The sequence below is a fragment of the Triturus cristatus genome, chromosome 5_1 (genome assembly GCF_964204655.1).
Source record: "Triturus cristatus chromosome 5_1, aTriCri1.1, whole genome shotgun sequence".
Taxonomy (NCBI): domain Eukaryota; kingdom Metazoa; phylum Chordata; class Amphibia; order Caudata; family Salamandridae; genus Triturus; species Triturus cristatus.
Genome location: NC_140587.1, coordinates 240,557,674 through 240,629,762, shown reverse-complemented (window position 1 = coordinate 240,629,762; position 72,089 = coordinate 240,557,674).

The following is a 72,089-nucleotide window of genomic DNA, read 5'->3' as shown; positions in this document are numbered from 1 at the left end:
CCCCGCTGGACCTTCTATATATACCAGTAATTGGTAGCCCTTTACCCCCCATCTTAGGAGGCAACTCATCTGGCGGCATTAACAACTCTGCAAGCATTCCCACCCAGGCTCTCATTTCATCTTCTAGTTTTTCGCCTTTACGCCTCTATTTCAGGTGGCACCCATCCGCATTCATCCATTCAGCCATATCCTTTAACCAATCTGCAATCTTCGGCTGTTGGGGGGATAACCATTTTATAACTATCCTATGTTTAGCCAGTGTTAGGCCCAGGACAAGAAATGTCCTGCTCAATGTCTTCTTCTTACTGTGGCGAACATGCTGCGGCAGGCAACCGGCAATCTCCTAGTAGAGCCCCCACCCTGTGGCCATGTTAAGTCTAGATAATACTAACTGCCAATATGTATCTAGTTCTGGGCACCTCCACAGAATGTGTAAGAAGTCATTCTCTTACCCCCCACAGTGGGAAGCAATCTGCTGAATGCTCCGGGTACATGGCATGTAATCTAGTGGAAGCGAGATGTACCTGGTGAACTACGTTACATTGCTATAATTTGAACCGTGTGTTAGTCGAAGTAGTTTTTACCCCCTCATGAATGGCTTAGGGTAAAGAGTCGTTGTTTAACATTTATTTTCAGATGACTTAAGAGTTGGTATGAAAGGTGACATAACAGTAATACTGTCAATATAATGGTTGCATGTGGAGGCATAGCTGCCTTTCACTCATCATGTGTGATATTTTGAAAAGGGTAGTGTTGGAAAGCTATCTGTTTATTAAAGATAATAAATCCCTCCTTCTTTTTTTATAAAATGAATAAAAGAAGAATACATTGGAATTTCACTTTGAATGTGTCTAACATAATGCTATTGTCTGTTATCTCTCTCAATTAGATTAACCTATTAAGTCAATTCAAATCTCAGGTGGGATTCACCTGGGTGTTTTTTGGTAATGTTGGTGCATTACCACATAGGGCAGATTGAGCCTACTTTTCAGATTTAGGGATCCTAGAGCCCTGATGAATGCCCCAGACCAGATAGGCTAGTTATTGTGTGTAGAAACTTTTTAGATTTAGGGATCCTAGGTCCCTGATGAATGCCCCAGACCAGATAGGCTAGTTATTGTGTGTAGAAACACGTTGGCTAGTATGAGACAGTTTGAGCCACTGTTTTCTGTTTACAAGCCCGATATAGTGTTTTTAGATATACCTAGAGTCCTCACTCATAAAGGTGATAACCGAGAAACTCTAAGGTATTTTTACATTTTCTGGATCCTGCTTTGTCCAGTAGCTTTATTCGAGAACTCCCTCCTATCGCCAAGTGTTAGAGGAGGTTGAGTCCGCCCTTGTGAATCTTTCTTACCAGGGTGGGGAGAGGATGCAGAAAATAAAGCATGACATGTGTGAGGCATTCTCTTCCATAAAGGATGGCTTTCCCACTTAGTCTAACAGAAATCCTGTTACATCAATTTGTGTGTAAGTGCTGAGCACGATCCTAAAATGTAGGAAGCTGTTTTACCTGTGACTCTTTGTTTTGTCTTGTGTATGTTGAGCCCCCGTACCTTTTTGTGATGTGCTGTATGGCTACAATCCCCATGATAATCAGTAAATTAACTCACAGTCATACTTAAATGCTTAGTTTCCTCACTGAATATTATAAACTCCTTCCTAAGCACATGCTGTGTTTTGTATATATGAAAAACTCTATTGAAATTCAGCATAAATATTGTATATTTATGCTGAATTCCAATAGTGTTTTTCCAATGTACGCACGAACACTGTTTCCATAAATTCGAAACCAACAACACTCAATTGTCTCTCCAGCCTTAAATAATCCAGTAAAAAATGCTACTTATCTGCCCCAAGAGCAGCATTTAAAAGAGGAAAAACATTCCTGAGGGGACCTATTTATGTGTTGGAGAAGATTTTAATTCTAGATTGTTGGGTGTGTTTTGATGTTGTGTACTCTTTAAACTGCTGCAGGAATTGTATTAGAAGGATTAATGCTAGCCTCCAGTCTTGTAATGAAATCACTTGATGTTGTCTCTGGTGTTTTGATACTGACACTTCGAGGCATTTATAGGTGAGACAGGAAGTTTTTAAGGTGGATCTCATTTCCACTGGAAGCGTCTGGCGGGAGCTGCTGTGCTGGTAGATATGCTAGTCATTTTCCAGGGTTTTCTATACTAACCAGGCTTTCTGCATGAAGATGGTCACTAAGGGAAACTAAACTCCCTCTTCAAGTCATATTCTGAGCATCCTGATATACAATTTATAGCATCTCAGCAAGGTGTAAATTAATATTGCCCAAGCTCATTTATGCATCAGTGACGTATGTGCATAATAAATTAATTATTTAATTGCATTTTAATTATATTATTTAATAAACATGTGATATTGTCAGCCAGGCAACACTGCATGTTTTATAGAGAGCACTGTCCATTTCCGGAGAGCTGGACCCTGTCGCTGTGGGTCACAGTGCTAAAGCTAAAGTCAAATGCTTTAATGAAGTGACTTCTGTCCACTCAAGCAGCGGCTTAAGTAGGCACTGAGCCTCCCAGCTTCTAAATGTAATTACTTTATTAGGCTAGTAATGTAAAACATCAACAAAAGTCCCTGCACCAGGGACTCTGAGGTAAAGAGGACATGTTGAAGTTTATCTGTTACATGCACACACATCATTGGGTACAGGGAAGTGTAGCGTGCATATCAATCTTCATGGAAAGCCACCCATTGATGATAGATCCAATGATAATAAGAGGCAGTAATCCTTATATCATTTGACCTCAACAGGGAACTCTGCATTCAAACGAAGGCATGTACTACTATCACAACCTATGTTAGGGAAAAAAAGAGTTTCATTCAGCTGATAGACAACACAACATGGCTTTGTTAGAGGTAGTGGTAAAGGAGACAGATCTGAGTTTAGTCTGCTTGAATTTTGTTTTTTAGTGACAACACTCAAAATGCTGTGTGATGAGTTGGAAATATCTTCTGTGTGGATCTAATGAATATTTTTTTTCTGGTGAGAAATCTTGCAAGTGTTCTGTCAGGGTCACACTAGATAAGAGGCCACATGACAGATGTGAATTTGCACCCATTGTCAGCATCACTTCCAAGAATGCATTAGAATAGTGTAGAAACACAGTGCAGAGCATTCTGAAAAAAAATCAAGTGTGAGTTGTTTTTGAACGGCGCGCCTTGGTAATATCACTCAGAAGTGTTCATTATATTGCATACGTTTGTGGTTGTTTGCTATTCACAAAGGTATTTTACTAGTAAATTCTTTACGACTGCAGAGTCTCCACACATATAAAAATAGGACTGTCATATGTGAGGTAGGCCCGCTATGTGCGTTACTTTGCAATCCCGAGGTTTAGAGGTTAGGGAATGACTCCAGCTGTGTCAAGTCACTGGGAGTTTAAACTGTACATGTATGACATGTTAATGGTCCTGACAAGCAAACAATGTTCATAGAGAGTGGGCATTAAGGGTTGTAAGCAAGTGATTGAGAGTGAGTCAGCGAGTGTTCGAGAGAGCAACATTTTCAATGAGATAAATACGTGCAAAATTCAGAAAGAATGTGCTTATGTCTACCATGAGCACATAGGGGCATATTATCAAGACAGGCGATAAAATTATCGCCGCTTTAGCGGCAGAAAACTGCCACTAAAACGGCGATAATGGGCTTGATAATATGCCGCAGAGAATTCCAATAGAAGCCCATGTTCTGGTGTCAACATGGGCTTCAATTGGAATTCCATAGAGCATATTATCAAGCCCATTATCGCCGCTTTAGCGGCAGTTTCCTGCCGCTAAAGCGGCGATAATTTTATCACCTGTCTTGATAATATGCCCCCACGAATACTACGATCTCTACATACCCTGCAACATCTCTCCATTTAATACATGCCTGTTGTAACAAGGGATGCCATAAAAGCAAAACTCAGTGCAAACACTGGAAAACATAGTTTTATGTATGTGTTTGTTGGGGATCAGCAATATATATACTGATAAATATTGACTTTAAAAGGTTAGGAAAACAATTAAATAGCAAAGCTGCAACCTCAAAACACATGGTGATGAACAGCACCTCTCAAGCAGTCCTCATAATCTGGTGCATACTGGCCCCACCCTCGCGGTCTATGCAATGAAGACCCAAATGAGCAGAAACAAGGCTTAAATACCCAGGGGTTTAATGTAACTGACCTGTCACACAATCGCTTTGAAGCAATCTACCCTTCTGGACAGTGACAAATCGTGTCAGACCTGCTCAAGTGGAACATTGTATACATTCTCTAGCGATGTCATGAAACATTTATCTTTACAAGGTTGTCCTTGACCTATTAGACACACAAAGCAATTTTCCAGGTGTTTAAAACACACGGAGTGTTCCACAATTGAAATGATTCATTGCATGGTGCGCAGTATTGCACTGCATCAGGACATACATAGTTTCATCAGTCTTCCATTCTGTCCAGCAATACCTACTGTCAGAGCAGAGGAAAAGCACATTGGATGCAAGTGAAGAACTACTTGGCAGCATTATTTATCTTCCCATATGACACCCATGCAGAATGAAAACATGGATGAATGAGATGCTGCGTTTTAGTTTGGGGTGAAGGGTCCTGCATAGATACTCAGCGTCGCTCCTCTGCCCGCTCAGAGCTCAGAGCCAGCAGGCGAAAAATAAAACGATATTCTATAATCATTTTATTCCTCACCGGCTGGCTGAGCCAGCTTGCATAGGGAGGGGCGGGGACGAGGCCATGGCAGGGGAAGGAGGACTGGTTTGTGCACTTGGAAGTGTGCATGTGTGCTTGGCCGGCCATCTTAGGCAGGCCAAACACACATTCGCACTCACGTTTTTCCAACCAAGCTGTATTGAACAACCGGGTTGGAGAAATAGCACAGACTCCCTGTCCTGAGCGAAGCATCAAACCAGCCCGATCAGGCCAATCCCTGCGCTGCTCTTATAGCACGAGAGCAGTGCAGGGATTGCACAGGGAGTATGTGATGCTGTCCCAGTGTCTGCTGGGACCATGACGTACACCGAGGCGCGACGCAGGAGGAAGCCGGCAGCTTCAGGTAAGTCTTCTTTAAAAAAAAAATTTATTACACCCCCCGCGCTACTCCTACGGCGCTCCTCCCTGCGCACCCGTCACCTGCCCACCACTTTTTGTTTGTGGCAGCTGCAACTGTGAATACTTCCAGCCGATCAGTGTGAATTGGACTAATCTTGACAAGAAGACATGGCATAACATGAGAGGACTTGAACACAGTGCCTGATTAATGTTGAATCACTGTAAGAAAATCCCTATTTTGCATGATCACCCCTATTTTTTGCTGACTGATGTGGTTTTTTTTTCTCCACTTTTCACACTGGGGCACTGTTGTCCAGTCTGCAGTGTCTGGGCAGGCGACCCCTAACACATGGTAAAATTGGCTTATTTACAAGCCCTCTGCGCCACCGGAGCATCACTTTTTGTCATGCTGTGGCAGCTCAGATTACAAAACCATATCTATGAGGCCACGCAAAACCACTATGCATGGCTTTGAATAGCCTCATACAGAGTAAGGCAATGCTGAGCAAATTGCTGCGTTGCCTTACTCTGCGATCTGGAGGCCTTAAATGGGCATTGCTGTGGGGTTCCCACACAACACCCATGGATTTTGATGCTGCCCCATATTTACAAGATCATGTAAACCTCAGGAAAAGCCAAATCCTTACGCCTCCCAAGGTGAGGCGTAACGAGGAGAAATTTAATTATTTCTCCTTGCTATTTCCTTTCCTATGTGTGCTGCATTCTGCACTGTTACACTAGCCAGCAGTGGGGAGGTGCACAAAGGCCCCTCTGAGCAACAGATGGATTATTTTATTGTTTATAAACTCAGGCTGCTCGGGTGTCATTACACTACAGTGAAAGTAAAACAAGCTGATGGGCTTATTTTACTTTAACTGCAAAAGTGTTCGGGGGCATCTCTCAGCCCCCAAGCACTGATTGGGAAGGGATAGGTATTGTTGGAAAAGGGAGAATCTCCCCTTTCCAATTACATCTCCCCCCAGTAGATCCTTGCTTGAGGATCGCCATAGGAGAATGATCCCCAAGCAGGGATCTAGCCACTAGACTCAAGGGATTTTGGGGAGTGACCCCTTGGGCAGCGGCATGTGCTCCCCCACCCCCATACCTGACCATTGGGGTAGTTACCACTGATACACTCCCCTGGAGGACAGAAAGCCCACTAGACTTAAATACAGGGGTAGGGGCTACCTAGTATGGGCATTGCTATGCCCACGTTTCAAGTAAGTTGAGCAACAGTCTTTTTGTCCCATTTATTTGTACACTTTGTAAGAATTGACTATTGCGTTTTTGTAATACCACGCTAGGTATAGTTTAGATTCCTTTCTTATTACAATAGCTCCTTCCCAAAGCGGGTATCGGTTTTACAAGTCAAACATATTAGCAACGCGATTGGCGTCCCTTCTAAAATATGTGTGCTTATGTCCGCTACGCACTTAGCGAGCCTTAAGTTATGTAGATGGCAATTTTGTGATTCATCTGCTTTGTTCTCAGCTGATGAAAACAATAACTTTTGACTGTGTACTTTAAACTCTATGCTTACGCTTCAGATGAGTTAATTAATAATTTTTAATACTGATAGAACATCTTTGGAACATCTCAAGTGAGGCTAATTGGCTATCTTTTTACCCAGGGAATGTCCCGGTTCGGATACTCGGGGTATATTTAATTGTTTCATTTTACTTTCAGATATCAATAGCGGGCTCCATCTGTACCCGTATATTATTATATGTCTGAAACTACTGATCCTGCATTTGCGATTCATTTTGGATTTTATTCTCCCTTTATTAAGGTGAGGTTTGACGTTTCCGATGTTTATTTAACCCTATTTTTGTCTTTTGGCCTGTTTCCAACTTGCACCTGAGACAAGTGTTCTGTCTACAATTTATATTCATTTTTAAGTAATTATTTAATCTTTTCAGGAACCATTTTGGGTTTTATACAAACCTGTTCTCTTGGACAATTAGGAGCCATTACTTGAAACAAGTTGAATATTGTTCATTACTGGTTTATGCTCCAGGTAAGGCATATTACATCGGGTTTATTAACAGGTTTTTTTAGGACCATTTACTATTCGTCTTGCCAAATTATTCAATCTTTAAAAATATTGATGTCTCTATATAATTTCAATTTCGAATTTTAATGTTATTATATTTAACATGTCGTTAGGTTTGTTAATAGCTTGAACCTTTCCTCCTTTTTTATTTAGGAGAGTTCTCCTTGCATTTTCGGCGTGTTTGTGCCTTCTTGTATGGACCGTTGTTTGTGATATGGTATTTTGTTGTAATTTTTTAGAATTACATGGACTGATTGAATTGAAGTATTCGTAGTAGTGTTTAAATACACTTCAAGGACTGAACTTGAAATATTGTGTTCTCTCAGGAACTGTTTGATATTCCTAGTAAGGTGAGATGCCTTTTTACACTATTTCGCAATCTCTGATCTTGTTCACTATTGAGGCTTTACTTCAGTAATTCTTATAATTTTGGATGACTCTGGCCCTTATTATGTTGGTCTGATATTAGAAATACCATAACTTCTGGCTTTATTTAAAATTTTGATTTCTTTGTTATAAGGTTATTTACCTCTAGTTCATGTTCTGTCCTTACCCGTTCGTCGAGGTGTACTTTAATTTTGGTACTTGGGTCTTTTTGTATTTAGACTTCACTATGGTGTCATTGGTACCCTTTTCTTTTTCTTTTTCATTTGGTGATGTCGTTTTCTCCCACCCTTTCTTGTTCTCTTATCTGTACCACTTTTTAGCTCTATTTTTTGATTAATAATATGGTAACATGATCTTTTTCTGCTAACGTGGCGTATACAGTTTGGTTTGTTATGTGTCGTTTTTTGTTATTGTCAACAAAAATTATTTTGGTCCTGGGTCGTTCCTTCATTGTCCTTTTATGATTTCTTTATTACTTTTTTCAATTCTGTTATTTCCAATGTGTTGTATTGTCTATAGGTCTGTTTATTGTATATTTTTTAATGTATATATATATATATATATATATTTATGCACAAAAAATGTTTTTATGATTGTTACAGCCCTGACGAAGTACCCGCGGCACTGGGGAACGAAACCCGTTGGCTGTGTGTCAGTTTTAACAAAACAACTGTGAATAAAAAGAAGAACTTATTTGGACCACAAGTGTGTTTCCTGTTCGACTCCTATTAGAGTGCACCTTCCATTGTTTTTGGACTTGGGGGGCATAGATGGGGGTAACTAACCCGATCTGTCCCTGGGGGAAGAAAGACCACTAGACTCCAGGGAAAGTTTTATTTTTTACATTTAGAGGTGAGGCTGCCCTGCATGGGCATTGTTATGCCCCTGTCTCAATTAAAGGGGGCAACAGTCTTTCTGCCCTCTCTTGCATGGGGCAGATTGGGGTAATTATCCTGATCTTCCCTACAGGGAGGGCAGAAAGTCCACTAGACACCAGGGAAACATTTTTTGTGAAGAAAATATAAGGATGGGGGGCTAAGTACCATGGGCATGGATATGCCCCTAACCCAACTAAATCAGACAACAGTCTTTCTACCCCTTCAGGGGGCACATTGGGGTACATGCCCCGATCTGCATTGCAGGGGGCAGAAAGCCCACCCGATGGGATGGATTTACAAAATATATATATAGCCCTGGGGCTGCACAGCATGGGCAAGGCCATGCCCCTCCCAAGTAAATGGGGCAACAGTCTTTATGCCCACCACAGGGCAGATGGGGTAATTACACACAATCTGCCTCCTTGGGGGGTCAGAAAGGCCACTGTATGGCAGTAAAATATATTTATAATAAAATAATGGGGTGGGTCTTTCCTATCCTAACATCAGGCCCCGCCCTCACCCCTAAGACCTCAACAGTCTTTATGCTCCCCTGTGGACTAAAGCATCCCATCCCAATGGCAAGTGAGAGGATATTTGATTCTTTTGGATTTTTTTTGGCATGTGTGCCAGGAGAGTGTGGCTAAGTCCCACTAATATCCCACTTGCAATGGTGAACTGAGTTTGTGCCTTCCAAATGTATTCCAGCGTCTAAGAAAGAAGACATTTTGAAAAATACCCTCAAAATCATAAGCTGGTATGGGTAGCCACAAATCCAGCAATGTCCAAATAACCAATGGTCCTAAACTCCAGGGGCCCGATTCACAGAACTAACTTAAGACAAAATCCTAAACTTACTACCATTTTGGTATTCACAGAAGGCACTTACTCATTTTGGTATTCACAGAAGGCACTTACTCATTTCGGTATTCACAGAAGTTAGGAGTCCTAACTTTAGGACTCCTAAATGCCTTCTGTGAATACCGAAAGTCTTAAAGTTAGGATTTTTCTCAGTTTAGGAGTCCTAAAGTTAGGAGTCCTAACTTTGCTACTCCTAACTGAGAGAAATCCTAACTTTAAGACTTTCAGTATTCACAGAAGGCATTTAGGAGTCCTAAAGTTAGGACTCCTAACTTCTGTGAATACCGAAATGAGTAAGTGCCTTCTGTGAATACCAAAATGAGTAAGTGTTTTCTGTGAATACCAAAATGGTAGTAAGTTTAGGATTTTGTCTTAAGTTAGTTCTGTGAATCAGGCCCCATATCTTGTACCTATTTAAGAAATACATAGGTTCCCTTGATATCCATGTTTTACTCTACAGATTTCACCATAGGAATTGGTCTATACTCAACACACAATGGAAAACCATTATACGATGCAGCTCAGTTGCTGGCTCTGGGTATCATGGGTTCTTGGAAAAACTACAAATATCATATATCCCAGCAACTAGAAGGGTCTACTGGATGTAATGGCATATTGCTTTTGTAAATTGGCCATTGTGATCTGTCACAGATGAAACAGTTGTCACAAATGTCATTTTCTTCCTATTTAATTTCAATATTTTTTAATTTCAACAATTATTTTCTTTGGTAAACCTTTTTCTCCCTGTCAGTGCTTTCCCCTTAATGAGGGGAGAAAACTTTCCCCAAAGCAGAAACAATGCTTTAGTCATTTGGCAGGAAGACCTGAGTGTGGGACTCATATCAGTTCAGCATAGGCACTTGGGAGAGTTCAGGAAGTTCACTAACTTGAGAAGGACTTGTGTGAGGCCCATACCTTTATACTTAATTGTGTGAAGCCCGGGAAAGAAATATATTTGATCTGAGGGACAACTATAGCCAGTCGGAGAGGGATCCCGTCCCAGAACCAGTTTGGTATGATTGAAGAGGAGAAGGCTGCTCATTTTCCTAGACACACCCCTGTCTATGTCTCCACTCTGCTCCAGGGGCAGAATAGTTCTGCCATGCTGGAATTACCTTAGAATACTGCACTGTGTGATTGTTTTCCATTAGGCATACAAGATGTGCTGCAAAAGTGGGACATTTTTTCTCATTGGTTAGGGAGAGTCCAGTTGTCACCTCCACCCACTAGCTAGTGAATCCTACAAAAGTGGCACCTCACCCAGGCTCTTCAGAATAATTTCTGGATCTGTGTAAGTGAAGAAAACTAGACTTACTGTCAGTGACTTGGGCAGAGATATTAGGTGTGGATCCCTTCCCACTGATACCCAGGGCTGGGAAGTGGACTCCAAGTGTCAGTTAGATTACCTCCATGTTAGCTACATGGTCACCAAAAGCTTCAAGAAGCTTTTTTGATGCAGAGGCCAGCTAATCAGTAGGAGATGGACCCTTTCTGGACCCTGCTGGCGGTGTATATTGGGGTGAGTCCTGGCCCTGAACTGCTGTTCCTGAGGTCCTGGAAGCATTAGAAATTACCAAAAAAAACTCTTCCAGAAAGTCTGAAAAGCGTTACATTATTGACCTTCCAAGACCTCGGGAGCTTTAGCAGGACCTCACCTGAAAGGTGTCTGATTATGGGACGACTTTGTCAAATATAGCCTCCCGGCTTGCCTTGCTGGAGGATTTTGTGCTTCACAAAAGCGACTAAGAGTCTTTTTATGAGTTTGGTGAATGATACTCCATCCATCACAGTGGCAGAGGACCTAACCACTGCTGTCTTGCTGGACTACCATCCTTCAGATTTTGAGATGACTGCCTGCCCAGAGGTCATCGCTACATTGAAAGGAACCGGTATTGCGTTTGTACACAGTTTGGTGGATACCCCCTATCAATTTTAACAGTTGTTCACCAAACCTTTTTCATTTTTTTGCTTTTCAGAAACAAGCTCCCAAAGTGGGAGCTTGTTTCTGAAAACCAAAAGAAAACGAATGACTACCACACCCGTAGAGCTTTCTCCCAGGGCGTTGGCCATTATTTTGCTTATTCCTGTCCTTCAGATGTTTCTAGCAGTGATGGACAAGAAGAAAGAGACATGACACTCCGAACCCTAAAGAGTGCCTGTGGTGTAATGTCCTTGATCTGACAGCCCCTATGTTTTGTACGTTCTCTATCCACAGATGACATAATGTACGCCAATTTCTAATTGAGGTGTGGGACTGAGGGTTTGGTAGGCAGCCTATGCATCAAACTCTTGGGCTCTTAGTCCAAAAGGTAGAAACCTTCACAGGGCAAATGTGTGAAAAGTATCCAAATAATAAGAGGACTTTGGTGTGACAGAAAGTTTTTCCTTCCCAAACCAATTGCTTCAGCAAGACCTTGTCCAATGGCTAGCTGAATTAGAGAGGGCTTCACCTTATACAGCCTTAAAAATTGTATGCTGAATGATTTTAACTTCCATTTCAAAGAGATTAAGTGAGAAGGTAAACTGGGCTGGTGTATCTGGCTTCTACTCCATTGCGGCTAGCCTGCAATTGAAGCTAGGTCTTGGTCAAAAGCGAACAGTGACTTCTGATTAGCACTTTTTATTGGTGCTTTTTGCCTTAAAACCTTAAAATCTATTCCTCCCTTCCCCCTTATCATATTTTAATCATTTTTTGTGGTTTTACTCATTAAAACTGTTTCAAGTTTTAGAAAATAGCTGTGGGACTTTTATTTTGTTGCTACTTTTTTATTGTTTTGAACCTGCTAAATACTGTAAACTATTCCTTAGGTCAAGCCTGTCTGTACTTTGCCATAGCTGCCAGGGGTTGAGCCCAGATTATGTATTGAATTTTTGTGCTAGACCGGGAACTGTCTGGACCTATTACTTGGGAAGGACTCACATCATCCTCAACGAATATACCATTTTCTTACAATTAGTTTTGTGGGTGACATATCAACACCAGCTCAAAATTCGTGTAACCTTTCACATCTAATAGACCTTATATTAGCCACAGTGATGGATTGTCAGGCTATTGAAATGTGACGAGATCACATCAAGTAAGGTCTGAAGGATATTTATTGACTTTTGGTGGAATACAATTTGAAATTATCGGCATTATTCAGAAAGCTTAATGGACATAATCAAATGTATCTTCAAAATCTGGTAACACATATGATCCCAACATGGAATTTAAGATCTTTCCCCACCCCTCTAATCCAGCATCAATAATTCAGACTTAAGGCTCGGTTTTTGCAATTTAACTCCATGTATCATTGTGGTCCTGAGCTACATTCATCTTTTATCTATTTTAGTCCATTTAATACATTTTAAAAGCCTTTGTAGGCCTGAGGAGAGAAATATATTCATTTTATAGGTCCCAATTAAAGTTATTATGGCTTCTTAACTGATTTTCTATGGAACATGTATGCACAGTAGCGGCTGCCAGACCTTTGGGGAACCCTCTTTCAAATATTATAGGGAGACAATCTACCATAAGGATGGGCATAGCAGACTCCATATAGAGGATTTTGTTAACCATTTTAGATTGTTGTTTGTTTGTTTTATGCTGACTGGTAGTACTTACTTCTATAATTAACGTGTACGCCCTTGTTCATGTTCTGTTTGTGATAATGAATTCGCTGATTTGCACACTACGCTTATACACTTGCAAATTATTCATAAACTGCACGCATGGCTTCACTAACTTTGTCAATCCTCCTATGTGTAAGCTTTATGTACACTGTGCTTGTCTGGCTATTGTCTTTTAGTCTTATTTTGTAACTTGTTATTGGTTGTAATATTTGTCATGTGCATTTATTAAGGTTATTTTAACCAAAATAAAGTTATTACTACTACTACTGATTGTTTGAATGTATTAGCTGTTCGATTAATTAAAATCATTACTGTAAAAAGAGCAAAACCAGTGTTAAAACAGTTCCGCCCTACCCCTTTCACCCTCCCCTCTCCTTCAATGTCCTTATCCTTATGACCGTCCTTTGACCCTTAGCGCATTTGTGCAAGTTCTCGGAGTTACTTGTAATTGCATGTTAGATAAAACAAATAAATACTGGGACTTTAAAATCTGGTTTGATGAGTTGACCTTTGAGTAAGGAGGGTGGACTCCCTTAGTGCCTGGCTGGGACCACCCTACATCCTTCAATGTGTTGTTACTACTACTAAAAAATAAATAGAGGGCCTGATTCACAGAACTAACTTAAAACAAAATCCTAAACTTACTACTTTTGGTATTCCCAGAAGTTAGGATTTTGTCTTAAGTTAGACTTAAGACAGACTTAAGACAAACTTAAGACAAACTTAAGACAGACTTAAGACAGACTTAAAACAGACTTAAGACAAACTTAAGACAGACTTAAGACAGACTTAAGACAGACTTAGGACAGACTTAAGTTAGGATTTTGTCTTAAGTTTGTCTTAAGTCTGTCTTAAGTCTGTCTTAAGTGTATCTTAAGTCTGTCCTTAATCTGTCTTAAGTTTGTCTTAAGTTTGTCTTAAGTCTGTCTTAAGTCTAACTTAAGACAAAATCCTAACTTCTGTGAATACCAAAAGTAGTAAGTTTAGGATTTTGTCTTAAGTTAGTTCTGTGAATCAGCCCCAGAGTGTTTGGATTTAATCAGCTTTAAACACATAACTGCTTATGATATTTTAGATCATTAGAGAGCAAGGGAATGGTTTTCATATGTTTCCAGCGCAGTGTGTACCTGGTCGCTGGAATCTAATGTTCCATTCACGTGTAACTCTGCCTGGTGCTCCAACTAATACCAGCAGGACTGCTCCAGTACCTGCATGTGAACAGTCTCTGACTTCCACCACTGATAGGAAGAATGATAATGGATGTATGTTAGAAATGGGATTTTTAGTAGGCTAGGGCGTGGGTCAAAGCCGGGCAAAAACCACCACTCTAGTTAGGATAAGGGAGTTAAACGTCTAAAATAACTCCTGCTCACCCCCTTGGTAACTTGGCACGAGCAGCCAGGCTTATCTTAGAGGCAGTGCGTAAAGCATTTGCACATGACCGACAGTAATACAGTGTATGCACTACAAAAGGACACCACACCAGTTTAGAAAAATATCCAATATTTTTATATAATTAAAACAAGACCAAAAACGATAAAAATCCACAATACTATACTTAAAAGTTCACAGGTCAAAAATACGTTGATTAAAAAGAGTTCCTTGCATAGATAGTTACGTCCAGACTTCCACGGCGTAGTAAACACACTAATCCAAAAGCAGTTCTGGCTGACAGCGGGGTCGCAGGCCAGCTACAGTGTCGGGAAAACCCGCAAACAGTACCTTTCAGAGATGCAGGGCGATTGGGCCCTTGAAGTAACTCGCATTGCAGGTCGAGCTCCTTTCTGATGGGATCAGGAGTGCTGGCGCCAACAGGCGTCGGGTGCTGTGGTGCGAAGGGTAGTGGTGCCCCCAGGTCACGGTGTGAGCAGCGACTTGGTGGCGGCGTCAGATGGCATGGTCGGTGAGACCAGGTTCGCGGTGCGAGATGGGTGCGAGATGGAGGCGGTGCAGGTCACGGTGCAAGCAGCGGTGTCGTCGTTGCTGAAGCGCTGTCGTCGGCTGATGAGCGGGAGTCGATGGCACCAGCATCGGTGGGCCAAGGCTGCAGTGTGGAATGTCGTGTAACTTACGAGCGTTGCCCCCGAACCATGGTGCAAGCAGCGGCGTCAATCTCGGCGGGAAGTGGCAGCATCAGTGAGGCCACGGCGTTGTCGTGTAGCGAGGTGGTGCAGTGAGCGGTGCCCACAGGTCGCGGTGCGAGCAGCGGCTCATTGAAGGCGTCAGCAGGCGTTGTCGGTGAGACCAGGTTCGTGGTGCGGCATTGCGGCGGTGCCCTCTGCAGTGCCAAAGCTTCGGCGTGAAGCAAGGCGGTGCGGAGTGTGGTGCCCACAGGTTGCGGTGCGAGCAGCGGCTCAGTGATGGCGTCAGCGGCATCGTCGGTGAGACCAGGGTCGCGGTGCAGCATTGCAGCGGTGCCCTCTGTGGTGCCTTCAGGACACGGGGTCAGCAGGGTCGTCATAGGCATCGTTGAAGTGGTGTTCTTCGGGTTGCAGTACGAAACACACAGTCGAAAGTGCTGCAGGTCAAGGAACCTGGAGTCTTTGATGTTCCTGAGACTCCGTGAACAGGGGGCAAGCTCTACTTCAAGCCCTTAGAGAGTCTGACCAATGCGGTTGCAGAAAGTCCAGTCCAGGCCTTTCACTGCCCAAGACAGAAGCAGCCACTGCAGGTCTGCCCAGCAAAGCACGCAGCGAAGCAGTCGTTCCTTCTTGCAGCTTCTCCGGCTCTTCTTCTTGGCAGTCTTCTTGATCCAGATGACTTCTACCGTTAAGGGGTCTGGGCCCCAGTATTTGTACACAAAAATCCTTTGATATTCCAGGCAGAGGGTGTCTGTGTCCGGCCAGAACCAGTTGGGTCTTCTCTGGCTTGAATTCCTGGCAGGAGGTGGAGACGGTTTTGTCAGAGGCAGACCAGGCCCTTTGAGGTGCAAGGAAATCTCCTTTCTCTTCCCCCCATCGCAACCCAGGTCTATTTAGCCCATTCCTGACCTTCCTCGACTATCGGGAGCCACCCTGCTTCCTAGCTATCTGTCGTCCAAAAACCAGACAGGCAATCCACATTCCAGCGGAGGCACACAGGATGACCGAGCAAAATAATACCCACTTTCTAAAAGTGACCTTTATGAACTCAGAATGAAAAAGGCACCCTCACTAAAGGCTGCGTCTTTAGAAGCTGAGTTCAGGCATACAAAACTTCATTCACTTATACCTTTTTCGGGCTACGAACGTGAGTGGCACAATCCGTGCTGCAGACTCACCAGCCCCAGCACCCGCAGTGCCCTTTACTGGAGACTGACAAGTAAGTCAAACATCTAATCATAAAACCATTTACCACTGGAGCACCAGCACCTTACAACTGATCAGCAGTGCGAAAAGAGTCAAAACCGGGAGGGCAGAAAGCAAAAACTCGGGGGAAACACGCCAAAAGATGCCAAGTCTAACAATCTTGAATGTGAGCATGTGTGCACCTGGATGTCAACCAGAATGAGGCAGTACACAATTTCATTTACTGCGACCCGGCTGTAAATTCCGCTACTCCCACTGGAATAGATAACTCCTCTCCCATGTTATTGCCACAAACACAGGTGTGACGCCCACCCTCCCATTATACCCTATTGTGTCCTTCATACCTCAAATCACCTGTGACCCTATCGATCCTTCTGTGTACGGAGGCCTTGCAAAAACTGGAGGTAATTTTGGCTTGAATGGTTAATTCAATTGCCTACATAGCCAAGCCCATTGAGGATTTCATACCCAAGGTCACCAAGACCATGTGTGGACTTGGAGTCGATGTACCCAAGCAAGGCCAGTGGTCATCTGCAGTTACAGTGTACTAGCCAGTACAGGAAGTCGTGGTACTGTTAGCAACCCCCAATCTGTCCTGCAGAAGGTCCAACTTGCCAATCAGAAAATCTCATTGGTCCAAAAGGAGAAAGAAAAGTTCAACTTAAGGTCATCTCTGCTTGGCACAGCAGCCATAGGTGTGGTTGACCACTGATGGGTATAGCGGCTTCTTTGAAGTCATACACAGGATCACCGTTGCAATAAGTGTGCCTCACCTGAAAGATATACACACTTCATGTATTATCAGTATGGTTTTACTGTAGTCGCTGGTGAGGAGATGTGGCATAATGGCTAGAGTTGCAGATTTTGGAACTGGTAAGCAGGTTGGAGTCCTGGTCTCAACTCAACATCCTGTCATTTTGAGCACACCACTTAATCTCCTCGTGTTTTAAAAATGTGTAATATAGTCTCTCGTGAAGTGCTCTAATGACCTTGGGCCACCTTCGTGCTATATAAAAGTGCCAAAAAAGAAAAAAAAAACATCCAATGCTTTCGGGACCATTGATTATTCAGTAATGAGGAAAATATATGAAAGTGGCAAGGATAAAAGATATATTTGCAACTTTTCTGTGGATTGGAAGGCTGTGGTAGTGCGGCTTCCTCTCACATCATGTACAATGTGACACACCCGCTCCCTTGAGGCTTCATACATACTGGATAACTTCTGGATTATGGTAGCAGTTTTTAAAGTGACAGCACATGCTGATTTCAATTTAATGTAACCATGTACATTTCTGTAGGGCAATACGCATACTCCTTTCCAACTCCCTAGGCACCGCACCCTTACCCACCACCCACACTCGCAACCTGGGCTTCATCTTGGACTCCACTCTCAGCATGACTCAGCAGGTCAACGCAATCTCCTCCTCCTGCTACAACATTCTCTGCATGCTCCACAAGATCTTCAAGTGGATCCCCGTCGAGACCAGGAAAACCGTCACCCACGCCCTGGTCAGCAGCAGATTGGATTACGGCAACGCCCTATATGCAGGAACAACAGCCAAGCTACAAACCAAGCTACAACGTTTCCAGAACGCATCCGCCCGCCTCATCCTTGACGTCCCACGCCGCAACCACATCTCCCCCCACCTCAGAGACCTACACTGGCTACCCGTACCAAAAAGGATCACCTTCAAGCTCCTGACCCACGCACACAAGGCTCTCTACAACACCAGTCCAGCCTACCTCAACGACAGACTTTCCTTCCACGCTCCCACATGCCATCTCCGCTCCGCCAACCATGCTCTCGCCACCATCCCCCGCATCCGCCACACAACCGCCGGAGGAAGATCCTTCTCACACCTCGCTGCCAAAACCTGGAACTCTCTACCACTCCAGCTACGCCAGACCCAGGACCTCTTAACTTTCTGGAAACGCCTCAAAACATGGCTTTTCGACCAGTAGCATCCCCTCTCCCCAGCGCCTTGAGACCCTAACGGGTGAGTAGTGCGCTCTATAAGTATATTGATTGATTGATTGATTTCAGAATTCAGGTCATTGAACTAGCGTCGGTAATTGGCTTATTCAAATCTCTTATAAAACGCATACCTCCAGTCCCAATTAACAGGGGGAATACCATCTAGTTCACCCTTTCTGGCAGATATTAGGGTGGCATTTTGTCTTCGTAGTGTTCACTGTGAACCTGCTTTCCAGATTCATATAGGATTTAACGTACTAGATTGCAGGTTGTTGAAATTATTTCGAATTATAAAATTTTAATGTTTATACTTAAAATTGTGTTTAATTCCATGAATTTTGAAAAAAACTTAAACAATTTCTCTCAGCAGTACAAGTTGCGTTTTTGTTGAACTAATATCAGTGTGCTTTGAAATAGCCATAGAGATACTCGTTTACTTTACAAATATCTTACCAAGGGACTGCGCATGGTAATCCACTTGGTTAGAGTCAGGCCTGAATTTGCATTGAGAATACTATAGCAATAGTTAAAAATACTTTACAGCCAGTACATATCTTAGTTCATTATAGAGAAGAAAAATAACTACTTTCCTAACCTTTTTCCTGTTTGTTACGGAACTTTAAGCCATCCAGCTAGAACAATATACCTTCCCTGCCATGAAAATTCCACTTATCACAGTGAGTCCAGGGGTGCTGGCTACTTCTTTGCATTTAGCCAATTCAAGAATTTCATTGTGAGCTCCAGCTGTCAAAAGCATCACAGCTCCCCTTCACTGGAGTCGACCATCAGAAAGTATTTTGCACCTAGGCATGCTGATAGGACGCTGCTGATTCAGTTATATTCTCAGATGAATCTTTCTACTGTTAAGAGAATTTTTGACAGCTGTCAAAATGCATTATTTCCTCCCAGTCCTGCTCTGTGCCTTCCCTTAGACATGATAATATAATGCAATTTGGTTGCAAAGATAAGTCATTTTCCACTTGGCCTAACCCGCCCACACCTAGAAAATGCACTTGTTATCTTTTTGTCTCTGAAATGCAGCATGGCTAATGAAGGAATATATATGCCCACCTTTGGCACTGTGTCCTTTTCTTCAAAAGAAGAACAGCAACAGCATCTACATAATCAGTCGATGATTCCCTTTCTGCTGCTGCAAAGGCGCTTTACTTCAGCCCGCCGGTAACTCTGTAAGTATCTATAAATAATGAAGGCATGCTGAAATGTAATGGAATTGAAGGAAAGGTGAAATTGAATTGTGGCAGGCAGGCACTTTCATGTCTGGCATGTTGAGCGTCAGAGCCAATAAAAATATTTAATTGGAATTCGTGCTAATCTGTAAACTTCCAACTCGAAATCTTTCACGTGAAGAAAGCCACCCTCCAGGAGAATGCGCAATTTGGCCAGCAATATCAATACAAATATGTGGGTTTTTCATGAAAAACAGCAAGAATCACATTAAATTTAATCAAATGTGTTTTGCAAACTCGATCCACGCCTGTTGGTGCCTATTGTGTGCTTGGCAAGAGCAATTAGGAAAATCAGTTTTAAGAAACTCAATTTCCTTCCAGTAAATGTTAAAGTAAATCAATGTTCTTTTTCCTATTGAACTAGGTTACCTACACATGAGTATTAATTGGTGTGACTTACTCCTTTAACTACAGTCATGGAAGTTAAGTGTTTTAGTCAACAGTGGCGTTTAATAATATCAGGAAGAATGGGCCAATGGAGCCCAAGACTTAGCAACTGAGGAATGCCGTAAGGGTGGACTCCAGCTTTACGCCGTTAAAAAAGAAAGTGGTTGCCTACTAACTGATACTTGCGCCATTACCCTCAGTGCAGAAGTCCATCTTCATATGACAACAGTAAAATACTCACACTTAACCAGCTACAGATCCCCGGCATACCTCTCAGTGTTCCACCATGTTCACAGAAGATGCAAACAGACAAAATGCACACCCTCTACCCCCGAAACGTCAGCATAGACCTCCAACGAGTGGTTAGCGATCCATGGTGTACCGCGGAATGTCCTACCATACTCACACTCATGCACCAGTAAACACAAAATTTCAGCCAGGTCTCTTGATGTTGTTATTCTGATGGGTTCTGCAGTGTCATGCAGAGGGGTATCTGGCCAGGAGATATCATTCCACTTCTGAAGTTTACTGGGAGTGGGAACACATCCAGTAATACCTAATGCTGTTATGCACACATTTCCCTGCTGTTGAAAGTGACCCTTGTCGGGTGAGTGTTTTTATCTTGCTCTGCAATAGTAAATAAGAAAAGATGATTCTGGTCTGGCAACCAAGCTGAGCGGGCATGCACCAACTCAGAGGAAGAGTTTATGGTTTCTTATGCTCTTAGCCATGTCAAGGATGTGATTAAAAAGCTTCTTGCTGTCATGTTGAACTGGTTTCAATTCCTACGTTGCAGACCCAACATCCCATATTTGCCCGCATCCATTCTTGAATGGACTGAAGATAGGCCTGGTACGTCTGTACTTTGTCTTCATCTGTAACATTAATACAAATAAAGGAACAGTCTTGTACATTTTGTAATTCGAATAATGTTATTAGTATGAATTAATGACTGAGAGACCCATTAAAAAAACGTCCTCTGTGACTAAAAACTATTACAAAGGGTAGGTCAAGCCAAGTAAGTCATCACAAACATGTTTTAACCCATTGTGGTCAATGCATTATTTTCAGTGAGATGAAACATAGTTGAGAGTACAGTTAGTCTTTGCTAAGGGTTATGATTTTGTCTGGGCTTATTGTTTTTAAAGTGTTAGGTCCATACACATAATCCATTTTAGAGCTAGGATTAGTGGACAGAAATCTAGAAAATATGAGGATTAGTGGTCGAAAACAGGCTGGAAGGATGTCGCGGGCACTAGAGTTAAAGAAGAGGAAAAGTTAGCATATGTTTTTGGTTTATAGTCAGAGTCACATTTCGCCAGGTCCTGGTATTTCTGTTAAAAGCTTAAAGTATTATTTTGTGATATGTTACCTATCATCTGGGATGCTAAGAGAGAAGCTAGCAGCTAATCCACAAATTGACTGAAGAGCCAGAAATTCCAAGCTTTACAGAAGAAATGCATCCCGAAAAACAACTGCTCCGAAAAAAGCAGAACAGAAAGCAGAACAGAAAGCAGAACAGAAAGCAGAGTACTATTAGCAAACTAGCCCTCTGACAAAGCAAGGCAAGGGTGTCATAGTATGGACTGAAAGTTTCATCAAGATGGGGGAGCCTGACCAAACTGATCCCTTTGAACTAAGCTAGGGATCTTACAGCAAATCCTGGATTCAATATGTAACCAATGCACAGAACACAGCAAATGAGTTGAGTAGCAGAGATGGGTGGGAGGCTGTCACCCTTCTGGAGACGACTCAAAAACTGCTTTTTTGATGTGAGTTTAGTAGTTCTATAATAGCACTACTAACGTACTATGAAATGCTATTTCCTTACCTATGTGCGGTGGGCTCTGGCTCTTCTATCTTTTTTGCGCAGAGGTCTCAGTCCCAACTGTGGATATCTATGCACATTTAAGTGTATTTTTTTGTCGTAAATGTTGGATGGACAGGAGAATACATATTACTAAATTGGAGGGGGTTACAGCTTGAGTAAAGAGTGGTTATTGGAAAGTTAGGGGGGATTTAGGGAAGGTAAAACACCCACCAGCAAAATAGTAAACCCATTGCTAATCATAAAATGCCCTTCTATTGTTGCTAAAGCCAAAAAGGAACTAAAACAGTTGTAAATGCACTCCACCTCAGAACCAGAGTAAGTCCAGCACCACACTGGCCAACTACTGGTACTACAACACCTTCCTATAGAAAAATATGGAGGTAAAAAAGATTTAAATTATGTATACTATTTAAAAATATAAATGCATTTTATACTATGGTAAAAATTGTCCACAACTATTAAATACTATTTCATTTCAAAATATGTTAGTAACTTATATGTCTAATATAAAGAAATATCGATATTTAATAAAATAATTGAATTACTTTTAATCAATTTTAAACATCATTTTTTTTTTTTAAAAACCTTTATTTCTTCAAGAGTCTGGACACAGCTATTCAGCCGACAACCCGGAGGTTCGGCAGCTTCGATAGAGAAGGACAAAGAAGCGTCCACATTGCATTAAAGGAGCAGTGAAAAGATTCCATTTTTAAATAAACACAAACACACAACAAACCCCAGCAAGGCAAGAACACTGAATGCCCATGGTGAGAGCCCCCCAGGGGAGGCCGGACCCCAATCATCTAACAGTCACAGTACTGTGATAAGAGGAAGAAGGGGGACAGCAGAGGCCCAAGAAGTCAATTAACCATCACATCTTATATACTGAGCTGGAAAGAATGTCAAGAAGAAAGCTGTTCCTCGGGGGGATCCAAATCAGGGGCAAGACATATTCCCCCCCTGTATTGATTCCACCGCCCCCAGATGGCGTGCCACTTCCGAGGGCGGCCTCTAGCGCAATATACTGTCTTTTCCCTGAGCATACTCCAATCCATATTTTCTTTCCACGCGGTCAATGTGGGGGGCCCCACGGAGCCCCACAATCGCGCGATATCTCTCTTAGCGACCATGTTACCCAGAGTCACCCATTGGGTCTGTGCCGCATCGTGATCAGTGGGCCCCCAGACATTCAGGAGACAACACCGCGCTTCGGGCTGCATAGCAATGCCCGTCACCTCCCCCATCACCGCATGGACTCTCCTCCAGAATTCCGTGATGACACCACATTCCCAGATGATATGCAGGAAAGTACCCACCATACTACATCCCCTCCTACATAGGCCTTCCTCAGAGAATCCCATATGAACCAGCCTTGGCCCCGTCACATACACTCGATGCAGTATTTTGAGCTGCACCAGCCTCAGACGCGACGGGATCGCAACCTCCTTGGGAGAGGAAACAGCAGACTGCCAATCCTCGTCATCCAACTCGAGTCCATCCCTAGTCCACTGGTCCCGCAGCCCCAGAAGCATATCCGCCCGGACGTTTATCAATTTCTTGTAGATGAGCGAGATCGTGCTCTCAGGCATATGGCCATCAAGGATCCGGTCCTCCAAAGGAGAGGACTCAGGCACCTTCTCACCCTCCACGAGGACTGACCGGAGGGCATGACGCACCTGAACATAGCGGAAAAACTCGGAAGTCCCCAGCTCATACTCCTTCTGCAACTTTTCAAAGGACTTCACCCTCCCCTTAATCAGCAGATCTCCGACCCTGGAGATGCCGATCAGGTCCCATTTATCAAAACCTTTTGTATGCCAAAGCCTACCCAATCTTTCAGATTCAAACAGCGGGGTAGCGAGGGCGAGCCTATCCTTCCAGCCCAGCGAGTCAGTTGCCATCTTCCACACACGCACCGCCACCCCAGTGGGCCCCGTGAGGGACGAGTCCAGGGACCGCGAGTACAACGCGCTGTGATAGTTACCACCACGCAGCAACCACCTATCCATGGCATAACCAGGGCTGAGGGCAGGGCCATAGAGACCATGATTAATCGCGCTCAGCTGGGTGGCCCAATAGTAGCGTCGGATGTCTGGAAGCGCAATACCCCCATCATACCATGGAAGCGTCAACTTAGCAATTGCTATTCGCGGCCGCCCGTCCCACAACAACGTTCGTTGGAGGCTTTCGATCTCCCGAAAGTAGTTGGCCGGTACCCAATCTAGAGTATTCTGCAATGCGTAGAGGAACCGGGGAAGAGACATCATTTTGAACAAGGCAGCGCGCCCAACGAGGGAGAGCGGCAGCCTCCGCCAGCCCTCTACATCCCGCCGCAGGCGCGCTAGGGGGGGGGAGCAGGTTCCTCTCATACCGCAAAGCGGAGTCCGTGGAGATAAAGATCCCCAGATACACGAAGCCCTGCTGAGCGATCTGGATCGAACAAGTTCACGGGATCGGTGGAACCTCGCCACTCAGAACATATAAATACGATTTACTCCAGTTGATGACGAGACCCGAGTTCCTACCGAAAGATGTAAGAACGTCACAGACCACTATAAGTGATTTCTTGGGCGAGGCAAGATACAACAGGATGTCATCAGCATATAGCGAAATGCGGTCCTCGTGTTCGGGCGACCATCTAAGTCCCCGTATATCCGGGTTCCAGCGTATCCACGCCGCCAGTGGCTCAAGGGCAAGGGCGAACAACAATGGCGACAGGGGGCAACCTTGCCGAGTGCCCCTCCCAAGCTGAAACGGAGTCGACGCCCGGCCATTTACCACCACACTCGCAAGGGGTCCCTCATACAGCAACCTCACCCAGCTCACAAAACCATGGCCAAAGCCGAACTTGGCCAGCACAGCCCACAAATATGCCCATTCCACCGTATCAAAGGCCATCGTGGCATCGAGAGACGCCACAACAGCTGGTTCACGCAGCGTGCCCGCCCTGGCGATTACACCATGAAGGCGCCGAAGGTTTAACGCAGTGTTACGATGCGGAATAAAACCGGATTGATCCGGGTGGATCAAGTCTCCAAGTACCCTGATCAATCGGGCCGCAAGGACTTTAGCCAGAATCTTCGGCTCGGCGTTAAGAAGTGAGATAGGCCTATATGAGGCACACTTATCTCGGGGTTTACCATCTTTGTGTATAACAACAATTGTCGCCAGTCGCTGATCCAACGGGAGGGTCCCACTCCCCCGCGCCTCCACGAACATGGCGCGCAGGTGAGGGGCAACCCTATCCGGAAACAGCTTATACAGGTCAATTGGCAAGCCATTCGGGCCCGAGGCCTTGCCCGAGTTCAGCGCGCGGATAGCTCCCGCCACCTCATCGACCGTTATGTCTCCATCCAGATCGTCCCTATCTACGTCAGAAAGACAGGGCAAAGCGATATCACGCAAGAGGTCGCGCGAGTCCTCGGGCGGCCTATCCGACACTGAGGTATAAACCATACGGAAATAGTCCGTAAAGCACTGTACAATCCTCTCAGGTTCCACAATCACCTCTCCCCCCTCTCCCGTCAACTCCGGCACTACTCTATTAACCCGTTCTTTTTTGTCCAGCCAAGCTAGGAGTTTCCCGGCCTTGTCACCAACATCATACAGGCGGCCCTGCTGTTCCCTACTGAGGGTCTTAGCGGCATTCGTCACCAGGTCCTTATACTCGGCTTGCTTCAAGCTCAGCTCATGCAGTGAGGCCTCTGTAACCTCCTCCTCTAGCGCTCCCTCCAAAGCCACGATCTCCTCCTCAACCTGCATAACCTCGCCATCTCTCCGCCGCTTGGCCGCCACTACAAGGGAGAGGGCCTCCCCTCGCAGCACGGTCTTAAATGCTTCCCACAGCGACACTGCCGAGTCCACGGATCCCTGATTGTCCTTGAAAAAACTTATCAACTGTCTTCACCAGTGCGCTGCGCATCTTGGGGTCTCGGAAGTACCAAGGGTTAATAGGAGCCACCCTTCCCCCTCCCTCACGGCCAACATCCAGCCTGACCCACACTGGCGAATGGTCCGATATACCACGTGCCATGTGCCTGGCCTCGGACACCATTGAGGCGTGTGCAGCCAGAGTGAGCAAGTAATCAATCCTAGAGAGGCTACCATGCGCTCCGGAGTGGAAGGTGTACTGGCTCTGTGTGGGGTGCCGGAGCCTCCAGCAGTCTATCAGGCCAAGTGTGTCAAGAAAGTCTGGAAGCCACTTCTGAGCCCCCCCTGTGTCTCTGGGCGGGTATCTATCCAGCAGCCCAGAGCCGACAGCATTGAAATCACCCCCCACCACAAGCATACCCCCCGGGAGATCCAGCAAGGCCCTACCCAGATCTGTAAATGTGGAGGCCTGCAGGGCCGGCGGGACATAAACCGAAACTAAAACCAAAGTTCTTCCTTCCCACCGCCCCGCCACCGCCACAAACCTCCCCCTATCGTCAACAATGGTGGAGTCCACCTCAAATGGTAGCGAGGCTCTGACTAGGATGCCCACACCCCTGGACCCAGAGGAAAATCCCGAATGAGCTATGAATTTATAACCCTTCCTATTAAGAGCATAGCACGTGTTACCTATAAGGTGCGTCTCCTGCAGTAGGGCGACATCCGGCAATGACTGTTTCAAGAATTGCAAAACAATCCCGCGCTTAATGCGATCCCCCAAACCATTAACATTCCAGCTAATAACACTTAAACCCCTACCCCCCATCCCCGAACGTAAGGAGGCCCACCTCACACCCGAAGAGCCACCATGGAACAGTCCTGAAAATAATCAATACGCCTTGCAGAAACGAACCCCCCAACAACAAACCCAAAATCCCAACTATTCCCCCACCCTGCACCCCTGCTGCAGCTTACAAAGCCCCCCCAACTTGCAGTGTGCCTGTCGCCCTACCAAACCCATAATATACAAAAAGTACCCTAAGGGAGGAAAGAGCTCCCCTCGTCCTCCCACAACCCTCCGTATTTACTGCATTCTGTTCAAGTCATTTGCTAGAGTCAGCTCGAGTCAGTCCGGTTCCGAAGACATCAACCTTGTTCATCCCGGCCACTGTCCCCGTCTGCGGCAGTGTCCTCTCCCGTCCGTCGTCGGGGCAGAGCGTCCAGCCATTCATCGGCCATGACAGGCGACTCAAAAAAGAATGTTCGGTCTTCGTACACCACACGTAGTCTGGCAGGGAAGAGCATGGCATATTTCAGTTCCCTCTCCCGAAGCTGCCTCTTCACCCCCAGGAAGCCCTGTTTCTGCCTCTGCACCTGCTGGGTGAAGTCAGGATAGAAATTCACCGACGCGTTCTGGAAGGGGACCGGGCCCATCACCCTCGATGCTTGCAGGATAGCGTCCCGATCTCGAAAATGAAAGAGCCGGGCGACAATCGGCCTCGGTGGGGCTCCCACCTTGGGCCTACCACCCGGCACTCTATGGGCCCTCTCAACTGCGAAAAACTTCCCAAGACCCTTAGGCTGCAGATGGTTAAGCACCAAGTCCTCCACTAGCAGGTCTACAGAAGTCTCGTCCGAGGACTCCGGGACCCCGATAACACGCACGTTGTTGCGCCTGGCCCGGCTCTCAAAGTCCTCCAGCCGACGGGCGGCGAGATCACTCTCGGTCCGCAACTTACGGACCTCGGTCTGTAGTTCCGAGACATCATCAGCGAGGCCCGTGGTCTTGAGGTCCAGGGTTTTAACTCGTTCATTTGTTTTGCCCAAATCCGCGCGGATCAGATTAACGTCCACCAAGATGGCATCCACTTTGTGCGCCAGGGCATCAAACTGTCTCCCAATCGAAGTCTGCAGCCCTTCGAGCGCGCCCATGACATCCTGGAGCGAGAGCTCCGGGGCCAAGGGTGAGGCAGTCTTCTGTGCATCCGGCGACTGGCTCGGTCCACCCGGTGACCCCTTCTGCTGGGCGTAGCGGTCCATATTATTGGCCTGAGTATAGGCTCCCCACCTCGCCTGGCCGCTGTTGTTCAATTAGAGGTCGGGCATCCTGCCAACTCTAGCCCCCGGCATCCCTTGGAGATAGGCCTCAATCTTCCGCCATGCATAACTCCGGTTCCCGGTGGGCGATCCGACCGCGGGTAGCATCAATCGCCTCCCTGACAAGTCATCTGCACGATGCCATGCATGCAAACAAGATTAGAGACAGGATAGTCGACGGAGGGCACGAGGGTCTCGGGAGCTCAAAGCTCACGCGGCCATCTTGGTCAAGCGCTAGGCTCCTCCCCCCTAGGCTCCTCCCCCCTTAAACATCATTTTTAATAATGTTGCAAAGATAAAAACTATGGGCCTGATTCACAAAGGACCTACACAGTTGTGGAAAAGGCCCCACACTAATGGGGGGGTCTCCACTCCTTGAGTGGAATCTCTGCAATGAGACTTCTCGCTGCTGAGACTTTGCCCAGTGAGCGGTGACTCCCTTACGGCTGTGGGGCTTCGCCACAAGTGCAGAGCCCCTTTGTGAATCAGGCCCTAAATGTATTTTTTAATTTAGATGGGATTTTTTAATTTAAATGTTGGGCTAATATATCAAGTTAATTCTATATATATTCACAATAATTGCACTTTAATTTAAAATTAAACATGTTTATATTGTTCTAAATTAAAAAATATATACAATTATTTAACATTAACATTGTTCATAATTCTTTTTTTTAGGTTTAATAAACTTAAAAGCTATTCCCTATACTTTACTGTACAGAGATCTCTGCCCCAATTGCAGAGATCTCTGCCAAGCATGCAGAGTGTAAGCAGTAATGTTACAGTTATATTTGGCATTTGTACTGACTGCACCCCCTATTTCAGGGTGTTGAGACAGGTAAGTCTACACTTTTTATTGACTTTATACTCGTAAATGGTAAATATCCAATGTTAGTAAAGTTGCTCATTAGTGTAAGAGTAAATTCACTTCTAGTAAATCTACATTTCCTTTGTGAATAGAGCCTGCCTGTGTTTTAAATTGTTAAAAAAATTTGAGCTTTTTCCAAAGGGCCTGAGTATACTTTTTACAGAACCAACTTATAAACAATTTCCCTAATCTAGTCTCTAGCCAATAGTGACAGCTAAGTATGATTACTTTAATTCAAATGTGTTAGAATCCGGGTTCTCTGGTTGGCACAGGTTGGTACTTGTGACAAGCAGGGAACCGTTCCTCTAGTCAGGGAAAGGGGGTACACTCCTAAAATAACCCCTGCTCACCCTCTAGGTAGCTTGGCGCGAGCAGACAAGGCTTATCTCAGAGCGTTATAGGTTAAGCATTTGTGAACACATACAGTAACCAAGTGACAACACTACAAATGGACACCACACAGGTTTTATATTAAAAATAAGGATTCTTTATATAGAGTTACCACAAGACCATTAAACGACAAAAATACACAATACTGTTACTTCAGATGGTAGAAGGTTGTTTAATTCTCTTAAGTTCTTAAATGCGACACTTTAAGTCAATGTACCTTTTAGATGCGACACGCAGGGCAACAAAAGTGTTGCAACAATGTTGATGCGATGAAGTTTTTGGTACAAAGAAATAAAGACGTGAAGATCTTCCAGATGCGTTACGCTTCTCCGATGTTGCGAGAAGGCTCAAATCGATGCGTCGGCTGCAGCGGCGTCACCCTTTACGCTATGCGACGACAGCGGCCTTGGCAGCGGCACTCTTCTCCGACGTTTGCAAGATGCTTCCGCTCGATGCGATGCTGCAGCGGCGACACCCCTCTACGATGGCGGCACGCTTCTCCGTGGATGCGAGGCGCTTTTCTTGATGCGGTGCAATGCGACAACTACGATGGCTGCAATGGCGACACGCTTCTTCCTCGATGCGAGACTCTTCCCTTGATGCGGTGTAATGCGTCAGCTACGATGGCTGCGATGGCGACACGCTTCTTCGGCGTTGCGAGACACTTCCTGGATGATGCGAGATGCTTCCGCTCGATGCGATGCTGCAGCGGCGACACACTTTACGAGATGCGACGACAACAGCTCCGACGGCGGCATGCTTCTCCTTCTTGAGTCGCGCTTCCAGCTCCTTGCGACATGCAGTCCCTCAGAAGGCCCACCAACAGCAGCAGGCACTTCCAAAGAACTCTGGGGAGCTGGGGGGTGAAGTCTGTTGTTCCTGAGACTTCAGCAGGAGGCAAGCTCTATTCCAAGCCCTTGGAGCTCTTTTTAAGCACAAGTTGAAATAAAGTCTTTTGTAGTCTTTCTCCTCTCCTTCAGCAGCAAGGCAACCACTGCAGGCCAATCCCCCTGGTCAGGGACAGTACTCCTCCTTACAGCTTTCCCAGTTCCTTCTACTCAGGCAGAGGTTCTTCTTGTCAAACAGGATCTAATTTCTTGGGAGCAGGGTCCCAATACTTATACCCCTAATTCCTTTGTTTCTCTGGGGTAGAGGGGCCTTTGCCCAGTCCAAACCAGTTCCTGAGCACTTTGTTGACATGACTCTGACTTTCCATTCAGAGTGCAGGGCAGAGACATCAGCCGCTCCACCGGAGGTGGAGCCAGCATTGTGCTGGCAGAGCACAGCCCTATTCAGAGTCCAGGTGTACTCCTACCACCCATCTGGATGTCAATCTCTCTATTCACCACCAGGCTACCTAGCCCTGCCCCTCTGGGATTTCCCAGCCCTGTCACTCACACAAACCAGACAGGCAGATACACATCATAGCAGAGGCGGGCTGAAATGGTTAGGCAAGCAAATACCAACTTTCTAAAACTGGCATTTGCAAACACAGAATATTAAAATAAACTTTACTAAAAGATGTATTTTATTATTCTGAGTTCAGGCATACTAAACTCGAATTTCTACTATGTTCCCTGGGTCTGTTAGGATCATAGAATGTAACAATTCTAACAGCCCATTCTGGGCTATGGAGAACAGGTAGCCTTACAATAGTGAAAAACGAAAATGGCTGTAATTCACATTCAGGACAGGCCACACACATCAGGGATTGTCCTACCTTATGCTTACAATGCACCCTGCCCTTGGGCCTACCATAGGGGTGACTCACATGAAGTAAAGGGAAGGTTTAGGGACTGGCAAGTGGGTGCACTTGCCCAGTCAGCATGACAGTACCAGACTGCAGGCAGGTTCTGCAATGGCAGACCTTAGTCACATTTTAACAGGGCACTTCTGTGGGTCGCACAACCAGTGCTGCAAGCCCACCAGCAGCATTTGTATTTACAGCCCTGGGCACTCTTGGTGCACTTTACTGGGGTCTGACAGTAAACCAAATAAACCAATCATGGAATCCAACCAACATATACATTTTAAATAGGGAGCACTTGCACTGTGGCACTGGTTGGCAGTGGCACAGTGCTCTGAGCAGCCAACACCAGCAAAAACATGAGGCACAGCGAGACAAACAGTGGAAGGGAGACTCACGCCAAGGTGCCAGGTCTAACATATGTCCCCTCCAGCTGAAATGTGGGGAGAACTACCCTACCCCAGGGAGTTCCTCATCACTAAGGCGGAAAAATTCTGGACAGATCGTCAGCATTGGCGTGATCTGTACCAGGGCGATGTTCCACTGTGAAATCCATACCCTGTAGGGAAATGGACCACCTCAACAGCTTTGGATTCTCACCCCTCATATGCATCAACCATCTGAGGGGTCTGTCGTCTGTCTGAACCCGGAAGTGAGACCCAAACAGGTAGGGTCTTAGCTTCTTCAGCGCCCAGACCACAGCAAATGCCTCACGCTCAATAGCACTCCATCTCTGTTCCCGTGGAAGTAACCTCCTGCTAAGGAAGGCTACAGGTTGATCTAGGCCCTCCTCATTAATCTGTGAAAGAACAGCCCCCACACCATGCTCTGAAGCGTCTGTCTGAACAATAAACTCTTTGGAGAAGTTGGGAGCCAAGAGCACGGGCGCTGTGCACATAGCAGCTTTCAGGGCCTCAAAAGCTTTCTGACAGGTGTCAGTCCAAATCACCTTCCTGGGCTTCTTCCTAGAAGTCAGCGCGGTCAAGAGGGCAACAATGTTGCCATACCCCTTGACAAACCTCTTGTAGTACCCGGTGAGACCTAGGAAGGCTCTCACCTCTGTCTGGGTTTTGGGCGACTCCCAATTCAGGATGGTTTCTATCTTGGGTTGAAGGGGTGCCACCTGGCCGCTCCCAACCTGGTGCCCCAAGTACACCACGGAACCCTGCCCGATCTGGCACTTACTCGCCTTGATCGTGAGGCCTGCCTTGCGCAGCGCCATCAACACTTCCCAGAGGTGGCGCAGGTGTTCTTCCCAAGTGGAGCTGAACACCGCGATGTCATCCAGGTAGGCTGCACTGAACAAATCCAGTCCAGCCAACACCTGGTTGACCAACCTCTGGAAGGTGGCAGGGGCATTCTTCATCCCAAAGGGCATAACCCGGAACTGGTAGTGCCCATCTGGGGTGTAAAATGCTGACCTCTCTTTGGCCCCATCGGTCAAGGCGATCTGCCAGTACCCAGACGTTAAATCAAACGTGCTGAGGTAGTGGGCAGCCCCTAGCCGATCTATGAGCTCATCAGTTCTGGGCATGGGGTGTGCGTCAGTCCTGGTGACTGAATTGAGTCCTCTGTAGTCCACACAGAACTGGAGTTCGGGTGTGGCTCCCGGTGCTGCAGCCTTTGGGACCAAGACCACTGGGCTAGCCCAAGGACTGCTGGAGGACTCAATTACCCCGAGTGCAAACATCTTGGAGACCTCCTCCTTGATGCAGGCCCTCACCCTGTCAGTCACCCTGTAGGCCTTGTGCCTCACGGGTGTACTATCCCCAGTGTCCACATCATGGACACACCAATCAGTGACACCGGGAACCAGGGAAAACAGATCAGAAAATTGCCCCAGCAATTGGCGACAATCATTCTGTTGCTCAGGGGTCAGGGCGGAAGAGAGGATGACACCATCCACTGACCCATCTTGCTCCTGGGCTGACAGGAGGTCAGGAAGAGGCTCGGTCTCCTCTTCCATCCCAGCATCTGTTGCCAAGAGCATGCCCACTTGGGACCTCTCCAAGTGGGGCTGGAGGCGGTTGACATGTAGGACCCTTAAGGGGTTCCTAGGAGACTTCAGGTCCACCACGTGGGTAACAGGACTCTTGCGCTCCACAACCTCAAAGCGACCTGTCCACTTATCCTGGAGCGCACACGGCTCCACGGGGGCCAAGACCCGCACCTTCTGTCCAGGCTGAAGCTCTACCAGAGTGGCATTCTGGTCGTACCACCGCTTCATCTCCTCCTGGCTGGCTTCCAGATTTGCCTCAGCAAGTTGCCTGAATCGCCTAGTCTGATTCCGGAAGGCCAGCATGTAACTATATACATTCTGGGGAGGTTTCCTGGGAGATTGCTCCCAGCCTTCCTTGACCAGACTTAGAGGTCCTCTCACTGGGTGGCCATACAGGAACTCAAAGGGGCTGACCCCTAGAGACTTCTGTGGCACCTCACGGTAAGCAAAGAGAAGGCATGGTAATAGGACGTCCCACTTACGCCTCAGGGGTCCTTCCAGACCCATTATCATGCCCTTGAGGGTACGGTTGAATCTCTCAACCAACCCGTTTCCTTGGGGGTGGTAAGGTGTGGTGAATTTGTAGGTTACACCACACTCTTGCCAAAGGGATTTCATGTATTTGGACATGAAATTGGTACCCCGGTCAGACAGCACCTCTAGAGGGAATCCCACTTGGGAGAAAATTCCCATCAGTGCACGTCCCACCATGGGGGCCGTCACTGTCCTCAGAGGGATGGCTTCCGGGTACCGGGTGGCATGGTCCACCAGGACCAGGATGAACCTATTGCCCATGGCTGTCCTGGGGTCCAGTGGCCCTACAATGTCAATCCCCACTCGCTGTAATGGGGTACCGACCACAGGGAATGGCTGGAGTGGAGCCTTCTTCTTCCTCCCACTCTTTCCACTTGCCTGGCAAGTCTGGAATGTCCTGCAGTGAGTGTCTGAACTCCTGCGCATTTGAGGCCAATAAAAGTGGGTGACAAGCCTTTCAAAGGTCTTGTCCTGCCCCAAATGCCCTGCCAATGGCACATCGTGAGCCAGCCCCAGTAGGAAGGCTCTGAAGTCCTGGGGTACCACCAGCGCACGGGCTGACCCCGGCTCAGCAACCTTAGGCTCTGTATACAGGAGGTCGTTCTCCCAGTAAATGAAATGTGACCCAGACTGATCACCTGCGGCCTGGTCTGCAGCCTGCTGCCACACACCCACGAGAGAAGGGCATTCTTTCTGCGCCTTACAAAAGTCCTCCCTGGTGGGACCTCCTTCCTGCTGCCAATGGGTCAGCTCAGGCAGGTCTCTCAGTTCAGCTATCTTCTCCCTGGTAGGCTCCAGGGCATCCCCCTCAAGGTCTGCTTCCTCCTGGACCGTGGGAACTTCAGGGGCTGGTTTCCCGCGCCCCCTGCTCCTTCTCTCTAAGGCCGGTCCCTGGGCCTCCCTCTCAGGCTCCAGGACCTCTTGAGTACCTCTACTGGCTGCCATGGACCGTGTGGTGACACACGCCCAATCCGGCATACCCAACATCTCCAGGTGAGCACTCCGCTCCACCTTAGCCCAAGGTGAGCTCTCCAAATCGTTCCCTAACAGACAGTCTACAGGCATGGCGGGCCTCACAGCTACCTGAAGAGTACCAGAGACCCCTCCCACTCAAAGGGAACCTGAGCCACCGGGCAGCGACTCTCGGTGTTGTCGGCGGCAACAACCGGATAGAATGCTCCTGGGACAACCTGCTCCTGAGACACCAGGTGGCGCTTGACAGCTGTCACACTGGCTCCTGTGTCTCTGAGAGCTTCCACCCTATGGCCATTTATGGTCACCCACTGCCTGTATTTTTTAGTGTTCTCAGGCAGCTGGGTTTTGGGGACCACTTCACGGTCCCCTAATGAGACCAGGGACATTTCTACTGAACCCCACCCACCTTGGACACCCATCTCTCCACCCAGGGCTACACTAGCTGTCTGCCGGGGGGCTGCACCAGTGGGTGCTGGTTTACCAAACTGGTGACACTTGGGATCATTGGCAAAATGACCCAGCTCACCACATCTGTAACAGGTTGGGGGCCCTCTTTGAACAGGGGTACCTGTCGGGGCCCCAGTCGGTTTCTGGGGTGGGGAGGCTGAGAAGCTTTCCCTTGGTTCCCTTGGGGATTACTTTGTGGCCTCTTCTGGAACTCCCTCTGTTTACCCTTCTCCCCCCCACTCTTCTGCTGGGGACCCTGCCCACCTTTAGCGGAGTCTCTCACTGGACCCTTGTGGACCCTGGTACTGGCCCAGCGGTCCGCCTCCTCAGCAAGCTTCCTAGAGTTAGTCAGCCTACTATAAATCAGGTGCTGGCGTAGCTCAGGAAAACAATTACTGGACAAGTGCTCCCATGCCATTAAATCAAGAAGCCCTTGAAAATCATTAACCTTGCTACCCTTCACCCAACCATCCAGTGCTCTGCAAAAAAAGTAACATACTCAACATACGTACTGTTTGGAATCTTGGTGCAACCCCTGAACCTTTGCCTATACAACTCAGGGGTCAACCCATACCTAGTCATCAAAGCTGCCTTCATATGGGGATAAGAATTATAATCATCTGAAGGCAAGTCTAGCAGTGTATCCCTCCCCTCACTAAGGAACCGTCCCCACAACCCCACTCCCCAATCCTTCTCAGGGACCCGGTGGGAAGACATGGCTACCTCATAGGCTTTGAACCACTGCCCTATGTCATCATTTAAAAAAAAATCTTTTACTACATCTTTTGGTATGTACACCCTTGATTCTACCTGCACTGAGGTGTGCTGCCACCAGAGGGAGTGGACTCTAAACTCTTGGCCTTTAGATCCAATTCCCTCAAAGCCTTTTCATGGTCATACTGTAGCTTTTTCTCTTCTAGGGCTAACTTTCTACTTTGCATTTCAAATTCTAACTGCCCACTTAACTTGAGCTTGGTCAGCTCCAATTCGTGCATCCTACACTCTTTTCTATCTGCCAACTCCTCTGGAGATAGACTTTTACCAGAAACACTGCTACCGGCAGGGGAAGGGGTTCTCCTTCCTATCGGACCCACTGGCCCATCCAGCTGCTCCTCTGCATTATCATCATCAGTGGCATTCCTTGCTTCTACCCAGGCCCTCAGCGCCTTGTAGAACTCTGCCTTGTTTTTACATCCAGTAGTAGAAACATTAAATTTCCTGCAGAAGAACTTTAGCTGTGATACTTTGTAGCTTTCCAGTTTCTCTTCTTCCCATTCAGTATCAACAGAGACTATGGATGCTGCTTTCTCCACCATGGTTAAGCTTGGCAGTACTCAAAAATAGACAGTCCCAAAAAAAAATCTACCAACAAGTATTGGTTGCGTTAAGGTCTGCACTCACTAAGTGGTGTTCACCAATCACTGTACATGAGTCACAAATGCGAGTCCAGAATCCTCACCGCTGACCACCAATGTTAGAATCCGGGTTCTCTGGTTGGCACAGGTAGGTACTTGTGACAAGCAGGGAACCGTTCCTCTAGTCAGGGAAAGGGGGTACACTCCTAAAATAACCCCTGCTCACCTTCTAGGTAGCTTGGCGCGAGCAGACAAGGCTTATCTCAGAGCGTTACAGGTTAAACATTTGTGAACACATACAGTAACCAAGTGACAACACTACAAATGGACACCACACAGGTTTTATATTAAAAATAAGGATTCTTTATATAGAGTTACCACAAGACCATTAAACGACAAACATACACAATACTGTTACTTCAGATGGTAGAAGGTTGCTTAGTTCTCTTAAGTTCTTAAATGCGACATTTTAAGTCAATGTACCTTTTAGCTGCGACACGCAGGGCAACGAAAGTGTTGCAACCATGTTGATGCGATGAAGTTTTTGGTGCAAAGAAATAAAGGCGTGAAGATCCAGATGCGTTACGCTTCTCCGATGTTGCAAGAAGGCTCGACTCGATGCGTCGGCTGCAGCGGCGTCACCCTTTATGCGATGCGATGACAGCGGCCTTGGCAGCGGCACTCTTCTCTGACGTTTGTGAGACGCTTCCGCTCTATGCGATGCTGCAGTGGCGACACTCCTTTACGCGATGCGACGACAGCAGCTCCGATGGCGGCACGCTTCTCAGTGGATGCAAGGCGCTTTTCTTGATGTGGTGCAATGCGACAACTACGATGGCTGCGATGGCGACACGCTTATTCCTCGATGCGAGACTCTTCCCTTGATGCGGTGCAATGCGTCAGCTACGATGGCTGCGATGGTGACACGCTTCTTCGGCGTTGCAAGACACTTCCTGGATGATACGAGACGCTTCCGCTCGATGCGATGCTGCAGCGGCGACACACTTTACGAGATGCGACGACAACAGCTCCGACGGCGGCACGCTTCTCCTTCTTGAGTCGCGCTTCCAGCTCCTTGCGACACGCAGTCCCTCAGAAGGCCCAACAACAGCAGCAGGCACTTCCAAAGAACTCTGGGGAGCTGGGGAGTGAAGTCTGTTGTTCCTGAGACTTCAACAGGAGGCAAGCTCTATTCCAAGCCCTTGGAGATCTTTTTAAGCACAAGTTGAAATAAAGTATTTTGTAGTCTTTCTCCTCTCCTTCAGCAGCAAGGCAACCACTGCAGGCCAATCCCCCTGGTCAGGGACAGTACTCCTCCTTACAGCTTTCCCAGTTCCTTCTACTCAGGCAGAGGTTCTTCTTGTCAAACAGGATCTAATTTCTTGGGAGCAGGGTCCCAATACTTATACCCCTAATTCCATTGTTTCTCAGGGGTAGAGGGGCCTTTGCCCAGTCCAAACCAGTTCCTGAGCACTTTGTTGACATGACTCTGACTTTCCATTCAGAGTGCAGGACAGAGACATCAGCCGCTCCACAGGAGGTGGAGCCAGCATTGTGGTGGCAGAGCACAGCCCTATTCAGAGTCCAGGTGTACTCCTCCCACCCATCTGGATGTCAATCTCTCTATTCACCACCATGCTACCTAGCCCTGCCCCTCTGGGTTTTCCCAGCCCTGTCACTCACACAAACCAGACAGGCAGATACACATCATAGCAGAGGCGGGCTGAAATGGTTAGGCAAGCAAATACTAACTTTCTAAAAGTGGTATTTGCAAACACAGAATATTAAAATAAACTTTACTAAAAGATGTATTTTATTATTCTGAGTTCAGGCATACTAAACTCGAATTTCTACCATGTTCCCTGGGTCTGTTAGGATAATAGAATGTAACAATTCTAACAGCCCATTCTGGCCTATGGAGTACAGGTAGCCTTACAATAATGAAAAACGAAAATGGCTGAAATTCACTATTAGGACAGGCCACACATATCAGGGCTTGTCCTACCTTATGCTTACAATGCACCCTGCCCTTGGGCCTACCATAGGGGTGACTCACATGAAGTAAAGGGAAGGTTTAGGGACTGGCAAGTGGGTACACTTGCCCAGTCAGCATGACAGTACCAGACTGCACGCAGGTTCTGCAATGGCAGACCTTAGACACATTTTACCAGGCCGCTTCTGTGGGTGGCACAACCAGTGCTGCAAGCCCACCAGCAGCATTTGTATTTACAGCCCTGGGCACTCCTGGTGCACTTTACTGGGGTCTGACAGTAAACCAAATAAGCCAATCATGGAATCCAACCAACATATACATTTAAAATAGGGAGCACTTGCACTCTGGCACTGGTTGGCAGTGGTACAGTGCTCTGAGCAGCCAACACCAGCAAAAACATGAGGCACAGCGAGGCAAACAGTGAAAGGGAGACTCACGCCAAGGTGGCAGGTCTAACAAAATGTAAGGTAGAACAAGATTTTTTGCTGTTATTATCTGAAAGAAAGAAGAAAAAGTGACAACAATTGAGCATCAAAAGAAAATCTTAAGCATTTGTCAGTGCAAGTTGGTTTGGGCCAAGTGTCGATTTCAGGTGAGCTAAATTTAGGAGACCAAATTTGAAGTTGTTGTCCGACTACCATGATTTTCATTTTGCTTTTCCAGTCTTTAGTTTGAAATATTGGGACCCAGTCCACTCAATAAAATCCCTCATGCAGTGCTGAAACGAAATACACCGACACTCTGAGTCATGTAAACAGGAGACCATTGGGATATCCACTATCTATGCAGATGACTCAAATCTTCGCGACCAGTTGCACACATGTTTATGTCCAGGCTAGGGAACTGAAACCAGCCTGATCACAGCTCTAAATGTGATTCGATCATTCTCGGATGCCGGTGACATTGCCTCATTCAACACTATAGACCATGATCTATTTTTTGGAACAGTTGGTTGAGGTATGCTTAGGGTCAATAGTGTTGGATTGATTTTGTTCCTTCTTGATGAGATAATCTTTACATTTTTCTCCTTTTAGAGAGCTGCTTACCTGGAAGAGCTGTGAAGGTGCCTCTGGATTTCGCCGGTGCTATTCAATATCTTGGTCCAGCCTCTGTTATCTTGGATCAGATTCTTCGGCTCTTATGCTCTATTGTATCGAATGACACATAGGTTATCATCAAACTAAATAAACAAGCACCTGCCTTTGCTGCCAATGTTGTGGCATATCTGGCAGCTGTTCAACAGCACATGTGACATTATGGTCTAACGTTTCGTAATAGAAAGACCCAGACACTTTATGGCAAATATCAGGCCCGTTCACTATGCAAAATCTCTTGGTGGGCTTGTCAACCAAAAAGCCTCTACGAAGCATCAGATTGATTCCATGGCAGATTCTTCTCCATGTGCGCTATGGGTGTACAGTGCAGTGATTGCAGCTTTGGTCCTCTCCAAGCTTGACTATTGTAACAGTCTGTTCTTTGGTCTGCCTGATTATCTGATGGATAGGCATCATTGTGCAGTTGGATCTGCCCGGAGCTAACACAAGCGTGATCACATATCACAGGTGCGAAAAACTCTGCAATGAATTTCCGATGAAGCATAGAGTGTATGAGCAGAAAAGGTCTGGAATCTTCAAAGTGTTGCAGTGTTATATTTTATCTTGCTCTATGAACTCTGAACATTTGCACTACTAAAGGAGAAAAGAATCAAGAGGATGTGCACAAGAGAGTGCTCCTTATTTTGCCTTGCTTTGGAACTCTCTTCCATTTGTACATTGGGAAAAGGAATATCACTTCAATTTTCTACGGAGGCTTAAATTGTACTTTTTCTGCTGGGATGCATAAAGAAAACTGCTAGTGGTCTCGTCTTCAATGTTCTTATTCTACCACTGTCTTGAGTTGTGGGTGTTTTTCCCCATGTTTTGTTTTTAGTTTTCTTTATTTCAATAGGAAGAAGCCTTTGATAAAGTGAGAAAGTGATTGAATGAGTGGATGAGTCTCGCCACACACTCAACATGAATCTTGAAGAGATGAGGTAACATTATGAAAGAACCCTGACTGGCTCTGAATTAATGTTATGACCTTAGACTAGAAAAGAGCCAGTGATTTAAAAAAAAGATGGAAGCCGATGTCTAGAAAACAGGGTCTGCCAAGAATGATAGAATAGACAATGGCATCAAATGACTGTGGCAGATCGATAAGGGTCAGGTGTCAGATGTGTATAGAGGCCATACCAAGGGATATGTTGTATCTCTTGCAGTCCGTTATCATAGTACTAGGATTGCCAAATTGTCCAGTTGCTCTATGTTGGTCAACAATGTGGATCAGAATGATCAACTCCTGATGACAGTGCTAAGTGAACACAAGTGACCCAAATCAGCAAAAATGGTTGATTTGGGAATTACTCTATCATGAGTTGTCTGGCCCCGCCTGACCTCTTTGCCTGGTTGCCTTAGCCCTCCAGCCGAACCCAGCCCTTCTGCATACTGCATCAATGCCGATCTGCTCCTCTTCAGACCCAGCTTCACTCTGACCGCATTCTCTCTCACTCACTTTCTCACCTCTTGCTGCGTTATCTACCAGTTTTCCTTCTCTTTTTACTCCCATTTCTGCCGCTTCTTTGGGTCATTTTTTGTCTGCATCTCACACGCTGTCTGCACTTTTACTCTTCTTCTCTCTTACATTTAGCTTTATCTTTGCCACTTTTTTCATCTCATTGGCCAGTTTTTGCCAATTTTTCCACTCTTTTTTTACTTGCTCCTCCCACGCTGTCAGTCAATCAATCAATCAATCAATCAATCAATCAATCAGGGAATTGAAAGCGCACTACTCACCCGTAAGGGTCTCAAGGCGCTGGGGGAGGGTCAGCAGTTCCGTTCAGTCTCTCTCTCACTTTCACTGTCACTGACCCATCTTTTCACTTTCTCTGAGCACTTTATGCTGCTATGTTCGCTCTCTTTCTACCCTGCCTTCATAGCTCTTTCCTTTTCTTCTTCTTTGCCCCTTTGCCACTCCTTTTCCCTGCGTTGGGGGGCACTGTTACACCAACGCAGGGAAAAGGAGTACCAGTGACCCCCTTATGCCACACTCCTTGCCCCTGCATAACATAACATAACATAACATAACATAACATAACATAACATAACATAACATAACATAACATAACGTAACTTCCAACTGCAATCCGTGTTTTGTGTTGGAAAAACAGATATACATAAACGTGATGGCAGGAATGCTTGAATTAATCTCACCACACAGTAATTACTTGTGGCTGCATCCCAGTCCATCGTTGTTTGCACACAAGTCATCTATCTCAGCCTGGACCCATCTATATGCAAATCAGCATTGGCCCTGCTCCAATGGGAACAGATCAGCCCGCACTTCCAGGCCTGGTCCACCCTGTGTCATAATACAAGCAACCCCTGCTGAAAAGTTCCAAAACGTAATGCAAAGCGGGGCTGTGTTCTGCTTTGAGAAACATTTTTTCACGGGGGAGTCCCATGAATGGTTATAAGGATCAGCAGTGATTTATCAGAATCTGCTGGTGAAATTCCCCGCACTCTACTGCCGGGTTGGAGGAGGAAATTCCGTTGGTGGATTATTTTTTAATAATTAACATATTATCATTTCCTCTAGAAGAAAAAATAAACCGGGCTTTTCTTTGTTACCAATCACGTATTATCTGCTTTTTATTTTTCAAAAGGAAGAGATATGAAAGTTTATTTTCAAACCTGAACCCAAAAACCAACTTGAATATTTATGCAGGAAAATTATCGAGTGAACACAATGAGGTTTCTAGCCTTGTTGTGCATTACTGTGACTGATGCATCTTTGTTTTGGTACAAGAAATTAAAGCTCGCTTTTAGCTACACAGAAGGCAAACAAAATCTATGCCATAGCAATCTGAAAAAATCTTATTTCACTCTTGAGGAACCATTATTAGACCAAAATGGAACTTAGCATAAATAATACATGAATCTAATAATTTGCTAGTCACAGAGCCTTAGCTTTTGCTTCAAAAGCCTCAGGCTAAGAGTGGAGTTGGTCTGTGGCACACAGGTTTCCTACTCCCCAGCGAAGAGCAGGTCAATAGGTATTACTGCAGTCAAGGCATTTCAATAAAAAAAAAATTGTTTTACAGTGGGTTAGCATGTGTGGTATTTCCTTCAATACAAATTATTGTGAGCAGCAAAATTAAAATTCCATTTAAGAATCTTTAAAATGTAATAATGTCTAATCATATATGTACCTCACTTGGAAATCATTGATCTGAGTCGTATGAAAACACTCAACTCATGCTCAGATAACCTGCACATGGTGGCCCATACTGTCCTTTATTATGTATGATATAGCTACACCATTTTGGCCATATATATAAATCCGCACATAAGTGAAAATGAGCAAACATAAATGTTTATATTGGGGGTGAGAGTTCACAGTATGGATATGAATTATAGCTAAGCCTCCAACCTCACCTAAAGGTAAAACACATAGATCTAGGGGGCGTGGCTTTGGAGCCGAACATGGCGGACCTGTCTCCTTAGAGCTCCGCCAGTTCGCCCCTTCTCAGGGTCATTATCCTACTTCATCCTGACCCCAGCTGCTGCTACCGTGGGTCACTCACCGCGGAGCACACCGGGACCCTTGTGGCGGAGTTTGGCGGCGGTGGAGGGCCGGGACAAGCCCAGACCTGCGCTCGATCTGCGGTGGCCATGCACCGGGCCGCGTGCTGGGTGGGCCGAGCCGCAGCTGCCAGTTGCTACAGCCGCTTGGAGAGACTTCTGCTGCGGCAGCTCCCCTGGTTCATACTGCCCCTAGTAGGTGTGTGAGGCCGATCGGACCCTGTGGAGTGACTGTTAGTGTGCAGATTGGGTAGGTGGCCTGCAATGCTGCCGCTGTGCCATCGGGGTGGCCCATCCGCCCGCCTTCCTGAGCATCGGTGCCCATGGTGAGGACGCTCCGGACCTGGTGGGGCTCTGGACAGGGCTCGGAGCTCTGTGGCCAGCCACATTGCCTAGACTGCCCTGAACGCCACCTGGGACCGATCGTCCTGCCCTGGCGCTGCGGATTCCACTACTGCGGGTGCGACCACGCGGAAATACACCTGGAGGCCTGGATCTGTGGCGGCAACTATCTGCGCCCGGTCTAGGTCAACTTTGCCGAGGCGACCGCCTCTCTGCTGGTGTATTGGTGCTGCCTGTGGCTTTGGAGCCTTGCAGGTGAGTGGCCCGGCCTGCAACTGGTCTCTGCTGTGTGACGCCCCCGTTGCTGCCCCCGCGCCCCGCTTCCCAGGTGGGGGTGGTGCGACGTGAGACCTGTAGACCCGTGGCCGTCCCACTGACGGCATGCGTGTGTGGCCGGACTACATCATCTGTGGTCGTCCCTTTTCCCAGGCAGGAAACCTCTCTATGGCACCTGGGCTGCTCTGGAGGCGTTCCCTTCCCTGATCACTTGGGACATTGGAGGGCTTCTCCCGTGCGCCCACCAGGGGCTACTTTAGGTGCGACTGCTGGAGGCGCCTAGGCAGTACCCCGAGATTGGACCCAGGATTGAGTGACTCTCACCACTAATAGCCGCCCTCCATCCTCCAGCAGCCTCCCCCTTCATCTTTACCCTCTGTGGAGGCTGACCCGGTGCGGGCCCCTTTGGTCTGCTCCTCCAGTCGCCACGGGCAAGGACAAGAATGGTGCGGCGGCCCCCAAACAGAACACCATGGAACACTACACCACCGCCCCAGCTGGGAAGGAGAATGCTGAGGGTCTATCCTCTGACACAGTGATACTGCTGGCGGCAATCAACCAGTCACGGACCGCTCTTGAGGCCCAGATCGGGGCCGTTGGTTCAGGGGTTTAGTTTCTCCACCAGGATCTTCGGACGGCAGTGAACCAAAGCACTGAAGCGGAGACAAAGGTCTCCCCGGTAAAAAAAACACTGTATCCACTCTTCAATCAATCAATCAATCAATCAATCACATTTATAGAGCGCGCTACTCACCCGTGAGGGTCCCAAGGCGCTAGGGGGGGGGGGGGCGCTGCTACAGCTCGAAGAGCCAGGTCTGAGGTGCTTCCTGAAGCTGAGATGGTCCTGGGTCAGTCGTAGGTGAGTGGGGAGGGAGTTCCAGGTCTTTGCTGCCAGGTAGGAGAATGATCTTCTGCCGGAGGTGGTTCTGCGAATACGTGGGACGATGGCGAGGGCAAGGCTGGTGGAGCAAAGCTGGCGGGTGGGGGTGTAGAACGAGAGTCGGCCGTTGAGGTAGTCGGGGCCCATGTTGTGGAGCTCTTTGTGTGCGTGGGTGAGCAGTCTGAACGTGATCCTTTTGTTGACGGGGAGCCAGTGGAGGTTTCTCAGGTGGGTGGATATGTGGCTGTGGCGCGGGATGTCGAGGATTGGTCATGCGGCGGCGTTTTGTATGCGCTGGAGCCGAGTCTGAAGTTTGGCGGTGGTTCCTGCGTATAGGGTGTTCCCGTAGTCCAGCCGGCTGGTGACGAGGGCCTGGGTGACTGTTCTTCTGGTTTCTGTGGGGATCCAGCGGAAGATCTTTCAAAGCATTCGCAGGGTGTTGAAGCATGAGGATGAGACGGCATTGACTTGTTCGGTCATCGTGAGGGAGGAGTCCAGGATGAAACCCAGGTTGCGTGCGTGGTACGTGGGTGTTGGTGCGGTTCCCAGCGCCGAGGGCCACCATGAGTCGTCCCAGGCAGAAGGGTATTGCCCGAGGATGAGGACTTCCGTCTTGTCTGAGTTGAGTTTGAGACGGCTGTGCTTCATCCAGTCTGCTACCTCTTTCATTCATTCCTGGAAGTTGGTTTTGGCGGTGGCTGGGTCCTTGGTGGGGTAGAGTATCAGCTGGGTGTCATCGGCGTAGGAGATGATGTTGATGTGTTTTCGTGCGATGGTGGCGAGGGGGCTCATGTAGATATTGAAGAGTGTTGGAGTGAGTGATGATCCTTGAGGTACGCCGATGATCTCGGTGGCCGCAGACCAGAAGGGGGGAGGCAGACTCTTTGGGTTCTTCTGGAGAGGAACGAGGTGATCCATTCCAGGGCCTTCCATTGGATTCCAGTGTAGCTGAGGCGGTGTATTAGGGTGCGGTGGCATACGGTGTCAAAGGCTGCTGAGAGGTCCAGGAGGATGAGGGCGGCTGTTTTCCCCTTGTCTATCAGGGTTCTGATGTCGTCTGTGGCTGCGATGAGGGCGGTCTCGGTGCTGTGGTTGGCTCCGAATCCAGACTGGGAAGGGTCGAGCGAGTTGTTGTCCTCGAGGAAAGCAGTCAGCTGTGTGTTGACGGTCTTCTCGATGACTTTAGCCGGGAAGGGGAGAAGAGAGATAGGTCGGAAGTTCTTGAGATCCTTGGGGTCTGCTGTGGGTTTCTTCAGGAGGGCGTTTATCTCTGCGTGTTTCCAGCTCTCAGGGAAGGTCGCTGACGTGAAGGAGCTGTTTATGACGTTCCGCAGGTGGGTTGCGGTGGTGGTGCCGGCTTTGTTAAAGATGTGATGGGGGCATGGGTCGGAGGGGAAGCCGGAATGGATGGTGCTCATGACGTGGATGGTGTCTTCACTGCTGATGGGGGTCCAGGAGTTGATGGTGATGCTGGGGGTCGCTGGTTTGGTGTCCTGAAGTGGGGTTTGGGGTCCGAAGCTGTCGTGTATGTCTGCAATTTTGCGGTGGAAGAACGTGGCGAGGGAGTTGCAGAGGTCCTGTGAAGGGGTGATGCCGTTGTTGCTGGCGTTGGGGTTGGAGAGCTCTTTGATGACGCTGATGAGTTCCTTGCTGTTATGGGTGTTGTTGTCCAGTCGCTCTTTGAACGATGTCCTCTTGGTGGTCCGGATCTGCTGATGGTATTCACGGGTGGCGGCTTTGAGGGCTGTCATGTTTTCTGTTGTTCGTTCTTGGCGTCAGGTCTTTTCGAGTGTTTGGCAGGATCTCTTTGCGGTTTTGAGGGAGTCTGTGAACCATGAGGGTTTTCTGGTGGTGGTCTTGCTGTGGGGGTTCTTCAGTGGAGCAAGGTCGTTGGCGCAGTTGGTGATCCACTGCGCGAAGTTGAGAGCTGCATCGTTGGTGTTGGGTATGTTGGTGTCGGCAGGTGGGTTCTGGCTCAGTGACGTGGTAAGCTGGTCAATGGTGATTTTGCTCCAGCATCTGCGGGGGATACGAAGCGTGTGGTGGTGAGATGTGGTCTTCTTGAATGTGAAATGTATGCAGCTGTGGTCGGTCCAGTGTAGTCCTGTGGAGTGGTTGAAGGTGACGTGGTTGCTGGCGGAGAAGATGGCGCCAAGGGTGTGACCAGCGAGGTGAGTGGGGGTGTCCACCAGTTGCTTGAGTCCGAGGTTGGCGAGGTTGTCGAGCAGGGTGGAGGTGGTGTTGTCGTTGTTATTCTCCAGGTGGAAGTTCAGGTCTCCAAGGAGGATGTCTTCTGGTGAGGCTAGGGCGTGCGGGCTGATGAGATCAGCGATGGTTTCGCAGAATTGTGTGCATGGGCCCGGGGGTCTGTAGATGAGTGTTCCTCTGAGGGTGGTTTGGGGGTCGGTGTGGATCTGGAAGTGTAGATGTTCGGCGGAGGAGATGGAGTCTTCGGCGTTGGTCGTGACGCTGATGGTGTTTCTGTGGATGATGGCGATCCCTCCTCCCGTTTTGTTGATGCGGCCTTTCCGGGTGATTTTGTAGCCGTCCGGGATGGCTATGGCGATGTCAGGGGCTGAGGAGGCGTTCATCCAGGTTTCCGTGAGGAAGGCGACGTCAGGTGCTGTTGTGTCGAGGAGGTCCCACAGTTCGATGGCGTGCTTGTGAGCGGAGCGGGTGTTGAGAAGGATGCACTTGAGGTGGTTGTTGTTGCTGTTTGCTTTGGTGGGTGGGGTACGGAGTCTGAGGCAGGTGAATTTGCAGGCTTGACAGGTGAAGGGCCCGTGGGTGCGTCTAGGGGTGGCTTGATAGCAGGCGGATGGGCGTCCGGTGTTGAGTGCGGTGCTGTCGTATATCAGTCGGTTTGTCTGGGTCTGGCAAGGTCCAGGGGACCTGGCGCTTGGCGTGGTCCAGGCGCGGACGGGCACAGACAGGCTTGCTTTTGGCGCGCCTTGGGCGCGCCATCGGCGCGCCCGCTGCGCACTTCCGCGTGGTCTCCTCCATATATGGCGAAGTGGGAGGGAGGAGCAGCTGGGAGACGGGAGCGGGGTGGCGAATGGGCGTCGGGGAAGCGGGTACAGAAAGCAAAAGGGGCGGGGCTGCCAGGGAGCGGCGGCGGGGAGCAGGGGGGCACAAAGTGGGAAAGAAACAATCACGGGGAGACCAGAAAGGAGCAAAAACCGGCAAAACAACAGTGGCACAGGCAAATACACAAAGGCTAATATAAAAGCACTAGATACTCAAAGCACAGGAGCAGCAACGAATTCGCGGCAGCAGCGGTGAAAGTCCTGGGAACACACGGGGAGCCGTGCAGTGCGTGGAGCGACCGGCCCTGCGAGCAGGGTTAAGGGTCTTCAGAAGAAAGTGGACAAGCTCGCCATGGTCTCACGGGAGCTGGCATCACGGGTTGAAGACACAGAGGTTAGGGCCCACCCTAACAATATCTGCCTGGTGGGTTTTCCGGAGGGCTGCGAGGGGACGTCGATCGATTACTTCCTTTCGGGTTGGCTTAAGGCGCTGCTGCCACCCGAGGCCATGTCTCCATGCTTTGTGATTGAGAGGGCCCACCGCGCTCTGACCAAGAAGCAGCCGCCAGGGCAGCGCCCGAGGCCAGTGATCGCCTTGATCCTCAACTATGCCGATTGAGTTGCCATCCTTCGGTATGCCCGGCTCATAAAGACAAAATGACTTTTGAGTCTCATCCCATCATGGTCTTTCCTGACTATACCAGGCTGGTCCGAAAACAGCGCCAGTCCTTCGTGGTGGCCAGATGTTAGAATTGGGAATCTCTAGTTCTTAGTCAGAATAAGGGGATCATCCTTTCAAATAACCCCTGCTCACCCTTTAGGTAGTGTGGCGCAAGCAGTCAAGACTATTCTCAGGGTGTCATAGGTTAAGCATTTGTGAACACATACAGTAATGCAATGACACACCACAAATGGACACCAGTCAAGGTTATATCAAAAATAGTTCTCTTTATATAAGGCTTAGCACAAGACCAGAATAACGAATAAAATGACCACAGTATTATTTTAAAGTTCAATGTTCTTGTAAAAAGGATTAAAATACAAAAATAGACTTCTTTTACTCAATTCTGCTTCTTTTCAGGCTTTGTACGGTTCGTACCTGGGTGTGTGACTCGTCCGCATTAAAAACAAGGAAAGTACGAGTCAAACAATTGCTGCGGACTCCGGGGTCCGTGACGCGCACGCTGCGGTGCGAACAGAACAAAGTACCTTAAGTTCGTGGGGTCCGCGACGGACAGTGCGGGACAAGTTGATGGGTCCGGGTCGTAGTTCGGCAACGTATTCAGATGCTGGTCGGGTCGCGGCGTTGGTACGGGACCTTCAGGGATACGTGCGGATGGCCCGGATCAGCTTGCAGAGTCCGTGGCGTTCGAGCCGTACCTTCGGTGCGGATATGCGGCGACGCTGCTTGGCGCCGTACAGCGTACGGGGAGGATCAGCGTACTGCGGCTTCTCGGCTCTGAGTACGGCACAGTGCAGTACGTTAGCAGCGTACGGACCGTACCTGCGGGACGATGGAGCTTAGCTCCAGGGTACAGGGTTCGGCAGCCAGTGTTGTACGTCTTGAATCGGCGGGGAGGGTGAGGTGCGATATGGCACTTACTAACGCTTTTGGATCAGCGTAGACGCACGTTCCGGGCGGCAAAGACACGGCTTCGTGGCGGATGGGGTACGAGGCGTACTGGGGCCAAATCCAGCGGGAAACAAGCACAAATCGTCCAGGCAGCTCAGTTTTGGAAGGCAGATGAGTCCAATGGTCCTGGGACTCAGTTCAGGGGGCAAGCTCTTCTTCCAAGCCCTTGGAGATTGTTGAAAAACAAATTGCAAAGTCTCTTTCAGTCTTTTCCTCTCCTTTCTAAGCAAGGCACCAACTGCAGGCCAATCCCCCAGGTCAGGGAAAGTTACTCCTCCTTCAGCTTCCTCCAGGTCCTTCTAGTCAGGCAGAGTTTCTTCGTGGTTCAATCAGGATCTGCTTTCTTAGGAGCAGGGCTCCTACATTTATACCAAGTTTCTTTTGTCTTCACAGGCCAGGGGGGCCTTTGCATAATCCCAGTCCAGTTCTTTTCAGTGAGGAGCACTTTGTTGTTGGGACTCTGGCTTCTTCTTTCAGCAGGCAGGGCAGAGACATCAGACGCTCCCCAGGGGGTGGAGCCAACATTGTGGTGGCAGAGCACTGCCCTATTCAGAGTCAAGGTGCACTCCTCCCACTCATCCTGGTGTAATCTCTCTATTCACCACCTGGCAGCCCCAGCCTGTCTCCTGGAACTTCCCAGCCATGTCACTCAAGCTACACACAAAGAAGATAGCCCTCCCCTCCAGAGGTGGACTGAGATGGTTAGGCACGCAAAGGCTAACTTTCTAAAAGTAGCATTTGCAAACCCAGGATATTAAAATAACCCTTGCTAAAAGATGTATTTTATTATTCTGAGTTCAGGCATACTAAACATGAATTTCTACCATGCTTCCTGAGCCTGCTAGGATTATAGAGTGTTATAATCTAGCAGCCCATTCTGGCCTATGGAGAGCAGGTAGCCTTACAATAGTGAAAAACGAAAATGGCAGTAATTCACTATTAGGACATGCCACACACCTCAGGGCATGTCCTACCTTATCCTTACAATGCACCCTGCCATAGGGCCTACCATAGGGGTGACTAACATGAAGGTAAGGGAAGGTTTAGGGACTTGCAAGTGGGGACACTTGCCCAGTCGGCATGACATTACCAGACTGCATGCAGGTTCTGCAATGGCAGACCTTAGATACATTTTACCAGGCTGCTTCTGTGGGTGGCACAACCAGTGCTGCAAGCCCACTAGCAGCATTTGGATATACAAGCCCTTGGCACCCCTGGTGCACTCTACTAGGGACTGATAGTAAACCAAATAAGCCAAACATGGAAGTCAATTCACATAATACATTTTCCCATAGGGAGCACTTGCCCTGTGGCACTGGATGGCAGTGTCACAGGGCCCTGAGCAGCTAACACCAGCACAAAAATACATTGAGGCACAGACAAAAATGGAAGGGTGACCCACGCCAATGGTGCCAGGTCTAACACCAAGCAACAGCTCAGAGAGTTGAACTTATCCTACGTGCTGCTGTTTCCCGCACGGATGACAGTGATCTACAATGCCAAGACATTCTTCTTTGACACCCCGGAGGAGGTTTTCGCGTGGATGGATGAGAAACGTAACCTCAAGCCTCACTCGCCGTTCCATATGGACTCTGACTCCTCACTGGGCTCACACCGGAGCTGTTGACAGGATAGAGACATGGCTGCGAGGCACCATAGATCCCGCTCCAATTGGCGAGCCCAGAGCCAGGCGGGCACTATGGATTGAGGTAGCCTTAGCGTATGAACATATCTTATCCTGTTCTACTTCAACAGATAGGTGATGTCGCTGGCGGTGGCTCCCTGTTGGGTCGTTCCAGATCCTGTGGGTTAGGGTCTTCATCACCGGCCCTGGAAGGTGTCGGACATTGTATGCCCTGAACGTTTTGGGTAATGTTGGGTGATGTTGGGTGGGGGGGATCCATTGGGGGAACCGTTTGGGGCCTGGGACGGGATTCTACCGTGACAGATACTCCTTTTTCTTGGATGTATGGGGGCGTGAGGAGTGGGGGGGTCATGTGGGGCCGTATGTTGTTAGTTCTATGTTTTACGCACCATGCACACAATTCCATACTTCATCACTACCACATCGTTTGTCACTACACATTTTGAGGACTAGGAATGACCCACACTGCAGGTAATTCTCCGTTGGGGAACTCAATATTCTTGCCTGGAATATACAGGGTTTGCTGAACAAGGTCAAGCTGGGGGCAGTGCTCCACTTAGCGGAGCGCTATTCGGCAGACATCCTACTTTTACAGGAGACGCATCTTCTGGGCATTAAAGCCCCCTGCCTCTCCCGATATGGGTTTGTCACGGTGTACCACTCCTGCTTTGCGAGGGGCGCACACGGCACAGTAGTACTTATCCACCACAGAGTGCCACTTCATACTACACAGCATTGGTTAGATCTGGGTGGGCGCTTCACGGTTATCTCTGATACCATAGCCTGTGAAAAGTTCACGATTGGGAGTGTCTATGCCCTCCATCGTTAGGCCAGACATTCATAGACAAACTAACACAGCTATGGGGGGATCTCCCGGGTGGCCTGACGATACTGGGTGGTGGCTGGAATGACATCATGACTCCTCTTGATCGGTGGCAGGCTAGGCTGCCGGATGTAGCCCCTCCCAGATCCAAACTGAATATATTGGCACATACACTGGGCTGGGCTGACTCATGGTGGGCCTTTCACCCCTCGGAAGCTGGGTTCACATATGTATCATCAGTCCACCCCACTCTTTCACGCCTGGACTATCTGTTCCTCCCACAGAGCTATATACATAGAGTGACACACACATCCATTATGCCCGGGGTCTCTCCGATCATTTGCCGGTCCAACTCAAGCTGCGCCCACAGACCCGTTGAGCCCCTTATCAGTGGCGCATGTCTCCATGGCTGCTTCGTGGCGCCGATTATCAGGAGATGCTACATCGGGCAATCACTGACTATTTCAGTTTCAATGTCGGTACTTCCCTGTCCCCGGTCACCCTCTGGGAGGCTTTCAAGCCCACGATTAGAGGTGCGGACATAAGCTATCGCTCGGGGGAGACGCGGTGGTGCTTGGCACATGTGAGGGAGCTAGAGGATCGTCAGGTCCAACTGCAATCTCAAATGGTGGAAGGTTCTGACTCCAGTGCCCGGCGGAATCTGCTGCATGTTCAGCAACAGCTCCATCAGCTGCTTACAGATAGCGCTAAAGAGGCCTGGTTGGCAACCCAATACAGGATTTATCAAAGGGGTGACAAGTCCAGCCAGATGCTCCACAGGCTATGCCAGGCCAGAACATCCCTGACGTAGGTCCCCCTTCTGAGGTCCCCAGATGGTGATATGTGCGCCTCCCCCAAGGCCGTGGTTCAGGCCTTTGCCAATTTATATGCGGCACTATATGAGGAGCGCGAGGTAATCGCCGTGTCCCTTATAGATGACTTCTTCATGGATATCCCTCCTTGACGCTTCTCTGGTGAGCAACACGACGCCCTGGAAATACCCATCTCTCTAGATGAAGTGCGGATGGCGTTATCGAATACCTGCCCGGACCGTGCACCGAGCTCGAATGGGTTACCGTGCGAATTACTGCGCCCACATATGGAGACCCGCGGACCTCATCTGCTTGAGGTGCTTCATGAGGCCTCAGAGGAGTGCATTCTGCCTCCAGATTGGCAACATGCTAAAATTGTAGTCTTCCTCAAGCATGGCCGCCCTCCTGTAGATCTGGGTTCGTATCGTCCCATCTCCTCACTGAATTTTGAGCCTAAACTTTTGGGCAAGGTCCTGGCCGACCGCCTCCGCGCATGTATTCAGGATCTGGTACATCTGGATCAGTCTGGCTTCATGTCACAACACTCCACCAGACACAACATCAGACGGGCCCCCAACGCCGTGGCGGGGGCTCATCATCTAGGTGGCCCGCGGCAGTCTTGTTGGTGGACATAGACAAGGCATTTGACTCGCTGAGTTGGACCTACCTTTTTAAGCTCTTAGAAGCTGTCAACGTGGGATCACGCTTCAGGGCCTATGTGAAACTTTTATATACGGATCTCACCACTTCCGTTCATGTGGCCGGATCCTGCTCGGCTCTCTTCCCTATCCACAGGGGCACATGAGAGGGGTGCCCCCTTTACCCTCTCTTATTTGCTTTAGCGATCGAGCCATTAGCCGCATGGGTGCCCCTGGACTCTGTCCTTCGTGGGCTGGACTGGTCGCCGGGGAACTCGGACAGGATCGCGCTATATGCTGACGACGCCCTCTTCTTCATATCAGACCCTTGGGCCACCGGGCCCCGTGTGCTCCAAATCCTGGGGATTTTTGGGGAGACTTCCGGGCTTTGCGCTAACCCGTCCAAATCTATCCTGTTCCCCTTTAGCGGCGAGCAGAGGAGTCAGACTTGGGCCTCGCAACTGAAAGTTGCAGACGCGGGCTTCAAGTACCTCGGGGTATACATCACGCGGTGTCCTAATGATGCTTGAATGTATAATATAGCTCCACTGCTCCTCGCCATCTGTGACGAAATTATGATTTGGTCCCACTTACCCCTTTCGCTATACGGCAGGTCCGCCATTTTCAAAATGGTGTCTCTGCCATGCTTGCTCTATCGGCTGCAGAACTATCCATATCCTATTCCCCCGTTGTGGTTTCTCCAAATAAATGCACTCCTGAATAGGTTCCTCTGGCAGGGGGGTGCTGTCCGGGTGGACCTTGCAACGTGCATCCAGTCCACGTACTGTGGTGATATTGCGGCAGCCGACGTCCGGGTGTACTACTGGGCTTCGCGCCTCCTGGTGATTAATGAATGGTGGTATGGTTCTCAGGAAGATTAGGCCTATGCTGTGGAAAGGCTCTTTATGGCGGATACTCCACTGCTCCGTCTCCTGTACAGTTGCTCGCCCTTGGAGGCATTACCCCCGGCCTGCCGGACAGGTATTCAGATATGGAGACGGGTGGTTCGGTCTAGGGGTTGGTGGGGTACGTTGATCGGCGCCACTCCCCTCTGACAGGGATCACACCTCCGTCCTGTCTTGCCATTAGTGGGGCAATATTGGGATATCCACTCTCGGAGACATTATGCAGGAGTCTACGCTTAAATCATTCCAGAGCCTGCAAGTGGAGTTCGACCTTCACAAATCACAGTTTCATTGGTACCTGCAGATCCGTCACGCACTGACCCCCCTGATATGACATCTCAAGTCCTTATCCGAGTTCCACCCGTTGGAAGGTCGGTTGTTGATGGGAGATCTAGGGGCCCACAAATTTATCAAACCCGCACTACACACTCAAAGACCACTATACATCGGACCCAGGCGGCGTGGGAGGCGGACTTGCCTGCCCTGAAGGACGACGATTGGGCCGAGGCGCTGGCTAGCCCCAGGTACTCTGCCGTTTCCACCAGATACAGGCTAATCCAATTTAAATATCTCCATAGAATATATTACACATATCTTCGCCTCTGGAAGATGGGGGCTATTCAGTCCCCCACATGTCTCTGCTGTGGCACAGACGAGGGGTCATTCCTTCATACGGTGTGGTCAGGCGTCTTGTCTTGCATGAGGCAGGAACTGGCATGGGACATTCCAGTGGACCCTAGACTGACGCTCTTACACAGCACAGAAGACATTCGGGGGAACAGGTATAAAAGACACCTTCTGTTCTTGGGCCTCACATTGGCTAAGCAAGACTTTGTGCAGCATTGGAAGGCTACGTCCCTGCCCTGCATAGCTAATTGGAAAATGGCCATGGATCGGGGCATGTCAGCGGAGATTGCGGTGTTTCAGGCAAGGGGCTGTCCGTAGAAGCATGGGAAGATCTGGGCTAGGTGGGTCAAGTACAGGGGTATCGACTTGTCCTTAATAGCGCAGCCAGTCAACCGAGACCCTATTGAATGACTAGTGGTGAATGGCTTGCCAGTTTAATGTGTTAGTCCTTCACAGACGTAGACGGAAACTCATTCGATGTGTCTATATCATGTTTTTTATGGAATGTATGGTGCACGTTCGGGGGTGGGGTGGGGTGTTTTCTCTGGTCTAATGTTCCCCAGACCTCAGGGGTGGGTAATTTTCAGTACCTAGAGTTTCTACAATATGCCTTTCAAATGTACGTTGCTTGCTAGGCTTGGCCCATCTGGTACTATGGAAAATCAATCAAATCTGTTGTTGAAAAAAAACCACATAGATCTAGGCAGGGACCACTTACAGAACCCTCAGCTCTCCTTTGACAGCTTAGCCTGAGTACACATGTAATATTTAGAGGAAATACACATCTGTTGTGTTTATCAAACCAACCAAACAAGTGTAGAGTTGAAGGAATAAATAATTTGAAAGTCTACACCAGTTTTAAGAAACAGGAGTAGCAATAGAAAGAAATACTCCTATAATGGACGCACATTCACACAAGGAGTGCAATTGTTTTACAAGTCAAATATAATATCTACATGGGAATTACTGAAGGTAAAAAAGCCAATTTAAGGTAATAAGAAGTGAGAAAAAGTAGAAAATGTTAAAGTCCCTGTGTTGAAGTCTTAAGGGGATGAGGTACCCAGCAGGGTAGATTCAAAGGGTCACACTATCAAATTGAATGGGAGCATACGGTTGATGGAGGATTTAAAAGTATAGCTTTGAAGAATCTTCAGCTTTGGATCAAGACAGGCGGCTGCCCCTATTAAGTCAATACTGAGTGTGTAATAAGGCATTTTGAAGTCTGGTGAAACCATGAGTGGACGGGAAAATGCTCTAGTTGTGCCCAGATGCTTTCGAACCCAAAGTTTGATATGATGTTCTTGATGTGGATTGATCCTTTCCTTTGTCAGTTCTATTACCTGAAGGTTCTTGGAGCTTAGATATGTCCAGTGGGTTGAACCATGATTTGCTGTCCATCATAAAATAGGCACGGCTGCAGCAAACAGATCAGACTGGGCAAAGGTAAGAAATCCAGTTCATTCGTTCCTCTCCCAGGAAATATAAGTATTTCTCTGAATAGCGGATACAGCTGCCTTACCTGCCGATCCTCTATCCAGCGCCACTGCCTCAGTCAAGTAGAACTTTAGCTTTGGGGCTGCGATATTCAAGGGGCGAGGTGTCACTGTTCCAGATGCCTAGCAGTGCTCACACATCAAGAACACTCTGATTAAGAGGTTTAGATTATTCAGCAGAGGATATTTGGGTCGAGCTCCTAACAGAATTGCCAAACCTGGTAAAGATTTCAACCCAAGCATCAATTCATTTCTGAAAATAAATGTTGCAGGGCATGCCCTGCAGTGATCCAATCATACAGCATTTGATAGGTTTCTACTTTCTTAGCTCAGTGACTTGGGGGCTGATTACGATGGTGGGCGGACTTTCGCCCGCCACCATATCGGAAACAGGACCTTCCCAACATGCTGCTGGTGGCCCCGTAAGAGGCATTACAATGCAACCGTGCCTATGTTTTGGATTGGGGCAGGTGCTGCTGTCTGCAGCACCCGCCTCTATGAAAAAAGGGGTCACTTTACATATCCCTGCACTATGTGGCAGGCACAATGCGGTGCCTGCCATAGGTGACCCCACTGCCATTATGAGCTGGCCAGGGGGCCCCCAAACTCCCTTTACGTCTGCCTTTTCCTGGGGGGTTACCTGCCATGAAAAAGGCAGGCGGAAAGGGACATCATAATCCCTGCGGTGGTGCATGGTAGGCACTGCCACCGTTGTAGGGATATGATTCCCCTCCGATGGGCTAAGTGAGCCTGTTGGAACCGTGGCAGTCAGTCTTTCCGATTGGCAGAAAACCGCCCGCCATTGTAATATGGCGGCCGTGAAACCTGCTTACGATGGCGGTGAGACTGCCACCGACAGTCTGTCGGTGGCAGTTTCACCACCATCGTAATCAGGCCCTAAGTTACTTTAGTAACAGTTCAATGGAAGCCTCAAAATCATCTCGGTACTACTCCACAAAATACAGTACATACTTTTCTGGTGTCTCATTCAATTGATCCAAACGAGCTCTGTACATGTCTGTATTCAACCAACTACAAAAAGAACAAGTTGCCGTCATATCTAGAAAATAACCCATAATTCAGTTTAACCTAATGGGAAACATTTCCTGTTTAAGGACAAAGGCCCTTGTTCACCTGATGGATTTGTCATCATTGGGACCCTCCTGGCATCTCCCCTAATGAGTATATGCAAGCAACTACCTTTTGATATATAGGGAAGCTTAGGGTGATAGAGAACAATCATTGGTTATGCCACTACTCTGATCTAAGGTGGTGTGAGGGTGTGCAGAGGGGAATAATAAACTGTAAAAAATGAACGTGACTCCCTACTTGGCAGAAAAATACATTTTAATGGGTCCTCTAATGGAAGTAATAACCCACCCAGAGCCCTCGGGTCCAACGTAACAAATGAAAGTCAAGGAGTGGGAACAACTAGTGTAGTGGGGAGTTTCCCTTTTAAGGGCGGTTTCCCTCACACACAAGAGGTGTCATGCTTCATCTTGGGGAATCCTCCTTGCATCCTGAAGCCTGATCATGATGCGGGCTATGACCCCCTCACTACGAGGGAGGAGCTCAGGGATGTTTTCAAGTATGAGGGGTATTCCTAAAACCCAATGTGAGCAGTGTGTGTGATGGGAGATGTACTGTGCTGATGAATCAGTGGTTAAAACTAGTTAGAAGGTTAGCCTGATACAATTTATTATTGCCACCCTGTGCTAGGGTTAAAAACAAATAGTGTGGTGTGCTGCTGCAGATATTAGATGCAGTCCTCTAGTGGCAGAACAAAAAAGTGGAGTCGAGTTCTACCCACAGATAGAGATCAACCTGTTTCTGTCCTTATCTACCCTCAAAAGAGGTGTCAGTTGCTTTCGTCTGGATTTAGATTAGTTTATTCATAGGAGCGTTAGGAATGGAGCATGATGCACACGCCACTGGCTCCTCCTCACTACATGGCCTAACGTTTCTTTTAAATATCCCATTTGAGACGATACATTTTGAAGAACCGAGACCTTATGGGCCTGGCGGCGCAGGGTACGCCTTAATCTCCTGAGTTCACCTGCTTTGTTGAACAGAGACACGGGACACTCCGTTAGACATAGAAGGTTCGGTTTATTAGCTGCAGCTAAGTACAGTTGTCCCAGAAGTACACTCGGTATGTTCTTAGGAGACTGCCACTTTACTTCGTGGCGCACAATCTTTTATAACACACATATTCACAAAGAACACTCCCAATGCATACAGGGTTGACCAATGAGAAGAATGTGAAAACAAGATATTAAGGGCCATATGTAGATAGCTAAATACCGGTCGGTAACAGCCGGAAATCGGTAATTTACCCGTTACCGACCGGTATTTAGCCCTTTCTAATGTAGGAGGCAGGTTTTAAGGATTCGGTAATTTATCAAATCGGTATTTTAAGGAATCTGTAAAATACCGAATCGGTAAATTACCGAATCCTTAAATCCTATGTAGGGAGCACTCAAGTGAGTGCATTTTTGTTTTAAGGATTCGTTATTTACCACCAACTACAGGTTGGTGGTAAATACTGAATACCTTTTAAAAAGCAATTTTGTGCTTTTCTAGAAATGCCATGTGGCAGACATACATGCCCTTAGGGCATGTATGTGCGCCACATGTGCACACATGCACGATTCTGGGGTGCAACAGGGTGTCAATATGACACCCTGCCACCCTTGAATATGCTCCCCCTATTACCGAGTCGGTATTTACCGAATCGGTAATAGTGAACAGCTTCCCATTCATTCCTATGGGCCTCCAGGCCTATAGGAATGAATAGGAAGGTATTCCTTATTACCGATTCAGTTAATACCGAATCAGTAATAACGAATATTATCGAATCGGTAAAATTTACAGATTTTTTACCTACATTATATTTACCGATTCTTAAATACCGAATCGGTAAAATTCGGTATTTAGGAATCGGTAAATAGAAATTACCTACATATGGCCCTAAGTAACTCAAATAAGCCTCCCTTCCAACTGTGTTTGTCACCCTTCCCCACAAGTTAATTAGTGGTAGTGTTTATAAGTCGACTTGCAGGTTACAGGACACATTTGTATGCCCCGCAGGACAGTTGCGAAATGAGAGATTTCGAGTAAAGAATAGCAAAGGCCAGAGGATAAGATAAAGTCAGGAAAGAATGGTGCAAACCAACAGATAGTCGAGACAGGGATCAGTCAAACCAGACGAGGATTAGTGGAGTCGGCCAGACCCTGACACCAGCTATAAACAGAGGCAGGAGGTTATTTGACACGTTGCAGTAGGATGAGGGAAAACAACACCTTGTTCACCGTGCTGCCTGAGTGAGGGCAACACAAAATGGCGGAAAGACACAAAATGGTGGCTAAATACAAAAACTGAATTACCTCAGACCCTCCTTTTGCCATTACTCAGGCAAGACACACAGACTCATTTTTAATCTGAGTCGACGTCAATGGCCATGAGGTCATCAAGCTGTTGCTGCAACATCATTTTAATGCTCTCCGTCTTCCGTGGCACAGGCCTTGGGACACACATAGTGGCACAAAGACCACAGATGGCGGGGCCACACTGCATACAGAGACAACAGGAAAAAATGATGGCCAAAACCAATCCAAGGAATGTTAATACCTTCCATCCCCGTTTGGACAGTAATCCCCAAAACCACTCCAATAAAGACCAATCTCCTTCGTCCTGATGAATCGACTCGGAGATCACATGTAATTTGGAGATGGCTTGGTATACCGTAGGGGCGTCGTCAGGTATATAAATGCAACAGCTAGATCCAATCAATCTACAAACTCCACCACGATCCGCAAGAATAACATCCAGAGCAATCCGGTTCTGCAATGTCATGAGACGATCCGCTTGAAGTTCAGCTGTGAGATTACTCAAGGCTCCCACAGTGACATCTATGGTAGTCTCAACAACACGAACCAATTGTCTCATGTTTCTACTGTTGGCCATTGGGCCCCAAAAAGGAAGAAATCCTTTAAGGAAATCACCTCCCTCTTGTCCTGCTGTGTCTTTAGAATCAATAATCCCTCGGCCATATCTGTTTCTGTGATGTCCCGAAGGAGCAGTGTATGTAGGAGGGAGAAGAAAGGCTATATAGCATGTTCCTGAAAAATCCGTCGGTAGCCACGTGTAGGCTCTATCGTGGCAGACAAAATACGTGCCCTGGGATGGCACTAACGGTGGTGAATTCTGAGATGTGTGAATGTATGTATGGGAACAAACACTCTTTACTTGTCCAGTGTCAGTAGTCTGGCCATTCATTTGTAAACAAAAGTTACCTCGATGAGGCACAGTCCAAATTGGTGGAGATTTTCCCTGTTTAACTCTATCTGTAAGGCTAGTAGCGTAACGAGTCACGTTCCAACCATCATATGCCCGTTTCTCATCAACAGGAACCCTACTATTCTTCACAATTCTAGCCATAGCCACTATTCCTTTTATCAGGGAACTATGACTAAAATCTTGCCCACTGCCATATGAACCAACTGGACGTCTAAATCGGTTCTGATATGCATTTGAAAACATCACAAAATAGGCCCAAGCGGAACCTTCATAAGAAAATGGAAGGGCTAAATATGGCATCCCTTTGTCTGTGGTATGAGGCATAAGTCCACACACCCAACAGTCGGTTGTGTTGACTACCAATTGGTGTTGATGACAACAACTGGACAAATGAATTGTTAAAATATTCTTGTCTCCTGATTAGTTCATGTTGGGGAAGCGTATGTAATTGATGTGGGGAGATAGTAGAATGAAAAGGCAAGGAAATAGAAGTAGGGACAGATTTGTGCTGCATAGCATGAACAATCCAACCTATACAAGCCAATAAGATACTAGAAAACATAAGAACACACAATGTTATGCCACATTGACTGTGCACTAATTTACAATATTTCTTTCTCATCTCTTCCTTCTTATTATTCTTTCCCAATTTGACATCCATCCTCTAAAATAGTTGCTCACGACAATCTTCCTTACTCACTTGGCTGTGATTATTAGCCGTCCTATGACACTGCAAGTCCTGGGGGCATAGCCACTATACAGGTCACGAACCAAGACTCCTACCGTGACCCTGCAACCTGGACAGATGATACATGGCAAGAAAGAGATGAGAATCTCAGGTATCCTTGACCAGTCTAGGCCTTAAATTATATCGAGTTCTGTTCAGTACAGTTTGGTCCTGAAATAGTGTCTGTGGATCTGTAGTGTTCAATCGGAGATGTGGCGGTACGGCTTCTTGTAAAACGTCGTCATCTTCTTTCTCTGACCGAGTTCCATCTAGGTGTGCACTACTGAAAGGTACAAACCGGGGGACCCTTTCGCCTTCAAGATCACCTACACCCTTACGGACCCACTGGTCAAAAGGCAAGGGCAAGGGCACCTTTTTGCAGTGCACGCCATGGATCCAGTTCTTTTTCCCTTCGACCTTCACTGCTGTACGTGTTACCAGAAGAACCTGTCGAGGCGCCTTCCAACGAGGGTCCAAATTCCTTGTCCTCTGAAAATTTTTCACACAGACCCAGTCTCCCGGTTGGATAGAATGACCTGGGTCTGTGGAGGCCTCTGGTAAAGTGTCTCGAACCTGTTGGTGGAGAACACGTAATTTAGTGGTGAGGTCATGTAAGTAATCAATCAGCATTGGATACTGTATGTCAGAATACTTTTTACGGCGAGGGACTCCCCAAACATTAGCCGGGTGCCCAAAAACAACCTCGTATGGGCTGAGTCCCAAACAAGAATGTACAGCTGTTCTAGTGGATAGGAGAGCCAAAGGTAAAGCATCGGGCCAGGCAAGTCCCTTGCTAGCCTGTACCTTTGCAAGCTTAAGTTTGAGAGTGCCGTTATAGCACTCTACCAAACCCGCTGATTGGGGATGGTTCGCCGCATGGAATTTCTGGACGATACCAAGACCGGCACACACCTTTTTCATAATTTGGCCCACAAATTCACTTCCATTGTCTCTCCAGACAATGCGCGGCAAACCAAACCTAGGGAAGAACTCTTTTAGAAGAACTTTGGCAGTGGACAAAGCAGTGTTGTCTTTCAGGGGGTAGGCCTCTATCCATCTGGAGAAGGCACACACCACCACCAAAACATATTTGAGATTGTTGCATCGTTCCATGTGAATATAATCAATTTGCAACACTTCAAAAGGATATGTTGGGGGAGCAAAATTACCTGCTGGAGTTGGGGTTCCCTTTCCTAGATTATGCATCAAGCAAACGATACAATGCTTCACTAAATTATCTGCACATTTTGGAATCCCTTCGTTCAGCCACACTGGAGCCAGAAGCTTACATATTCCTTTGGCACTGATGTGGGCTGGACCATGTGCCATAGCAACTACAGGCAGTACATAGGCATCTGGTAACAGCCAACGCTGATGTTCTGACAATTCTATCCAACATCCCATCGCGTCTAACATTCCTGTACTCTCTTTCCACTTACTCAACTCTTTCTCTGTAGCCTCTCCTTGAATCGATCTCACACTTTCTATTGTATCCTCACACATTCCTGTTTCCTTGACCCAATTTGCAGGGCCCGCAACATACATGCGACTCATAGCATCTCTGGCTGTTTCTTTCGCTACCTCATCCGCAAAAGCATTCCCGCGACCAACATCATCAGTAATCCTCTTATGCGCACTACACTTTATGATTGCTATATGGGTAGGCAAAGCAAGTGACTCAAGAAGATCAGTTACCAACGGACAATGCTGTATTGTAGTACCGTGGGAGGTAAAGAATGCTCTTTACTTCCACAAACTACCAAAACTATGTGCCACACCAAACGCATACTGGCTGTCGGTATATACATTCACTCTCTTCCCCTTAGATAACACACACGCTCTGGTTAAAGCTATCTGTTCAGCCGCTTGAGCTGAATTATGTCTGATGCGTGCTGTCTCCACGATTGTATGCAAGGTGGTAACAGCATAAGCTGAAGTTGTTTCACCATTAGGGAGTTTAAAACAAGAACCATCCACCCATAGGATCCCATCCGGGTCCATTAGTGGTGTATCTTTCAAATCAATCCTACCTTTTGTCTCCTCCTCAGTACGGAGAGAACAACCATGTTGTTCCTGAATACCTTTCTCTTCTGGAAGAGGTAACAATGTGGCTGGATTTAAAGTGATCAAATCATAAATAATAGCAAAAAGTGCTCTTTCACCATCTATGGGAATTTTGTATTGAGGCATGCGTGGCAATTTAGCATTGGGCTTGAGGGTAACGACATAGGGTGGGATCTCAAGACAACCAACATCATTTGGACCCGTAGCCCAAAGTGTCGCAGGGAGAGAGAGCAATTCAGGTGGAAATTGATCTTTAGACAAATACATTGAAGAAGTCAGTTTTCGCCCCAAAACGAGATGTACACCAGAAGGAGAACAATATATCATTGCATGCAGTCTTTTCAATAAATCCAAACCCAACAGATTTTTGCCGCAACCAGTCGTTAAAAGAAGCGGAGCTTCCAAATCATAGGAACCAATTGAAATAGGCAGAGGACAAGAGACCGGGCTATGAACTGGGGCGCCAGAAAATCCTACGGATACGTTTGTTAAGCCAGACAAAGGTGCCCCAGGGAGTTTGGAGTGAATAATAGAACTTCTCATCGCACCAGTATCTAAAAGAAATGGCTCTGAAACATCCATTGTAGTGACATTAACATAAGGCCCATTCTGATCTACTGGAATCGATACAACTCCCTCACTTTGTCTATGGCTGTCCTAGTTAGCGTGAAGATCGTCATTCTCACCTTCAACATAGTAATCATCATTGTAATACTGTGTAGACTGAGTATTTTGCTGATCAAAGTAGTTCGTAGAATGTGGAGGTGGAGGGGAACGCTGTGTCTGGGGCGACATACCTCGACCTCTACCCCTGGGCGCTAACTGGGAACCACCACGACCTCGTGGAGTAGATAGTCCTCCATTACGCTGTAATAAAACCGGGCAGACATTCTTAAAATGACCCTCCTCCCTACAATAGGCGCATTGGTTACGACCTAACAAAGGCCGCGGAATATAGGGCTCAGGTTTTTGAAACACCCTCTGAAACTGGGGAGGCTGTTGAAACTGGCGCTGAGCAGAGCGAGGAGGATAAGCTTGTTGCAGAAGAACCTTCGTTTTTAATTCTTTAGTCTTTTTCTCTTGCTTGTCTTTTTCCTCTTTGTCCCTGTTTTCGTAATATTGAGCAGTAGCCAATATCTGAGCAGAAGAAGAAACAGCCCATGAACTTTCTGAGTCTTTTATTTTATGTGACAACTCGGGGAGCAAATTAAATACAAATTTATCTACAAACAATCGCTGTCCACCCTCCGTAGTCATATCCTGACCACTGTGATCAATAAACGTCGCCTCAAAACGAGTGAAGAAATCGGAGAACCTCTCATCTTTCTTCTGTTTACACGCGGCTAATTTATCCCAATTAACTCGTAAGGCGGGCATCATTGTTTTCATTAAAGTAATAATCCTACCAGGTAGTTCTGTGATCAAAACATCAGGCTTAGCACCACCCACTTGTGCTCTATCCGAGGCAGTTATAGCATTCCATGTACCACCCAATTCTTGAGCGTGATCCTCTTTACGAATCCGAGCCCATAACGCTTGTGGGACTACATTTCCCATCAACATGTCAATATCGGCTAAATTCGTAATACAGGCATCAACAGTCTGGGACAATTCTTTATAGTAACCAGCAGGGTTTTTACGGGGATCCGGTAGAGATTGTTTGAGGGCCAAAACATCAGACCTCTTCCAGGGCACATGTACCCATATACGCTGGAAGTGAGCGGGAATAGCTGGATTATTACCTGCTTGCGCAACCTCTTCCCTCCATATCGGAGGAACCTCTCTCATTGGGTAATGTTTCAATGTCTGCCGAACAGCAGGATCAGAATCAAGAAAAGTTTGTGAAGAAAATAACGACCTAAAAGTAACAAGTGTCCTTACGGCGTCCTCAACCTTAGTACCCACAATGAGTCCTTTTTCGAAATTAGCCTGAACATCCAACAGACCCTGGGGAAGTAAGCCCAAATCCATATCCTCCCATCCTTTAGCAAGAGTGTCACACATAACATTAAATACATATCTCTGCGTGGGCGCATCCCACTGATGAAAGGTGATCATGATATCTTTCACACTATACTGGGGACCCTTCTCGATCCATTTGCGAGCGAGAGAGTCCAATACCACCCGTTCGTCGGAACCTGAAAGTTGACTACGAGACTGTCTTCGAGAGAAAGCCGGAGACATGTTCAGAGTCCCAAAGTAAGGGGACTAAAAGCCAGAGACAGTATCTGTTATTCGTTTGCGCACAGTAGGAGAATTAGACATAAGGACAGGGGACAAGGTATTAGGCGATACAGGAGAGGAACTGGCAGTTATAAGGGGAGCCGAAGGCAAAGAAGATTGAGGTTCAGGAGATGTAGACAAAGGAATCGGTGGCACGAGAGGTGGGAGTGGCAATACCGGAAGGGGCAAATGTGGAAGAACCGGAACAGGTGGGGGGAGAGCAGGTAACTGAACAGGTTGTAACAACGGGGGTGCATTAGCACCTTGTACATAGGGCGGAGGCAATCTCAATAGGTGAGACATCAAACGGTCTTCCTCCAGATCCTTACTTTTATCAGAAGGGGAATTAGGCAACACCGGATAGCATCTATCTATTGCCATACGATGCTGAAATTTCCATGGCATTATAAATCTCATTATCTTTAAACTGCTGGGCAGCCTGTATAATCGTCATATTTTGTGCTTTCTTATCTCGTTTTGCCTGCTTAATTTCTTTCTGTTTGGCTTCCTTACGCCAGAGGCGGAAAGAGTCAAACATTGCCGGCCGGGCTTGTCTTTTGAACAATATCGCTTCCAAATTGTCTAATATGTCAGGCTCAAAACTACCATTTATTGGCCACTGTAGAACGCCATCGTTCTTCGTGTATCGGATCCATGCCTTATTAAAGGCAATGGGGCCGACACCATGTTTTGAATAAAGCTCATAGATGGGAGTTCCAACCGGAGGAATCGGACAAGAGTCCTCCAGCCGGGAATCCCTATTACAACCAAGGCAAAAGAACTTCCTAAACTTACTCAGACCAGGCATCGTTATTTCACTGGACTGTTCACAAACATCAAGGGGTTAAATCAAATAATACAGCACAAACGTACTCACCCCTCGGCTTCGGCTTTGGCAATAGCCGAATCAAAGACCCAAATCAAAACAAAATAGGGGGAGCTACCCACCAATACTTAACTAAGTGTCTTCTTACGCCAACAGAGGCCCGTCTAATGTCTCGCGATACCAAACATCATCAAAGGGACCAAAGCAGGGCGGCAGTCAGGGCAGCAGTCGTCAGCAGCCGTCAGAAAGGATAACTGCGCTGTAAAAGACCTTCGGACCACTTCGACATACAGGGGTCGCTTGATGTGGTTCGCGATTCCTCCAGAATTTTCTTGCGGGGCTCCTCACGATCCTCAGGCAGAACTGCTACCTCTGAAGCCGGCCCACGTTCGGGCGCCAAATTGAAGAACCTAGACCTTATGGGTCTGGAGGCGCAGGGTACGCCTTAATCTCCTGAGTTCACCTGCTTTGTTGAACAGAGACACGGGACACTCCGTTAGATGTAGAAGGTTTGGTTTATTAGCTGCAGCTAAGTACAGTTGTCCCAGAAGTACACTCAGTATGTTCTTAGGAGACTGCCACTTTACTTCGTGGCGCACAATCTTTTATAACACACATATTCACAAAGAACACTCCCAATGCATACAGGGTTGACCATGGAGAAGAATGTGAAAACAAGATAATAAGTAACTCAAATAAGCCTCCCTTCCAACTGTGTTTGTCACCCTTCCCCAAAAGTTAATCAGTGGTAGTGTTTATAAGTCGACTTGCATGTGACAGGACACATTTGTATGCCCCGCAGGACAGTTGTGAAATGAGAGATTACGAGTAAAGAATAGCGAAGGCCAGAGGATAAGATAAAGTCAGGAAAGAATGGTGCGAACCAACAGATAGTCGAGACAGGGATCAGTCAAACCAGACGAGGATTAGTGGAGTCGGCCAGACACTGACACCAGCTATAAACAGAGGCAGGAGGTTATTTGACACGTTGCAGTAGGATGAGGGAAAACAACACCTCGTTCACCGTGCTGCCTGAGTGAGGGCAACACAAAATGGCGGAAAGACACAAAATGGTGGCTAAGTACGAAAACTGAATTACCTCAATTCCCTTGAAGACTTACCCATTGTCAGAATGGAGCCATCAAAAAGTATTTTAGTGTGGCTGGATTGCCGCGGATACCTGCATGTCAGCAATTGCTACCGGCAGCACAACCCTAGAAGAAGGAACTCCACCATCTTCAATTTCTCCTCCTTGTGCCTGAATACCATCAGAGCAAGCTTCACCAGCAATGTAGAAGGGTCCGATGCTGTATCTCGCCCACGGCCAGTGTGATAAAGGCTCAGAGGCATATCCAGCACCAAGGACTGAATGTGTCCCGGCTGCCACCTCATTAATTTCCTGCCCGATCATTGTGATAATGACGTTTTGTCATGAGACCTTTGCACTTCAAGTCACACTGCCTTTGGCATTCATACCTCTTGCTGAGGGCCAGAGTAGGCACCCAAGCCAGAGGTTTTCAACAACTCAAGGCTCTGAAGACATGCCCCGCCTCTTGCACAAGAAGCAAGCTGAAGAACATTTGCAGTGCCTGAATGGGGATTGAAGCGAAGAACATTTGCAGTGCCCGAATGGGGATTGAAGCCCAGCTACCCCCTGGGGCCTAACCTGTTGCTGGCAAAAGTGCCCGATCCTGCCACTACTCAGGCAGATACATCCATTACACCCTCACTGAAGTTGATACCTGTGAAAAACTGCAATTCGAGAGGTTCGCACTCAGCATGTCCAACAACATCATCTCTAACTCACCATCTACTGACCATGAGGGCCAAGAGAAGAATTGCAGATACCATTTCCTCCCTCATACTCAGTTCCAGGTTCTTTCTCCTGCTCAAGGACCTCAATACCCACCTGGATGACCTCACCGAACTAAAGATCTCCAACTCCTGGACAGCCTGAACATACTCAGACTCATCTAATGAGAGAAATACCCTAACCACATCCCAGGTCACCTGCTAGACCCCATCTTTTGCAACTGTGTGGACAAAACCACCCCCTTACTTGGACTGTCCGGTCCCTCATCCATTTTAACCTACACTTCAATAAACAATCACAAATCAACCCCCAAACCACCTACTGCAGTTGGAACTCTATCGCTGAAGAAACCTAGTCCACCAAACTGCAAAACCACAACCCGTCACACCAAGATGCCCTTGCCCTCTCTACCAACAACTTCAGTCTCTGGATCCCCACCTGTGCAGAGGTCCTGGCACCTCTCAAAAGCAAGACATCTGCAAAGACAAGACCACAGGCTTGCAGACATTATGGCAACCTTCAATGCAACATAACTCCACTGCAAGCAGCCTAGGCACCAATGGAGACCCACCTACAACAACATCAGCAAACAATCCTTGTTCCCAGTTTTGTTTTTCTCCTACAGCAAGATAGGCATTATCTACGACAACGTGGCACCCTTACTGAACCATTCTGCTCAGGAAATCCTCCTTCAAGATGGCAACGTCAGTCAAGGAACCATCCTGACCTACTGGCCCACAATCACCCACACAGAAACTGCTTTTATCATGTAATATATCTACTCAGGAGCCCATTGACCTTTGCCCTCATTTTTCCTAAGTAAAAGGACTTGAGACCATCTGCACCACCTTCACCCTGATCCTCAATGACTCGCTAATCGTGGCTACCTTCCCGGATCCTTGGAAACAACCCACGATTCTGCCATCACTGAAAAAAATACCAGCACACCTGTCCTCACCAGCTAACTATAGACCCATTCATCTGCTATCCAGGGTAAGTCTTGGAGAAACTCAGAAACAAGAGACTAGCAAACTACCTGGATGACAACCACCTCCTGGTTCCATCCCAACCCAATCAGACTTCAGACTAAAACATTGTGCTTATCTATGGAACCAACATCATCTCATACACAAACAATACACAACTCATTCTGTCCCTCTCTAAGGACACCACCAGGAATCAAGGAGAATTCATGGAGTGCATGACAGAAGTTGCCCTCTGCATAAAACCCAACTGCCTCAAACTCAGATCGGACAAGACAGAGGTACTGTTTGGGAAGGACACCATTTTATGGTCCTTGGTCTCACAGCTGTTCAAACTCACCAACCCCGTCCAGCTAATCCAAAAACTTGGGCAAGCAACAATCGATGTGCAACAAAGTCAACTCAGTTACCTCTTCCTACTTCCACTCCCTCAAGATCCTCATGAAAATCTTCAGATGGCTTCCTCTTGAGACTCACAGGACAATCCCCCAGGCTCTCATCACCAAGAAGCTACACTATGGAAACACATTCAACGTTTGAATATTCACCCAACTTGCGAAGCGACTCCAGATCATTCAGAATACAGTAGCCAGACTCACACTCAACCCCCCTCCATGCACCCACATCTCATATCTCCCACCACGCACCCACATCTCCCACCACCTCAGAGAACTTCACTGGCTCCCGCTACACAAGTGAGCATGGTTCAGATTTCTTGCTCTATTGGATATTTAACACATTAGGCATTTCCCCTAGAAGAAAAAAACGGATCTTTCTTTATCAACTCGGTATTATCTGCTTCAAAACACAACCTGAAGATCTATGCATGAAAATTATCCAGTGAACACAATGAGGTTTGTTGCATTGTTGTGCATTTCTGTGGAGTGATGCCTCTCTTTATTTGTGGTACCAGAAAGTAAAGCTCACTTTTAGCTAAAAAGATGGCAAACACAATCTATGCCACAGCAAACTGTAAAATTCTGATTCAGTCTTGAGGCAATAATAATATAGCAACATGGTATTGACTATAAATATTACATGACTCTAATAATTTCTGAGTCACAGAGCCTTAGTATTTGCTTCAAAACCCTTTGGCAAAGAGGGGAGTTGGTTTGTGACACATATGTTTTTTCTATCTCCCTAGAGAAGTGCTAGTCAATAGGTATTCCTGCAGTCTGCACAGGTTTAATTAAAAAAATGAAATGTTTAACATGTGTTTTTATTTTCTTTAATACTAATTATTGTGAGCAGCAAAATATAAAATCAATTTAACAATATTTTATAAGGTAAATAATGTGTCCATTCATTTAGGTAGTTCACTTGGAAATATTTGATTTGTGCCTTATGCAAAGCCAGCCCACACTCAGGTAACCTGCGTGTGGTGGCCCCTAGTGGCCTGTACTATGTAAGACACAGTTACACCATTTGAGTTATGACACACTATATAAATACCAACATAACTGAATATAAGACAATATATGTGTATTGGGAGAGAGAGTTTGTAGTATTGATGTGAGCTATAGGTGGGGTTCCACACTGACTTAAAAGTAGAATATATAGAACTAGACAAGATTCACCTACGGTGACTGTGGCTCTCCTTTGGTAGTATGGCCAGAGTAGAAAGTTAATTTTGAGAGCACATCCTAATCTGCTATTTGTAACATTTCAGCCAAACAACAGTAGAGTTGAAGACACAAATAATTTGAAAGTGCACACAATTTTAAAGAAACAGGAGTAGCATTAGACAACTAATGGACAGACAATAATCACACAAAGAGTGCAACTATTGTGTAGGTCAAGTAGAAATTTGTAAGGGGAACAACGGAACTAAAATGAGCTAAATTAAGGCAATAGGAATTCAGAAAATTTAGACTCATGATAAAGTCTCGGAATTGAAGCCTTAAAGGAATGAGGTGCCCTGCAGGGTACATTCAAAGGGGCACACTATCAATTTGAATGAGGGGATAGAGTTGATAGAGAATGTATAAGTGTAGCTTAGAAGAATATTCAACTTGTACCAGTCTCATTAGGTCGAGGCAGGAGGCTGGCCCCATCAAGTCAATATCGAGTGATTACAAGGGTAGTCTGCAGTCCTGTTGAAACTATGTGTAGAAGGGTAGAACCTCCAGCTGTCCTAGAAGCCAAGTACAGTTTCAGCAATGGGGCTGTGGTATTGGGGGGACTGAGTGAAGCTGCACTGGATTTGAACCAGTGCTCACACATCAAGAAATGTTTGATTCAGAGATTTAGACCATTCAGCTGGGGAAGTTCAGGGAGAATTGTCAGATCTGATTGCACACATGCATCATTTTAACTCTGGAAAACCATTTTCCAGGGCCTGCCCTGTGGCAACCCAATGGTACAACGCTTTATAGGTTTGTACTTAACTCAGCGGCTTAGTTATTTCAGTGACATATCTAGGGGAGCCTCAAAATCATCTTGGCACTACTCTAGAACATATATAAAATACTTTTCTGGTGGTTGCATTAAAGTGTTGCACAAAAGCTCTGTTCACGTCTGTACTCAGACAGTTCTCTTAAAGTTGCAGTCGTGGTATCTCCGCCTCCCACACACTTGAGAACTGCGGTACCTTGCATTCCCAGGGTTTAGAATACATCTTATGAAGCCAGCAGCTGCAAGCTCTGAGTTTCACTAATCAGGGGCTGCCTTCCCTCATGCTTCTAGGCTCATAACTGTAAAGCGCAAACATATCATTCCTTAAGGTTTCAAGGTGCTGGAAGCTGTCAGGGAGATTATATGAGCTATTGCCCAGAGTCACATGATGCTGAGCTGAGCTGCCGCCGGCGATCAAACCGTGAGCCCTGTGTTCCGAAGTCAGCTGCTCTAACCGCTGCTCCTTGCTCCTAAAGGCCCAAAATGGCAATCACCTGTGGGTGTACAGCTGCTTTGAAAGCTGCTCCAGAGCTAATCCACTTCAGGCTTTCTTTCTCTTTTTTCCCCGTTTTATTTTCCTATTTCTTCCTTGATTCCTTTTGAGTTTCCCTATTCCTTTGTGTTTCCTGTCATGTCATGTTTGATATCATTTTGGACATTGCACTAGCATCGAGCGGAGGGGATGATGCAGCGTCGGGGAGCCACGCCTCCACGCTGCTAGCCGCGTTCGTGGTCCTTCCCTCTCCCCCTCGCTGGATGCCGCGGCCGATGGCGGATCCCTGCTGCCTGCTGAGAACGCGTCACAACGTTCAAGGAATCCGGAGTTGATGTGACGATGTGAGCGGGAGATTGGTGTTTTCTTTGCTCCTGTCGCCTAGGGAGGATTAAGGGAAGAAAAAGAATGGACGAATTGAATGTAATGAACCGGGGAGGACGCAGCTTGGTAGGAGTATAAGCCAGCTGCTTCTTTGGACCAGCTCTTGACCGCGTTGGAACTCTCAGCGGCCAGGGGCCTGGATGGACTCTGTATAGGTGGGCAGCTGAGCATACCCTGAGCACGCTCAGGCCCCCGTTTGAGACGTAAGGAGAGGAATAAAAGGGGGTTGTTGGCTAGAGAGCTGGATTGTACTGGCAGATGAACATTTACATTTATACAGGGGTGTGTTTTCAGT